The following is a 72,089-nucleotide window of genomic DNA, read 5'->3' as shown; positions in this document are numbered from 1 at the left end:
TTAGTGGGGCAAGATTTTAACCCAACCCCGTCCACGAACGTCCAGCGTTACCGGTTTAATACCGCAGAGTGGACCCCAGGAGAATCCCTTGCAGAGTTCTATCCAGGCTACGCAGGACTGCGGAGTATTGTGACTATGGTGAGACCTTGTCAGAAATGTTATGCAACCGTTTGGTTTGTGGTATTGTTATGGGCCAGGGTTTAGAGAACCCCAAGGTGTATGGAGTTCACCTGACCCACAACTTTTAATAGATTGTGGTATGGGCAGCACACGGCCCACTCTACAGGTGTGGTACTGCAGAAATGGAGAAGTATTTTTTAAAGCAAAACAACGTTTATTCTATGAACTCAAGTTAACCTTTTTAAAACATACAGTGAACATCTTAGCAACCATTAATTTCAAATACAACCCCCAAAGAATACACTAAGTAATCCTTAATAACTTCCCAAACAACACCCAGAAGACAAAAGAAACACCTTTTAACAGAAGCATATTAGGTTTACATTCACTACTGAAAACATTTAGAATTAATGATCAAGAGATAGTCTTTTCATGGCAGAGAGATCAGCAGTACACCTGCTTTGTCTGGCTTCAGCTCTAACACTGAAAAAACAGAACCAAAAAAACACAGACACACCCAAGCTTTTCTCAAAGTGAAACTAAAAAGCAGAGCCAGAGCTCAGCTCCACCCACACTCTGACATCACTGCAGTAACATGAGCAGCCAAACATTTCTTAAAGTGACATTCTCATGACAGTATGAACAATATGGCCACCCAGAGAACGCTGTTAGCTGAACCAACATTGACTTTTCAACAGGCCATTCAAATAGCATTGTCCCGAGAGAGCGCAGAACAGGGAGTGCAGGAGCTATAGGGAATGGAGGTGCATGCCTTGGGGCGCAACCCCTTCCATCCAAAAGTGTCTTGTTGCTCGTTCTGGTGAGTGCGCTTTACACTCAATTGGCTCTGTTTTATTACTTAGCTCTAGAGTCGCCAGGTATCATTATGATACCACCACGAGGTTCAAGTTCAAGTTCAGATCAATGACTCAATACACCAATTAGTAAGGTTCAAACAAGACACGTTTATTAATACACAGTTATTCGCTACTCATGCATATAATACTAAAAGACTAAACTATTCCTACCACTAATAGGCCAATACTTATCTGGATAAGGGAACCTGCCGGATCAGGGAACAATGGCCTCTTGCTCTGTACTGGATCTGCAGGCTTCCAGCTGGTATGGACTAAGGGGTCAGGAGTGTCTATCTCGTAGCGTACGTTGTATGACACTTACTTGGTGGTGCAGCAATTGGCCAGGCCTCTCCTTCTTACGGTCAAGTTCTTCGAGAGCTGCTAAGGTGTTCTGCTGGGAGGGCCAGCTAAGAGAGTGAACTGAATTTGGGACCAATCTTTTATAGGTCCCAGGGGCTTCGCGCCCTTTTGGGCGGACCCCGAGCGTACTTTCAATCGATTGGATCCCATACCAATCGATTGGTTTGAATTCCCCAATACTGGGGCCCTTTCTCGATCACTGGGCGGTCCTCCCTGGCTTGTCTGTCTGCTTTGTTTCAGACTCCCGTTGGCGCCGAGAAGTCTGACCTGCCATAGAATGTCCCAAATGTAGCTAATCGTTGTATCCATTGTTCCCGGGGATCGCTCATTAATATGCAAACTGCTGGTTTCGGTGCTGTCTGCTTTCTTTGCAGACAGAATACACAGGAACTCTGCAAACTGTTTTTTCTCTAGTATTGTCCAATTTTCCCTGCTGTCTTTGTGTTTCTCCATTTTGTGTGGGGAAGTGGCCAACTCAGGTGGCTACACTCCCTCCTTGTGATCCTAACGCGAAGCGTGAAGGATCACATAACTATGTCGTCTTCATTACCTCATTACCTTCATTACCTGACCTCAGCGAGTTCCTGTCCTCAACTATGCAGACGAATATTACGTAACAATTCCTAAGTGGCGCTATGTCATAAAGGGACATGCATTACCAAATAACAACGGGAACCTCTAACCATCCTTAATAAATTATACTCAACTTGCATTCAATCATTCTAACTTCCTATCAGTACAACAATAATGGCAGCATTCGTGGTTCATTTCTCTGGCTCGGCAGTCGAGCTCAGAGGTACATAAGCATTCAAAAGCACATTCCTTTATTTACAGTACAACAACAACGAAAAAAATCCTTTGTTACATTTCAACGGGTTCGGGGGACTGGAGTAAACCGAAGATAGGGGGATCTCGCCCTATATACCGTCGAGGTACGAGAGCGGTAGGCTCTCCTTCGCCATTTCCTCATTCAAAAAGTCTGCACTATGATGCAGATTATTGCTAATGCCAAAGTGATTCAACTACGTATGACAAGGAGTACCAGGTCATAAACGTGGTTCATCAGGTCGGGGTACTGCTACTTGTTACTGGGCTTTGAGTGTTCTGTGGAAGTGAAACATTAACGGCTGGTGGAGTGGGGGTAAGGGGGTTCGCATCCGCGCGCAACCACATGGATCCTATAATCCATAATATAAAAATGAATGACATCGTCTTCATCTCTTTCTTCTCTTTTGTTCTCTTGATCTCTTCTCTTCTGTTCCTTTGATCCCTCCTTGGAGCGTCTGAAAATCTATGGGATCAAGCATAGTGCCTGTTAGTATTTTGCTTAATATCTCGAACGTTAGTATGTCTGTCCTCGTGTGCCAAGTTTCCCTTTACGATTGGTCACTCTCTGTGACTCCCTCATTTTTTTTTTCAAAACGAATTTTAAGACCAGACATACTCTTAAATACTGTCCCACTGCGAGCCGTCTCGCAGGCTTTGCGTTTTACCATCCCAATGTTCATGGATGTAAATAGCATGGGGAGTTGGCAACCAAAGGGTTACCTGAAAACAAAATAAGCAAAATCAAATTTTGAAACCAAAAGTGCCAAAATGAGGTGCGTATGGGTTGTGACGGGTAAGATTTGGATGGAGTCCCTGGGTAGGGCGTGCTGTGCCGTACCCGAGCTTAGCTGACCAGAGGGGGTGGTCCTCAGACAGGGCGGGTCCTCAATGCCGTGTCTCCACTGCCTGAGCGACCTGAAACGATTGGGCAAGGGTGTAGTCATCATGGTGGTTGCGGGCCTGCCTCTTCTATCCTCCAAACAGAAGAGCAGTTATGAAAGGGAAGCTAGCAAGCTCTCAGAGGTTTCGGCCGAGAAGCGAGCTGGCAAGTTCTTAGAGGTATCGGCGGACAAATTGAGCGTGTGTCCACAGAGCTGCTGTTCCTGGAAAAAACAAACAAACAAACATGCAACACAAAACTTGCAGGTTCCATCAGAAAGGACACCGCTTCTCTCTCAAGCGGTTCCTCTTTTTACATCATCTGGACACCTCAATCACCATCTTCTGCGAACAGGGTCGCAAAGGGGTTGCCGTGTCGGGAGTCAGACGTAATGTCATCCTCTTCTCCCGGATCCCATATCCTTGTATGGATCAGGCTCGCTAAGGCAGCATTGTGTAACCGTGGGTCCAGCTCGTCATTCCGGACGAGTCTGTATGAGTTTTCTCGGTGCCAAATGGTGATATCCAAGTTCGTATGAACGTTGTCGGGGTCGTCATAGTTGGACGGTGGGTCTGGGTGTGGGTTTGGTGTTTTAATGTAGGTGATCTCCAAGGGATCACTGGAATCGGGGTCATAGTCGCCGGGTGTGTGGGTTGTGGTTTCGGGGCAGTAGAGAGGAGTGATGTGGCTGTCGTCAGAGTCACAGTCACTGTCTCTGCTGTGGCAGCTTGTGGGCGTGTTGGGGCGGAGTCTAAAGACAATGGGCGGAGTTGAGGTCGAGTCCGTGGAGATGCTGGTCTGTGAGCGGGAGGGCGGAAAAACGTCTCTTGGGGGCGTGGCGTGGAGGTCTGCTGCGTCAAGCATAACGTGATGAGTGTGGTTGGACTGTGTTCCATATGCCTTTAACTGGTTGATATGGAACCAGGTAGTCTTCCCGTTGGGGTACTTTATTTTGTAAACGGAAGGGCTAACTTTATCTGCAATGGAATAGGGGCCAGAATATTTGTGTGAAAGGAATATACTGGGGTTGTAGACAGAGAGCATGACCTGCTGCTGTACTGCAAACTCAGTGACATGTACCATTTTGTTGAAACAGGCCTTGCTCTGTTTCTTTCTTGTCCCTAACTTTACCACGGGTGCGAGCTGAGCCAATTTAATGTTCTCTGTCATTTGTTTGACTGCCTTCTCATGTGTGAGGACCGTCACTTCTGGGCTGGTCAAATCTATTCCCAATAAATACTCAGCGCCTTTCATGGGGCGTCCGGTCATTAGCGTGTGTGGTGTGTAAGCTGTAGAAGTCGAAATGGTATTCCTTAAAAACATCAACGCGAATGGGAGGACCGAATCCCTAGTCGTGTTATTTTCCTGGACCATTTTACGGAGGGTGGATTTTAGGGTCCGATTCATGTGCTCCACAATACCACTCGACTGGGGGTGGTATGCAATGTGTAATTTTTGTGTTATGCCAAATATAGTGAGGACGTTCTTCATGACCCGTCCTGTGAAATCGGAACCTTGGTCCGACTCAATGCTTCAGGGGAGTCCCCATCTTTTAAAGATGTGGTGTGTCAAAATCTTTGCCGTTGTTTTTGCTGTATTGGTTCTAGCTGGGAATGCTTCTACCCATTTAGTGAATGTGTCAATCACTACCAAAACGGGGGCAATGGTCCTATAAAATCGATCTGAAGGTTAGTCCAGGGGCCATTAACGGGGCGAGTGTGACTGAGCTGTGCTTTCCTTGAATAACTCTCCAGGTTATTCTGTGCACAGATAAGGCAATTCTCAATGTAATGTGTTACATCGTCTTTTAAATTTGGCCACCAACAGAGCTGTCTCAGGTGGGCTGTGGTGGGGTCTATTCTCTGGTGTCCATGACCATCGTGGAATAAACAAATTAGCTGATTCCTGTCCTGTTCAGGAACCACATACAAAGTGTCTTTTAAAACAACACCCTCATGGGTGGTCAGTGATCTTTTAAATCTTTCGAACGGGGCTGGGTACTTGCCTTTAACAATCTCCCTGAGGTTGCCATCCTGCGACTAAATCCTCATTATTAGTCTGTGATATCTGTACTGCACTAACTGGTGCGCTTTCTGGGGCGCATTCGGGGGGGGTTCCAAAAGTAACCACGTCTGGAACCTACTTTCGCCAATGCGTCTGCTTTCAAGTTCCCGGGTGGGGAAGAGCGGTGGTGACTTCTAACTTTATTATCCGAAAGTCCTGTCCTTTGCCTCTCTAAAATATGTCGGAGTAATGGGGCTGATGGGAGGGGCTTACCGTCTGCGGAAACAAAACCTCTTGTCTTCCACAGGGGTAGGAACTCAGTTAAACTGTTGCAGACATATAGACTATCCGAATATATATCTGCCGGGCTGGGGAACGAATCTGGGTGGTTCACTATATATGCGATTGCAGCTGGTTCTGCTGCCTGCGCACCTAAGTGACCTGGCAATTTCAAAGCGATCTCCTCTAGTGCGCGTCCCTGCGCATCCTCCACGTATATACCACATCCAGTAATACGTTTGCCATCTAAAACAGTGGATGAACCATCCACAATAATCCTCAAAGGTGCGCACGTGACTGTGTGCTTACTGGGATGAACTTCCTATCTTCCTGGGGGGTGTCTTCGCAATAAAGGGTCCTGTATTGTGAAGAGGGGATATTATCTCACACTCATGGGGTGTTCCTGGGTACTGGAGGTTATCTGCCAAAACTGTGTGTGTTTTTGTCCGTTTCATAGTGATGTCCCGTCCTTGCAATAGAAGGGTCCATCTAGCTGCTCTAATTTGACTAACAGTTCCGTCCCTTAGTCGTCCATCTAATAGAAGCTGTGTGGGGGTGTGTTCGGTTAGAATCGTGATGGGGTTCAGTCGGTTATGTACGAAAAGTACTGCACTGCCCAGAAAACTACGAGCAGGTGCCTTTCGCAGGCTGAAAATCCTTGCTCTACTGGACCTAAAATTCTGGAGGCATAAGCCACTGGTCTTAGCTGCTCGTGCCGTTGCTGAAGGAGCACGGCTGAGAGGGTCAGATCTGTACTTGCTACCTCAATTGCATAGGGGGAAAGTGGGTCTGGAACTTGGAGTGCGGGGGCTGCAATAAGGGCTCTTTTTAAATCGTCCACAGCATCCGTATGCTGCGGAAGCCATTCCCAAGGGGCTCCTTTCTTTAGGAGGTCTGAGAGGGGGGGCTGCTTTTGTCGCAAAACTGTCAATGTGTTTCCGACAGTACCCAACCAGTCCTAAAAACGACTGGCGGGCTGAAACATTTTGGGGAAGGGGCAATTTGACGGTCGAGTCAATCCTTTTGTACTCGATCTCGCGTTTGCCGTGCGTGATTATCGTACCCAAATACATCACTTTACTCTCCAATATTTGGGCCTTTTTGGGGTTCACTTTACAGCCAATTGTTTGTAGTAGTTCCAGGAGTTCAGACAGAAGCGTGATGTGCTCTGCCTTGGTGTCTGTCTGCAGTAGTAGGTCGTCCACATACTGGACCAGACATTCGGGGCGAGAGAATTTAGACAAACCATTTGCCAGCTGTCGGTGGAAAATGGAGGGGGAGTTGTGGAATCCTTGTGGAATGCATGTCCACGTGTACTGCTGACCTTTAAAAGTGAATGCGAATTTGTACTGGCACGCCTTCGCCAATGGGATGGACCAGAAGCCGTTGCTAATGTCCAAAACCGTAAAGAATCGTGAATTGAGTCCCTGCTTGAGCATGGTCTAAGGACTTGTTGCTACCGTGGGGGCTACTGTGGGGGGTGACTTTATTGAGTTTCCCGATAATCGATGGTCAGTCGCCATGGTCCATCGGGCTTCCTCACTGGCCAAATCGGGGCATTATTAGTTGAGGCTACTGATCGGAGTATGCCCTGCTCTAATAAGCTGTCCACAACTTTTGAGATTTTGCCCTCTGCCTCCTGGGGAAATCCATATTGCCGTTGGGGTCTAGGGTCAGGTTCTGTAATTTGAACCGATCCAGACATTCTGTCGCAGTCGTGCCTGTGACTGGCAAATGCTGATCTGTTGTTTGTCAAAACTGCCCTAACCTGTTTGTCTGTGGAGAGCGTGGTCGGATCAAAACAATACTCTCCTACTGCGCTAATCCTGTTTTTGTACTCGCCTACCGTGAGCGTTGCGGGGGCTCTTTCTGACCTTGCCATTCGCCAGACACACTGATTGACTGGGTCGAACAACAGGCTGTGTGTATTCATGAAATCTATGCCTAGTATGTGTTCTGCTGTGTGGGGCAAATCTACTAACACAATGGGGTGTTTGGTGGTAATGTTCCCTAGCTGAATGGGTACAGGGGCTGTAATGTGTCCCTGCTGTGAATGGCCTGTAAAGCCACTGAGTGTGATTGTGGCTGTAGTGGGCCACGTGTCCTTTTGATACATATTGGAGGAATTTATGGTCATGCCAGACCCTCCTGTGTCCCAGAGTAATTCTATGGGCTGTCCCCGTACCTTCGCTGTGACTACCGGTCGTCCAGACCTGTCCCAAAGGGTATCACAGACCCAAGTGGGGGAGCCCGAACACCGTCGGTCCGTTCTGTCAACATTTGTCTGTCCTGAATGAGTCCCTATACTATGAAAGGGCTTTGCTCTATTTCTGTTCAGGGTGCCTGTCTGTTGGCCTCTCTGTGATTTCTGCGGGGCATTGCACTCTCTTGCAAAATGTCCTAACTGACCACAGTTGAAACATTCCTGTGGCTTCTGCGGGGGGTTGTTCTTTCCTTCATTCACCCAGGCGGGGTTTTGGTGCGTTCTGACTGCCTGACTATCTGCCTCTGCTTGCTGATCTTCGGGTTTCCTAACTGCGGGTTTACTATGTACAGATTGCTCCCAAGCGCGGGACAACCTTTTTAGTACCCATTTCTCATTGTGAGCATCTTCTGATGGGTCATAATTCGCGCACGCTTTCTGTCCTGCCTCTGTGGCATGGGAGATAAGGGTGCGGGTCCATTTGGCCAAGTTGTCTGTGGTCAAATGGGCACGATCTAAGTTTCCAAACACTGCTGTGAAATGGATCCACAGCCTTCCTGCAAATGCTGTGGGATACTCGGTTTTCTTTTGCCTGCACTTGTTCAGGCCTTCTACGGGGTCACCTCTATTATATCCGATCGCATCGAGGATCGATGTGTGCATCTCTTCTAGGGTGCCTCCCCCGACGTTCTGTGGGCCTGGAAGGGCTGCTACCACTGAGGGGTCTACACTTCAAACAGTGAGCTTAACCTGCTCACACTCATCCAGGCCGTACATGGGCGCCTGTTGCTTTAATCTCGTGAAGAATTGGTGGGGGTCTGAGGTGGGGAGGAACGATGTGATCTTGTCGCATGCGTCCCGTAATTGGGTCAAGGGGGTGGTATAAGTGAAATCTGGTGCGCCGTCTGCGGATCTTTGCGTTGGGTGGTGACTGGATTCATGGGTGCTGGTGCTATCTGCTCTGTCGGGGGTTGGGGTGCTTTCCTCTTCTGTGGTTTCTCTTGCGCACATGTTCCCTGAACATATCGCTGTGCTGTCTCGTTCAATTCCTGCCAATCTGGGCCATTTTCTTCATCTAATTGTGTCCCAAATGTGGTTTGGAACCCATTTTGAACAGAAAGCAGAGATTGTAGTTCCGCAATCTGCTTTCGGCATTTAGCGTGGTCCACTGAGCTTTGCCTTTGCTCAGTGGTGGCAGCATGGAGTGTTCTTAAAGCTGCCTTCAGGTCGCTGCATTGCTTCTGTAAAGCCTCTACCTGCTTCTTGGTTTCCTCTCTTATCAAGACTGCGCGCTGTATATCCTGATAGGCCTTTTCATACTGGGTTTGGGAGCTGCTTAAGTGTGCCAGGCAAGACTGATGTGCCCTCTTGGCATCATCCACCTCTACATCTTTTGCTGCAAGCCTCCATCTCAACTCTATATTCTCTCTTTCAACATCACTGACATCCACTTTACTCATGCGATGTCTTTCCTCTAAATCTGCGCGGAGCGTCCGAACGACCTCCTCTGTGCCTCGCAATTGTGCCAAACAGGACACAATTGCCATCGGCTTACGTGCTTTACTCAAACTCTTTTTATGTATCTCACACAGGCTCTCCCACCAAGTATGTCCTATACTCCCGGGGCCTGTTTCCTCATTCGAACAGAATTCGCTCCAAAGGGGCCATCCTTTCCCTTTGAGGTATTTTCTGATCTCCAGTTCCCAAACGGGATACTGTCCTACTCTGCTGTTGGTCGCTGCGACCACGAATTCCTGGGGGTGCATTAGGCGTTCCATTGCCTGCATGGCCATTTCTCCTATCTCAATGCTCTCTCTTAAATTTAGAACGAGGGGTACAAAGGCGGTGCTATAAATACGGGTACGGCTGTCGCTAATTTCCGAACTATAAACTCCCGACAGTTTTTTCGCAACAAATCCCTCGGTTTTACCTTATAACCCTGTTAGTTACGCATGCAAAAACACACTTCCGAATTATGCGAATTGATCAGAACTGCTTGAACACTTGTGATTGTTTCTGTTCCCAATTGAATATCTAATTCAAATTGCTGGGTTCTCTCGGAGTGGGGGGGCCACTTCTAGTCGAGTCCCGTCAGAGGTCGCCACTAAATGTTGGTTGTTCTGGTGAGTGCGCTTTGCACTCAATTGGCTCTGTTTTATTACTTAGCTCTAGAGTCGCCAGGTATCCTTATGATACCACCACAAGGTTCAAGTTCAAGTTCAGAACAATGACTCAATACACCAATTAGTAAGGTTCAAAACAAGACACATTTATTAATATACAGTTATTCGCTACTCATGCATATAATACTAAAAGACTAAACTATTCCTACCACTAATAGGCCAATACTTATCTGGAAAAGGGAACCCGCCGGATCAGGGAACAATGCCCTTTTGCTCTGTACTGGATCTGCAGGCTTCCAGCTGGTATGGACTAAGGGGTCAGGGGTGTCTATCTCGTAGCGTGCGTTGTATGACACTTACTTGCTGGTGCAGCAATTGGCCAGGCCTCTCCTTCTTACGGTCAAGTTGTTCGAGAGCTGCTAAGGTGTTCTGCTGGGAGGGCCGGCTAAGAGAGTGAACTGAACTTGGGACCTGTCTTTTATAGGTCCCAGGGGCTTCGCGCCCTTTTGGGCGGACCCCGAGCGTACTTTCAATCGATTGGATCCCATACCAATCGATTGGTTTGAATTCCCCAATACTGGTGCCCTTTCTCGATCACTGGGCGGTCCTCCCTGGCTTGTCTGTCTCCTTTGTTTCAGACTCCCGTTGGCGCCGGGAAGTCTGACCTGCTATAGAATGTCCCAAATGTAGCTAATCGTTGTATCCATTGTCCCCGGGGATTGCTCATTAATATGCAAACTGCTGGTTTCGGTGCTGTCTGCTTTCTTTGCAGGCAGAATACACAGGAACTCTGCAAGCTGCTTGTTTCTCTAGTCCAATTTTCCCTGCTGTCTTTGTGTTTCTCCATTTAGTGTGGGGAAGTGGCCAACTCAGGTGGCTACAGTCTCCCCCCCTATCCCTGCGGTACCTTGGGCGAGGCGACGTCCGGATCCACGCCAGTGGCCGTCGGACGCTTCTCCTCAAAGGGAGCCTTCTCCAGAACCAATGGATGAAGAGCCATGTCCGAGTCGGCCTTGTGGGCGCCGACCCTGTCATGGACGCCGGTCCTGGGGGTGCCAGAGGCACGGACGTTCCGACAGAAACTGGGGCCAGCCCAGGGGCCATACCTTCCAGTGGGATGAATCTGTGGCAACTGCTCCCGAGGACGTGGAAACGGAGGATGACTGCCTGCAGCTGCATTGTGTGGCAGCTCCCCGTCTGGCCCCCATTAAAGTGATAGTACGGGTCAATGGTCACCCGCTTGAGATGGAGTTGTACATTGGCGCAGCGTCTCAGTGATCGCCCAGAGGACATTCGACCGCATCAAGCAGGGTATACAGACCCTTACATTAACCGACACACAGGCCAGGTTGGCCACCTACACGGGGGAACCATTGGACTTTGCAGGAACTACAATGACCCCTGTTGTTTATGGACGCCAGGAGGGGCGTTTCCCACTTATCGTGGTGCGCGGCCATGGGCCCAGCCTGTTGGGTCAGGACTGGTTGCGCCATTTGCCGTTGCAGTGGCAGCACATCCTCCAAACAGTTTCTGGAGGGTTGACTGAGGGGCTAGGACGATACCCAGATGTATTCTCACCCGGTTTGGGGAAAATAAAAGGGGCTGTAGCCCGTATCCAAGTCGAACCAGGAGCCACACCATGCTATTTCTGGGCCGCCTTGTGCCTTACGCCTCGCCTTGAGAAGGTAGAAGGGGAGCTCACTCGTTGGGAGACCTTGGCTATTATCAGGCCCGTCCATTTTGCTGACCCGAAGCTTGCAGGCGGACTCTCGTTCACAAAATTAGATATGGAGCTGGATCCTGCCTCCCAGCCATTTGTAACGATTAATACACACTGGGGCCTGTATGAATATACACGTTTGCCCTTTGGGGTATCCTCTGCCTGCGCTATTTTGGAGGCTGTCCTTAGACACTTTTCAGAGGCTGGAGTCCGTTTATGTCGCACAAAGTGCGTCTTTCAGGCGAAGGAAGTCTACCTGGGTTATCAGGTATACCACGAAGGTTTGCACCCCGTCGCAGAGAAGGTGCGCGCAATTCAACAGGCCCCTGCCCGAATGACACTTTGCATCTTTGTTCTTTTCCCAGCCTCGTAAACTATTAAGAGAAGTTCCTCCCCAATCTGGCAACTACGCTGGCCCTATCTGCGAAAGAAGAATCACACCTGGGTTTGGGGTCAGTCGCAAGAAACCGCTTTCCGATGGGTAAAACAACAATTGTCGTCGTCTGGGTTACTAACCCACTATGATCCTGGAAAGCCTTTGCTCGTCACATGTGATGCATCCCCGTATGGTATTGGGGCCGTCCTGTCCCACAAGATGGAGAACGGGGCCGAGCGGCCGATAGCTTTCGCCTCCCGCACACTGACTGCAGCGGAAAAGAAGTACGCGCAGATCGAGAAGGAGGGCCTGGCAGTGGTCTTTGCAGTGAAACGCTTCCACCAGTATGTGTATGGCTGCCACTTCACTATCGTGACTGATCATAAGCCTCTGCTGGGACTTTTCAGAGAGGATAAGCCAATACCGCCCATTGCTTCCGCACGGATCCAGCGCTGGGCTTTGTTGCTCGCTGCATACGAGTATTCTCTGGAGCACAAACCAAGAACCCAGCTAGGGAATGCCGATGCACTGAGTCGATTGCCTTTATCGACCGGCCCCATGTCGACCCCCACGACCGGTGAGGTGGTTGCCACCCTAAATTTTATGGACACCTTGCCTGTCACGGCATCACAGATCTGTGAGTGGACCCAGACGGAGCCAGTCCTGTCAAAGGTCCGGCACATAGTCCTGTATGGTGGGCAGCATAGACAGCTCCCAGGCGAGTTGCGGACATTTTCCACCAAGCTGTCAGAATTTAGTGTGGAAGACGGCATCCTATTGTGGGGGACGCGTGTGATTGTCCCGGAAAAAGGACAGGAGCTGATACTAAGGGACTTGCACAATGGGCATCCGGGTGTGACCAAAATGAAAATGTTGGCCCGGAGTGATGTCTGGTGGCCAGGCCTCGACACCGACATTGAGAAGGTGGCCCAAAACTGCTCCATTTGCCAGGAGCATCAGAAGCTTCCGCCGGCCGCGCCCCTACATCACTGGGAATGGCCAAGCCTTGGGCGCGCTTGCATGCGGATTTCGCCGGCCCTTTTCAAGGATCCATGTTCCTGCTATTAATCGATCCCAGTCTAAATGGTTAGAGGTGCATAAGATGTTAGGCATAACGTCCTGCGCAATCGAGAAGATGCGTTTGTCTTTCAGTACGCATGGCCTCCCCGAGGTGCTGGTTACGGACAACGACACTCCATTCATAAGTGACGAGTTTGTGATGTTCATGAAGATGGACGGCATACGCCATATCCGCACTGCCCCATACCACCCAGCTTCAAATAGGTTGGCGGAGCGCGCAGTGCAGACATTCAAACGAGGCCTAAAGAAGCAGTCTTCTGGGTCTATGGACACGAGACTGGCTCGTCTTTTGTTTTCATATAGGACCACCCCCCATGCGGTGACTGGGGTAGCTCCCGCGGAACTCCTAATGGGCCGGAGACTTCGCACCCGCCTTAGCATGGTTTCCCCGGACATTGGCGCAAATGTACGCCGCACCCAAGAACGGCAGGGATATGGTTTTTCTCGGCATCGGCCGATTCGGCAGTTTGCGCCCGGTGACCCAGTGTTCGTTCGAAATTTTGTTGGTGGTGCCCAGTGGGTCCCTGCCATTATTCTTCGCCGAATGGGCCCTATCACTTACCAGGTGCAAACCCAGGGTCGTCTCCAGCGCAAACATGTCGACCATGTTCGGTCCAGAAGCCAATTCCTTCCAAAGATTCCCCGCCCCAGGAGCTCATTTCTACAGCTACAGAGACCTCACAATCTTCCTCTGGGGCCGCACTCCAAGCCTGCGCAGGTTGTTGCAGAACCGCCTGCAACGGGGAGATAGAGACGCTGAGGTGACGGAGGCAGCGGACTCCGACTCCGAGATGGAGACACAAGGACGCCTCAGACGGAGAATCCTTGGGCCCACGAGCCATGGATGTACAACCGTTATACCATTCATCATGGAAGCGCCGTTCTCCGCCTCGTTACACGCCGCCCGGTCCAGTGCCTCATGCAAATGGTGTCCGGCCTGCGGCAAAAGGAGTCCCATGCACTCCTTTGCCAGGGTCTTCGGTGGATTCCTTGGACTTTGGGGGGGGGGGGGATGTTATAACCTGCCTGCTTACCACTGGCTGGGGACTAATGGCAATCCCACAATCCTTTGGGAGTATGAGCTTCCGCAATGAGGGGGGGGGGGGGGGGGGGGGAGAAATCATTAACAGATTCCCTGCATAAATAAAGCTGACCAGTTTGGAACCAGCTAGAGAGGAGTGAGCAGCAAGGGAGTTGCTGCTGCTGTTGTGTATATATATATGTTATTGTAAATAAATGTTATTTCTTTCTGTCCTTAAACTCATGCTGGATTCTTTGTGGCCCTTACAAAAGCTTCCTTCTCCTGCATTCAGACGTATAAATGGATTAAATGAAGAAAGAACAGGTCACAGGCTGCTAATCCTCTGGCTAATAACTGACCTTATCGCTCGCTGGAAACTGACCGTCATGTGCACAAGTGAGGAGTGGGATGGAATAGTCTCCAGTTGCCTGGATGAGTACAGCTCCAAGAATACTCCAGATGCTCGACACCACCCAAGACAAATTAGGCTACTTGATTAACAACTTATCCAACACCCTCAACATTCAGTCCCTCCACCACCTCTTCACAGTGTGTACCATCTATAAGATGCACTGGAGCAGTTGATGCTCTATCAATTACGACGAGACGAGAGTAGAGAGTAATCGAGGCTTTATTACGCAGAGATGTGTAGCCTCCCGCAGCTGCTGCCGAAATGGCTGCAGCTCAGTGAGCACACACATTTATACTCCACCTACTGGGCGGAGCCAGCAGGCAGGGATCTACCCCCGTACCTGTGGTACAGGGGCGTTACTGTAATACACCTCATATGCGATATATACAATACAACAGTGGTGACTACCACAAGCAGATCAGCAAGGCTCCAAGGACAGCACCCCAAACCCCACCAGCTCTAGCAGCTATAAGGACAAGGGCAGCAGGTGGATGGGGACAGGAGCACCTTGCACTTGCCTTGCCTTGCCTTGCCTTGCCTTGCACTCCGCCCCATGGATGTGACTTCACCATGGTGGGTTCAAAATCCTGCAGTTGCCTCACCAATGGCACAGCACATGAACTGCAGGGGTTCAATAAGGTAGCAGACCGCCACCTTGTGAAGGACACTCAGGGAATGGTTGGCCTTGGTGGTGACACCTCGGTCCCATGAGCCAAACACAGATGTGGTGATGAGGGTTGGAAGAGGGGAAGATTCACTTACCCCGTGCGGATTAAATCATTGACGCGTTCCCCACACTAGGGAGAGATTCTCCTCTGCACCCCACGTGCAGTCACCTCCCTGGCTACTTCCTTCCAGACCGCAGTGGTCACCTGGGATGGCTTCCCATGGCCATCCCTGGGAAAGAGGGCAACCCGCCTCTGTTGCACCGCCTCTGGGAGATACCGGAGGGACCTGTCGCTGACAGTGGGAACTGTAGCTTGCTGTCTTCTCCTGCTCACCCTCTCCTTCTTCCCATTCATGAAGGGTTATCCAGGTGCCTTTTAAATATGGCGCCTGGAGATAATGGTGGGGTACTCAACTTCCCAACCCCACCCCCCCCCCCCCCCCCATTTTAAAAACAAATTTAGAGTACCCACTTCATTTTTTCCAATTAAGGGGCAGTTTAGCGCGGCCAATCCACCTACCCGGCACATCTTTGGGTTGTGGGCGTGAAACCCACACAAACACGGGGAGAATGTGCAAACTCCACACGGACAGTGACCCGGGGTCGAACCTGGGACCTGGGCACTGTGAGGCAGCAGTGCTAATCACTGCACCACCGCGCTGCCCCATTACGAGACTTGATGGGGAATGAGCGCATGCGTAACTAACGAGGTGGGGAGTGTGTGATTGGACCCATCCTGCTCTGGGGTGGGAAGTTCCCACTTTCCCATCCTGCCCGGGAGCCTGTGGCAGGAAGGGAAGGTTCAACTCTTTTACAAACCATCATCTGGCCCTGAGGCTTCAAAACCACCACCTGAGCCAAGATGATATTTACCATGTGGAAATATGCTTACTATATATGTGTATATACATAAAACATATATATATATATATATGGAGTAGCAGTTTTTGAAGTAAACATAACCGTGCTCAGTTGATAACCAACTCCACCGTACCTAACCCACCCATTTTGGGGTTGCCACGAGATGGCAGACCTACCCGCAGTTGTCTGGGTTCTCCAGAGGTTTTTCTGGCAATTTCGTTTCAGGCTTGAACATATTTCACAGCCGTCCGGGTGACTGCTGATCTGTTTGAAATAGCCTTTCACCGTTTTTGCTGACTTCCCTCATCGCAGCACAAATAGTACTTTTGTTCGGTCAGCAAATGCCAAACTTCAGTTTAACTCTGAAACTAAACATTCAAGGATTATAAATAACTGACACTGATACGAGGAGTTCAATTCACCCAAAGAATGTAATATTTTATGAGATGATTAATTATTCTCTCTCCTCCTGCTGGTGCTATACATCACTGGCAAACGATACAACATAGCTTTCACAGGATGACCAATCTAGAAATACAATTCAACTGTAGGCTAATCCAAAATAAGATTTAAATTCAGAGTGTAATTAAGGGTGTTATTCCACACACTGAACGGACATGAATTTGAGGGTTTAGAGCTTGGTAATATGAAGCAACAGTGACATGCTGTGGCGATAGGAAGCATTTTATGAACCAGTGCACACAAAGATTTGTTTAATGGTAGTATTAACGAACAGGACATAACATGACGTCATCTTTCCCGCAATTGTTCTCCCAATCACGTCAATTAATAATTACTGAAATGAAAATGAAAAATGAAAATTGCTTATTGTCACGAGTAGGCTTCAATGAAGTTACTGTGAAAAGCCCCTAGTCGCCACATTCCGGCGCCTGTCCGGGGAGGCTGGTACGGGAATCGAACCGTGCTGCTGGCCTGCTTGGTCTGCTTTAAAAGCCAGCGATTTAGCTGAGTGAGCTAAACCAGCCCCTGATGTAGGTGGGGAGGGGATGGCATAGTGGTATTGTCCTGGACTAATAATCCAGCGATCCGGGTTCAAATCCCACCACGGCTGGTGATGGAATTTAAAATTAATAAAAAGAAAATATCTGGAATTAAAAGTCTAATGATGACCATGAAACCATTGTCAATTGTTGTAAAATCCCATCTTGTTCACTAATGTTCTTTAGGGAAGGAATCCTGCAGAGGGCGGCAGAGTGGCGATGCTGATTGGCTGTTGCGGTGAGTTTCCAAAACTAATATATTTCAGGCAGTGGCTAAACCTGAGACACTACACAGGTAGTGTCTCCCAACTATCCTCCTCCTCTAACCCAAAAAAAAGACTGTGTGGTGAGTTAGTGAGGTGAGCTTTTCTTTCCTTTTCCTCTCTCCACCCTTCCACCACCTCTAACCTGCGGGGAGTGTGAAAATAAGGTAAACTTTCTTTTTACTCTCTGTAATTGTCAAGTGGATAAATGGAAGGGATGGCAGAGAGGGCAGTGCAATGTTCCTCCTGCAGGATGTTCGAGGTGAGGGACACTGTCAGTGGCCCTGCTGAGTTCACCTGCGGGAAGTGTACCCATCTCCAGCTCCTCAAAGACCGTGTTAGGGAACTGGAGCTGGAGCTGGATGAACTGAGAATCATTCGGGAGGCAGAGTCGGTTATAGGTAGAAGCTACAGGGATGTAGTTACTCCGAAGAATGAATGTAGCTGGGTGACGTTTAAAAGGAGGGGGAAGAAGCAGTCAGTGCAGGGATCCCCTGCGGTTGTTCCATCAATAACAGGTATACCGTTTTGGATACTGTTGGGGTGGGGGTGGAGCTACCAGAGGTAAGCCAGGGTGATCAGTTCTCTGGCACTGAGTCTGTCCCTGTGGCTCAGAAGGGAAGGGGGGAGAGCAGGAGAGCATTAGTTATTGAAGACTCTATAGTTAGAGGTACAGATAGGCGGTTCTGTGGCAACAATAGAGGCTCACGGTTGGCGTGTTGCCTCCCGGGTACAAAAGAGGTTGAATGTCTCGTCAAGAGGAAGATGGGGGCTTATGCAAGGATGAGAAAACAAGGTTCAGTTAGGGCACTTGAGGGATACAAGATAGATAGGAAGGAGCTCAAGAAAGGGCTTAGGAGAGCTAGGAGGGGGCATGAGAAGTCCTTGGCGGGTAGGATCAAGGAAAACCCCAAGGCTTTTTACTCCTATGTGAGGAATAAAATATTGACCAAGGTGAAGTTAGGGGCGGTCAAGGACAGTAGTGAGAACATGTGCATGGAGTCTGAAGATATTGGAGGGGCCCTTAATGAATAGTTGTCTTCAGTGTTCACAAAGGAGAGGGGCCATGTTGTTGAGGAGGATAGTGCGATACAGGCTGGTAGGCTGATGTGTTAGAAATTTTGAGAAGCCTGAGGATAGATAAGTCCCCGGGGCCTGATGGGATATATCCTAGGATTCTTTGGGAGGCGAGTGATGAGATTGCAGAGCCTTTAGCTTTTATCTTTATGTCCTCACTGTCTACAGGAATAGTGCCAGAAGACTGGAGAGAGGCGAATGTTGTCCCCTTGTTCAAGAAAGGGAATAGGTATAACCCTGGGAATTATAGGCCAGTTAGTCTCACTTCGGTCATAGGTAAATTATTGGAAAAGGTCCTGAGGGATAGGATTTCTGATCATTTGGAAAGATACAGCTTAATCCAGGATAGTCAGCACGGAATTGTGAGGCGTAAGTCTTGCCTCTCAAGTTTGATTGTATTCTTTGAGGAGGTAACTAAGTACAGAGATGAAGGTAGAGCGGTTAATGTCGTATACATGGATTTTAGTAAGGCGTTTAATAAGGTGCCCCATAGACGGTTCATGCAGAAAGTAAGGAAGCATGGCATAGAGGGAAATGTTGCCGATTGGATCAGTAACTGGCTGTCACATAGAAGACAGAGGGATCAGTGCTGGGTCCTCTGCTATTTGTGATTTTTATCAATGACTTGGATGATGGAGTTGAAGGTTGGGTTAGTAAATTTGCTGATGACACCAAGATTGGTGGAGTAGTGGATAATGTGGAGGGTTGTTGTCGGCTGCAAAGAGACATTGATAGGATGCAGGGCCGGGCTGAAAAGTGGCAGATGGAGTTTAACCCTGATAAGTGTGAGGTGATTCATTTTGGTAGGACAAATTTGAATGCGGATTACAGGATTAACTGCAGGGTTCTGAAGAATGTGGAGGAGCAGAGAGATCTCGGAGTTCATGTCCACAGATCTCTGAAAGTTGCCACCCAAGTGGATAGAGCCGTGAAGAAAGCCTATAGTGTGTTAGCGTTTATTAACAGGGGGATTGAGTTTAAGAGCCGTGAGGTTATGCTGCAACTGAACAAGACCTTGGTTAGGCCACATTTGGAGTATTGTGTGCAGTTCTGGTCACCTCATTATAGGAAGGATGTGGAAACATTGGAAAGGGTGCAAAGGAGATTTACCAGGATGCTGCCTGGATTGGAGGGTAGGTCTTATGAAGAAATGATGTGGAGTTGCCGGCATTGGACTGGGGTGAGCACAGTAAGAAGTCTTACAACACCAGGTTAAAGTCCAACAGGTTTGTTTCAAACACGAGCTTTCGGAGCATTGCACCTTCCTCAGGTGAAGGGAAGGAGCAGTGCTAGAAAACCTCATGTCTAAAACAAACCTGTTGGACTTTAACCTGGTGTTGTAAGACTTCTTACCTATGAAGAAAGGTTGAGGGAGCTAGGGCTTTTCTCATTGCAGCGAAGGAGGATGAGAGGTGACTTAATTGAGGTGTATAAGGTGATGAGAGGGATAGATAGAGTGGACATTCAGCGACTTTTTCCTCACAGACTCGTTAAGGCACAGCCTGACATAGTCATACTCACAGAATCATACCTTGCAGACAAGGTATCACCATTCCTGGGTATGTCCTGTCTCACCGGCAGGACAGACCCAGCAGAGGTGGCTGGGATACAGTCGGGAGGGAGTTGCACTGGGAGTCCTCAACATTGGCTCTGGACCTCGTGAAGTCTTATGGTTTCAGGTTAAACATGAGCAAGGAAACCTCCTGCTGATTACCACATACCGGCCACCATCAACTGATGAATCAGTATCCTTCCATGTTGAACACCATTTGGAGGAAGCACTAAGGGTGGCAAGGGTGCAGAATGTACTCTGGATGGGGGGACTTCAATATCCATCACCAAGAGGAGCTCGGTGGTACCACCACAGATCGAGATGGCCGGGTCCTAAAGGACAGCACAGCTAGACTGGGACTGCAGCAGGTGGTGAGGGAACCAACAGGAGAGAAAAACATATTGACATCATCCTCACCAATCTGCCTGCTGCAGATGCATCTGTCCATGACAATATGTCATCTGTCATCTGTCATCTGTCTATGACAGTATCGATAGAAGTGACCACCACATAGTCCTTGTGGAGACAAAGTCCTGTCTTCACATTGAGGATACCCTTCATCGTGTTGTGTGGCTCTACCACCGTGCTAAATTCAAACAGATCTAGCAACTCAAGACTGGGCATCCATGAGGCGCTGTGGGCCATCAGCAGGAGCAGAATTGTATTCAGCACGGTAGCACAGTGGTTAGCACTGTTGTTTCACAGCGCCAGTGTCCCAAGTTCGATTCCCAGCTTGAGTCACTGCCTGTGTGGAATCTGCACATTCTCCCCGTGGCGACTAGGAGATTTTCAAAGTAACTTCATTGCAGTGTTAATGTAAGCCTACTTGTCACACTAATAAAGATTATTCTTATTGTTCAGCCACAATCTGCAACCTTATGGTTTGGCATATCCGCCGCTCTACCATTACCACCAAGCCAATGGATCAACCTTGGTTCAATGAAGAGGGCAGGAGAGCATGCCAGGAGTAACATCAGGCATACACAAAGATGAGGTGTCAATCTGGTGAAGCTACAACACAGGACTACTTGTGAGCCAAACAGCATAAGCAGCAAGAAATAGACAGAGTTAAGCGATTTCACAACGAACGCATCAGATCTAAGCTCTGCAGTCCAGCCGTGAATAGTGGTGGACAATTAAACATCTCACTGGAGGAGGAGGCTCCACAAATATCCCCATCCTCAATGATGGAGGAGCCCAGCACATCTGTGCAAAAGACAAGGCTGAGGCATTCGCAACAATCTTCAGCCCGAAGTGCCGAGTGGATGATCCATCTCGGTCTCCTCCGGAGGTCCCCAGCATCACAGATGTCAGTCTTCAGCCAATACGATTCACTCCATGTGATATCAAGAAATGGCTGAAGGCACTGGATACTGCAAAGGCGATGGGCCCTGACAATATCCCGGAAATAGTACTGAAGACTTGTGCTCCAGAACTTGCCGCACCCCTAGCCAAGCTGTTCCAGAACAGCTACAACACTGGCATCTACCCGGCAATGGGGAAATTTTCCCAGGTGTGTCCTGTACACAAGAACCAGGACAAATCCAACCCAGCCAATTACCATACTATCAGTCTACTCTCCATCATCAGCAAAGTGATGGAAGGAGTCATCAACAGTGCTATCAAGAGGCACTGACTCAGCAATAATAAAAGCAAATTACAGCACATGCTGGAATCTTAGACACTTCCCTTCCCCTCCTTGACCTTTCTGTCTCCATTTCTGGCAATAGACTATCTACTAATATCCATTACAAGCCAACTGACTCTCGCAGCTATCTGGACTACAGCTCTTCACACCCTACCCCCGGTGTAGCCATCTGTGATGGCCACTTACAATAAGAAACATGGACGGTCGCAAAGCATAACGGGAAAAATGGACACTGTAAGGTTCAAGCAGGCTCAGAGCCTGAATGTATATTTGTAAAAGAGCGTGAAACTCCCCAAGGATAAAGAGAGAAACCGCCATGCATTCGATCTCTCTTGGACCTGGCACTCCAGCAACGTCTACCTCCAATTGCCCCACCACCAGAAGCAAGTTCAAGTTCAACGTCCGCTACCAGATGGATGAGCCCAGCTGAGCAGCAGTTACTTCTACAGACCCAATAGATCCAGATTCAAACAAAGGCCACTGTTCCTCTGACCTAATCCAGGTGCCTGAAGTTAAGTACAGGTTGTCATAGTTGATAGGTGTAGTTTAACTAGTAGTGTTTATGTTGCATGAGAATTGGGTGTGTAAATAAAGTACCCCATATCTTGAACTAACTAACTGGTGTTTGGCTCTTTGATCGATACCCGGTTGAACCTTGTGATGGTATCATTGATACCTGGCAACTCTGAGCAATAGAATATTGATATCCAAAGAAGTAAGGACATCCTTATTGATTGCCATATTTATAGCAGGTAAAAAAGGCAACACCTGTAAGGATTCCATCCCTTTCTCTCAGTTCCTTCGCCTCCGTAGCATTTGTTCCGAAAGTGGTGCTTCAAAAATGTGTTCCTTCTTCCTCAACTGTCATTTCCCACCTACAGTTGTTGACAGGGCCCTCAACAGCATGAGGTCCATCTCCAGCGTTACTACGCTCTCCCCCCCCCCCTCCCTCCCAGAACAAGGAATAGAGTCTCCCTCGTTCCCACATTTCACCCCATCAGCCTCCGTTTGCAAAGCATAATCCTCCGCCATTTTCGCCAACTCCAGCGTGATGCCACCACCAAACACATCGTCCCTTCACTCCCTCTGTCAGCATGCCGCAGAAACCGTTCCCTCCAGGATAATCTAGTCCACTCCTCCACCATACCCAGTACCTCTCCCATCACCCATGGCACCTTCCCATGCAATCGCAGAAGGTGTAACACCTGCCCCTTTACCTCTTCCATGCTTAACATCCCAGGCCCAAAACACTCATTCCAGGTTAAGCAGAGTTTCACTTGCATTCGCTGCTCCCAATGTGGTCTCCTCTATATCGGAGAGACCAAACACAGACTGGGTGATCTCTTTACTGAGCACCTTCGGTCTGCGCGCATTCAGGACCCTGACCTTCCCGTTGCTTGCCATTTTAACAAAAGAACCTGTTCTCATGCCCACATGTCTGTCCTTGGCCTGCTGCAATGTTCCAGTGAAGCTCAACGCAAACTGGAGGAACAGCATCTCATCTTCCGGTTAGGCATGCTACAGCCTTCCAGTCTCAACATCGAATTCAACAACTTCAAATGATTAGCTCTACCCCACCTCAATCCCTTTGTTTTCATTCCATTTTATTTTAACTGTCTTTTACCTTTTACTTCTTTCTTGTCTTTCTTTATTTCGATTCTCCCCCCACTCTTTCTCCCATCATATCTCCCCCTTTCCTTACCTGTTCTCCCCTTTACTTCCCCTTCCCTCCTTTTCTCATTTTACCTCTTGCCCAGCCATGTTTCCCCTCCCTCCACATCTACATCTGTCACAGCTTACCCTCTAATTTTAGTTTCTCTGCTGTTTGGCCTTTCACACCTTTTATTCTCTCTGGGAACTGCCATTAGCACTCTGTTCCCTTGTTTTCTGTGGCTATGGCTTATCTTTCATTCTCTCACCCTACAGTATAAATATCTCCCACCTTCTATGTCTTTTAGCTTTGAGAAAGGGTCATCTGGACTTGAAACGTTAGCTCTTTTCTCTCCTTACAGATGCTGCCAGACTTGCTGAGATTTTCCAGCATTTTCTCTTTTATTTACTTACTCAGCAATAGCCTGCTCACCGACGCTCAGTTTGGGCTCCCCCAGGGTCACTCAGCTCCTGATCTCATTACAGCCTTGGTTCAAACATGGACAAAAGAGCTGAATGCTAGAGGTGAGGTGAGAGTGACTGCCCTAGACATCAAGGCAGCATTTGACTGAGTGTGTCATTAAGGAACTCTAGCTAAACTGGAGTCTATGGTAAGCAGGAGAGAAATCTCTCTGCTATTTGGAGTCATACACGGCACAAAGGAAGATGGTTGTGGTGGTTGTAGATCAATCATCTGAGCTCCAGGACATCACTGCAGGGGTTTGTCAGGGTAGTGTCCGAGGCCCAACCATCGTCAGCTGCTTCATCAATGACCTTCCATCATAAGGTCATAAATGGGGATTTTTGCAGATGACTGCACAATGTTCAGCACCATTCGCGACTCCTCAGTTAATGAAGCAGTCCATGTCCAAATGCAGCAAGACCTGGACAATATCCAGGCTTGGGCTGACAAGTGGCGAGTTACATTCGCACCACACAAGTGCCAGGCAATGACCATCTCCTACAAGAGAGGATCTAACCGCCGCCCCTTGACATTCAATGGCATTATCATCGCTGAATCCCCACAATTAACATCCTGGGGGTTACCATTGATCAGAAACTGAACTAGCCATATTAATACTGTGGCTACAGAGCAGGTCAAAGTCTGGGATTCCTATGGCGAGTAACTCACCTCCTGATGCCCCAAAGCCTATGTACCGTCTACATGGCACAAGTCAGGAGTGTAATGGAATACTCTATAATCTTTATAATTATAATCTTTATTAGTGTCACAAGTAGGCCTACATTAACACTGCAATGAAGTTACTGTGAAAATCCCCTAGTCGCCACATTCCGGCACCTGTTCGGGTACACAGAAGGAGAATTCGGAATGTCCAATTCACCTAATAAGCACGTCTTTCAGGATTTGTGGGAGGAAACCGGAGCACCCGGAGGAAACCCACGCAGGCGCAAGGAGAACGTGCAGACTCCGCACAGACAATGACCCAAGCCGGGAATCAAACCCGGGACCTTGGTGCTGTGAAGCAACGGTGCTAACCACTGTGTTACCATGCTGCCAGGTTGCAGCATCCTGAAAATGACACAGTAACTGGTGCAATAATTCCGGTTGACCCCTATCTCCATTCCTGACTTGTGTGTGTGTGATGGGGGGGCTGCAGAGGCAAGGATTAGCCCCCTACCTCTATAACCTTCTCTTACTTGACAATCCTCCGAGAATCCTATGTTCCTCCAGCCTATGCTTTCATAGAATCTCTACTGTGCAGGAGGCTATTCCAGCCATTGAGTCTTCATCGACCTTTCGAAAGAGTACCCTACTTAGGCCCAATCACCAGTCCTATTCCTGAAACTCCACCCAACCTGCACATCTTTGGACTGTGGGAAGAAACCGGAGCACCCGGAGGAAACCCACACAGACACGGGGAGAACGTGCAGACTCCGCACAGACAGTGACCCAAGCCTTGAATCAAACCCGGGTCCCTGGCGTTGGGGCAGCCCTGCTCACCACTCTGCCACCATGCCACCTTTATGTCCCCTTTCTGTATAATTGACAGCGGTGCTTTCAGACGTGCATGTCTGAGGTTCTGGGATTTCCTCCCTAAGCACCTCTGTTCCTCCTGCTTTAACACTCTACCGAAAACCTGCACTTTTGCAGACCTCGGCGACACGATGGTGTGGAAGTGGATTTCATTTATCGTCTTGTTATAACCTTGCTGTCTGTATGTAATATTAAGGGTCTGAAATATATCTGTGATCCTCAAGTAAAAATATGTTAAAGGGTTGAGGGAATGAAATGAGAGCAGAACTCTGTATCTGTTAATACAGAGACAGCAAAGATGAGTGTGTAAAACCTTGTCAACTGAGACAAGGGACATTGGAATGTGAAAGAGCTGACTCAGGAGCATGAGAGGGAAGGAGATAAGGAAGTTGGGACATTGGAATATGAAAGAGCTGACTCAGGAGCATGAGAGGGAAGGAGATAAGGAAGGTGGACCTGAGGGACAGATAGGATAAGAAAAACCGTTAGCAGCAGCAGTTGCGTCATAGTCACCACCCTACCTTAGGATAATAATTCCATATAAGCACATGTTCTGGATCCTTGCCAAATCATTGGTGTATCTAGGAATTTAAGGGGACCACCTCTAAGCTGTGATTGTATAAAGAGACAGTCCGTACTCTGGGACTTTGGCACTTCTCGAAGGTGGTTCCCCGACTACTTAGAGATTTGTCCCGGCCGTGAATAAACGAATATTCGTTACTGACGTGTTCGAGTGTTTTACTTCTGGACTGACGGACGGCTATGTGAAAGCGCAATTCACAATGGCACAGTGGTCAGCATTGCTGCCTCACAGCACCAGGGTGACATGTTGGCACAGTGGTCAGCCCTGCTGCCTCACTGCGCCAGGGCGGCACAATGGTCAGCATTGCTGCCTCACAGCACCCGGGTGACATGTTGGCACTGTGGTCAGCCCTGCCGCCTCACTGCGCCAGGGTGGCACTGTAGCACAGTGGTCAGCACTGCTGCCTTGCAACACCAGGGATCCAGGTTCAGTTCCAGCCTCGGGTGATTGCCTGTGTGGAGTTTTCACTTTCTCCCCGTGTCCGCGTGGGTTTCCTCCCACAGTCCAAAGATGTGCAGGTGGATCTAAAGGCGAGGTGGGGTGACAGGGACAGAGTGGGGGAGTGGGCCTAGTTAGGGTGCTCTTTCAGATGGTGGTGTAGACTCGATGGGCTGAATGGCCTCCTTCTACACTGTGGGGATTCTGTGGTTTGCTACATATCTTCAAATATCTCCTTTTTTGGACGTCATTTTATTCGTCAAATGACATCTTTGTAAAGCGCCTCAGGGCAGCTTCCTGTTGTTCAGGTGTAATTTCAGACTGCGTTGTCGTCAGACGCAACTCGGTTTGGCCTGGATTGCACTGTGGTGAAGTCTCAAAAAATCTCATTCCCAAGGCGTGGAGGGTGGAGAGATGTGGAAAGGACAGTGTTGATAAATGAGGTCAGTGGCCATGCAAGCTGATGATACTCCCTGTAATAGGTGCCTTCATCAGACAAATGGTAAAAAAAAATGTTCAGATCCCCTGAAAGGTCCCCACCCTTTTTATTTCCAGTTGACATACCTCCTGTGCTTTCCTGCACTGAACATTCCTTTGTCTCAGCTCCTTCTCCTGTGTGAGGAAGAGAGAATGAGACAGGAGGAAATCCCCCACAATCCAGACCTAGTCCTCAGAAACTCAAACTGTGTTGACTTGTGTTAACCACCCCCACCCCCCACAGGTCACTATGATTGACTGGGTCCATTGACCAATGAGGAAGTGGAAAGTGCTCGAAGCCTGACCTCACCACAGCTGGGGGCCAATGGGAAGCAGAAGGGCGGGAGCTCCCCAACAGAGAGAGAGAGAGAGAGAAAAAAGTTGGAAGTGAAGTTTGAACTTGGCAGAAAAAAGAGAAAAAAATCCTCTTCGGTGCGGTGAGGCGAGAAGGAAGATCGGCAGGAGTGACTGAGGGAGTGAGCTGGACGGAGTGCCTTGTTGGAAGGAGAAGGAGTTGCAGTTTCTTGCTGCTGTTTTGCTACATTAGCAGCGCTGGGCCATGGCCACTTTCAATGGCAGCGGGGAGGCGCCCGAGGAAACTGACGGCAGAGTAGCGCAGCGCCCTGGTGAGTTTCACCCAGTTCCCAAAGCTGCAACAAATCCCCTCTGCCTCTGCCTCTCCATGTCCCTCTACCTCTCCCTCTGCCTCTTCCTCTGCCTGTCCCCCTCTCTCTCTCCCTCTCCCTCTCTCTCCCTCTCTCTTCCTCTCCCTCTGCCTCTCTCCCCCTCTCTCTCTGCCTCTCTCCCTCTCCCTGTTCCCTTCTCTCTCCCTGCCCCCCTCTCTCTCCCTGTCCCTGCCCCCCTCTCTCTCCCTGTCCCTGCCCCCCTCTCTCTCCCTGTCCCTGCCCCCCCCTCTCCCTGTCCCCCCCTCTCCCTGTCCCCCCCTCTCCCTGTCCCCCCCTCTCCCTGTCCCCCCCTCTCCCTGTCCCTGCCCCCCCCCTCCCTGCCCCCCCCCTCTCTCTCTGTCCCTGCCCCCCCCTCTCTCTCTGTCCCTGCCCCCCCCTCTCTCTCTGTCCCTGCCCCCCCCTCTCTCTCTGTCCCTGCCCCCCCCTCTCTCTCTGTCCCTGCCCCCCCTCTCTCTCTGTCCCTGCCCCCCCCTCTCTCTCTGTCCCTGCCCCCCCCCTCTCTCTCTGTCCCTGCCCCCCCCTCTCTCTCTGTCCCTGCCCCCCCCTCTCTCTCTGTCCCTGCCCCCCCCTCTCTCTCTGTCCCTGCCCCCCCCTCTCTCTCTCTGTCCCTGCCCCCCCCCTCTCTCTCTCTGCCCCCCCCCCTCTCTCTCTCTGCCCTCCCCCCCTCTCTCTCTCTGCCCTTTGTTTCCCCCCCCCCCCCCCCCCCCCCCCCAAACACTGCCTCTTCCTCTCTCTCAGAGAATAATACAGCACAGGGGGAGATCCTTCGGCCCATCGTGCCCGTGTTAGCCATTTTGGAATAACCTGCAGTACCCTCCCTCGTCAAACAACGCCCCACCCCCTGCCCCGTGCCCTCATTGAATTTGCCTTTGAAAGCCATTATTGAACACGTTCCCACCACCCTTCAGGGCAGTAATTCCACGGTCCCCTCCCCCCTAAACTCACAAGCTTTGTCAGGTTGTGTGTATCGGGGTCAATGATGGGGGCCTGGAAACTAATTGGAAGTGCTTGGGCACCAGAGCTGGTATAAACTCGCCTGGACTAGCCTAAGGCGAGGACTGTTCAAACGTTAACTCTGTTTTTGCCAGGCCTGCTGAGGCTGAGTTTCTCCAGCAATTTCTGTATCTTTGTTAAAAACCAGCCAGACCCTGAGAGGAAAGCAGAAAGGGACAAGCAGCAGAGACGGGCAGGCCAAATAACTAGTATCGTCTCGATGGGCCAAAAGGTCTTCAGTGCTTGTAGGGTGCTAATAGGCACAGGGAGATGAGGGTGCTAATAGGCACAGGGAGATGAGGGTGCTAATAGGCACAGGGAGATGAGGGTGCTAATAGGCACAGGGAGATGATGGTGCTAATAGGCACAGGGAGATGAGGGTGCTAATAGGCACAGGGAGATGAGGGACCGAATAGGCACAGGGAGATGAGGGAGCGAATAGGCACAGGGAGATGAGGGTGCTAATAGGCACAGGGAGATGAGGGGCCGAATAGGCACAGGGAGATGAGGGTGCTAATAGGCACAGGGAGATGAGGGAGCTAATAAGCACAGGGAGATGAGGGAGTGAATAGGCACAGGGAGATGATGGTGCTAATAGGCACAGGGAGATGAGGGAGCGAATAGGCACAGGGAGATGAGGGAGCGAATAGGCACAGGGAGATGAGGGAGCGAATAGGCACAGGGAGATGAGGGAGCGAATAGGCACAGGGAGATGAGGGAGCGAATAGGCACAGGGAGATGATGGTGCTAATAGGCACAGGGAGATGAGGGAGCGAATAGGCACAGGGAGATGAGGGAGCGAATAGGCACAGGGAGATGAGGGAGCGAATAGGCACAGGGAGATGATGGTGCTAATAGGCACAGGGAGATGAGGGAGCGAATAGGCACAGGGAGATGAGGGAGCGAATAGGCACAGGGAGATGAGGGAGCGAATAGGCACAGGGAGATGATGGTGCTAATAGGCACAGGGAGATGAGGGAGCGAATAGGCACAGGGAGATGAGGGAGCGAATAGGCACAGGGAGATGAGGGAGCGAATAGGCACAGGGAGATGATGGTGCTAATAGGCACAGGGAGATGAGGGAGCGAATAGGCACAGGGAGATGAGGGAGCGAATAGGCACAGGGAGATGAGGGAGCGAATAGGCACAGGGAGATGAGGGAGCGAATAGGCACAGGGAGATGAGGGAGCGAATAGGCACAGGGAGATGAGGGAGCAAATAGGCACAGGGAGATGATGGTGCTAATAGGCACAGGGAGATGATGGTGCTAATAGGCACAGGGAGATGAGGGAGCGAATAGGCACAGGGGATGATGGTGCAAATAGGCACAGGGAGATGAGGGAGCGAATAGGCACAGGGAGATGAGGGAGCGAATAGGCACAGGGAGATGAGGGAGCGAATAGGCACAGGGAGATGAGGGAGCGAATAGGCACAGGGAGATGAGGGAGCGAATAGGCACAGGGAGATGAGGGAGCGAATAGGCACAGGGAGATGAGGGAGCGAATAGGCACAGGGAGATGAGGGAGCTAATAGGCACAGGGAGATGAGGGAGCGAATAGGCACAGGGAGATGAGGGAGCGAATAGGCACAGGGAGATGAGGGAGCGAATAGGCACAGGGAGATGAGGGAGCGAGAAAAACGGTTTTAGCAAGTGAAATAGAGTCTGTCTCTCAAGTAGTATTGAGAAACGAAAGGAACACCCAGTCATCAATGACTTTCCAATTCAGTCTCAGTCAGGATTTGGGACTTCTCTCCAGTACATTTTCCCCCACGGTTTTTTTGCCGGCCCTCGATGATGTCACTTTCCTCCAGTTATGTAAGCTGACCCAATGAGGAAAGATTTGTAAACGTTCTCGCCCTCCCAGCTCTACACCCACTTTCCTACAACCCATAGAAAATCGATATAACTATAAGATCGGAAAGGAAAACAGTGTGTGGTTTGTAAGCTGGAATTCCTTCAATGCTTCGTGTGCCCCACAAACTGCCCCTCATCTGGTGTGATTATTCAACGCTTTGAGTGTTCGATTCCCTTGATGATTGAGTTCAGGACCTTTAGTTTTTAGTCCGAATTCTCCATCCCCTTCCCGGCCCGTGTCTCAGGCTGAAGCAGACTTGTTGCAGTCTTGGCATCCTATTCAACCCTGGGTTCAGGCTCCCTGTCCCCTTGGGTGCCACAAGCTACCTGGCTGTGCCTCAGTAACACCATCCCCTTAACCCTAACTCCTGTTAGCGCCTGTCGCTTAAAATCACATTCATGCTGTTTTCACCTCCAGACTTGACCAATGTTCTCCTTGCCCATTTCCCACCCTCCCCACTCTCCATTAAAGTAACTCATCCTAATGCTTTGATAAAGAGTCACACAGACTCAAAACGGCAGCTCTCTCCTCTCTCTGCAGATTCTGTCAGTCCTGCTGTGGTTGTCCAGTCTGTTCTGTTTTTGTTTCAGATTCCAGCATCCACAGTAAGTTGCTTTTATCACCCTAATGTCTGCTGTCTGCGTTGCACCGCGTTCCATTCAACCATTCCCCGTTTGCTCAGGGATCGTCAATCGGCTTCCAGTTCCCAAATGCTTTCTCATCCTCATGTCTGTGGTCCAGTCTCCTCAAAGCTCACCCTTCCTCTAAGCCTGCCTCTCAGTCCATCCCTTCCTCCACACCCGTTTGTACCAGTGTTGGGAGGTGTGCTTTCTGCTGTGTGGTCACAAGAACACACGTCCACATTCTCAGTATTTTCGCCTCTTCCCCCTGTCAAACCCTCTTTAAGGTCCAGCCCTCTGATCAAGCTTTTGGTCACTGTGCGAGTCTCCCTTTCTTCAGCTCCATTACTCCCTCATTACGTCCATCCCTGTGAACTACCTTGCAACATATTTGTATGGCAGCTTTTACAAAGCAAAGCCAGTAAGTGGCCTATGACATTCCAGATATAGTAGTATTGAACACTGTGAAATCCCAACAGATTTAGCATAGCAGAGGGAGCTGGATTTGGTTATCAGGCCACCATCTGTGCATTTCTGAATGGTGTGGCACTGGTATCATGTTGCCAACTTGGGTCTGATCTGACCACATAACACTAAGCAGTATTTGATCACATGATACCCACAAATGTTGTTTGTTATTTGTAAAGATAAGTCCCCCCTGTGGTTGACTATCCGTGTTCTCTCATGTTACCCCATTCCACCCTCTTTGCCCCTCCTTCAATATTCCTCCTTTTCAAATAATTATCTCATTCCCTTTTAAGTTGTTTCAAATCTTATCTCCAGTCCAGGTGGTAAAGCAGCCCATGATCTAGACAGCCTCTGTTCAAGAACCTTCCTCCTCTCCTCCCCACTCCCCTGCCAATTCTTCCAATGAGAATCCTCAGACACTTTCCTCTCGTCACCCATTTATCCACCGATAGATACAATCTTTTACTGTTTAACCAGACTAAAGTTCCCAGCTCTCACTCACCCTTTCACTGGTCGCTGCTCCCTTGCTCCTGCTCTCATTCATTATTTTGCTTCTGGCTCTAAAGATAATGATGGTCCCCTTCATGTGAGAGTATCTTTAAGAAATGGGTGTTTAAGAAAGGTACCTTTTAAGAAATGGGTGTTTATCAGTGATGTCAGAGTGTGGGTGGAGCTGGGCTGCCTGTTAGCTTTTTACTTTCATTTTAGGCTGTTTGCTGCAGGGTCTGTTTTAGTTTCATTTTCAGTGTTGGAGCTGAAGCCAGACCGAGCAGGCGTACTGTTGATCTCTCTGCCATGGAAAGACTATCTCTTGATCATTTGGTGAATTCAGAATTAGAAATGTTCTCAGTAGTGAATGTAAACCTGATGTGCTTCTGTTAAAACGTGTTTCTTCTGTCTTCTGGATGTTGTTTGGGAAGTTATTAAGGATTCTTTGGGGGTTATATTTGAATTGATGGTTGCTAAGATGTTCACTATGTTTTGAAAAGGTTAACTTGGGTTCATAGAATAAACATTGTTTTGCTTTAAAAAATACTTTTCCATTTCTGCTGTACCACACCTGTAGAGTGGGCCGTGTGCTCCCCATACCACAATCTATTAAAAGTTGTGGGTCAGGTGAACTCCATTGTACACTTTGGGGTTCTCTAAACCCTGGCCCATAACAATCCCCACAACCAAATTACCATCTCCCCTCACTTGCATTCTTGCCCTTTTGTCCAGACTCCCTCTCTGCTACAGTCTCCCCTCTCCATCCTCCAATCTCCCTCGTCCCTGTGCTTATTCACCAGACTCTTTATCCCGTTCTCCAGGCCTGACATGGACACCTGCCCATGCGCTCGCGCACTCTCGCTCTCCTCCCACTGCCCCCAAGATATTTTTCTCTTTCTCATCATTCCGTCCCTCTGCAGTGCGACATTTATTGTTCGAAATCCAAGTTGACAAACGAAACATCCAACTATTGAGTTTATAATTAACTTTGATGTGTGTGTTTTTTCAGGTTCACTAAACAGGAATATAACTAGACAATCTGGAGCTCTCTTGCGTAGGTTGGTAACTACTTCAACTTTACATTCAACTGCTATGCATATTTGCTCAGTCAGCGGATAAAACAATATTACATTTAAAAATGTTGCTCCTCGGGCAGCACGGTGGCGCAGTGGCTAGCATTGCTACCTCACGGCGCCGAGGTCCCAGGTTCGATCCCGGCTCTGGGTCACTGTCCGTGTGGAGTTTGCACGTTCTCCCCATGTTTGCGTGGGTTTGTCCCCACAACCCAAAGATGTGCAGGGTAGGTGGATTGGCCACGCTAAATTGCCCCTTAATTGGAAAAAATTAATTGGGTACTCTAAATTTATATTTTAAAAATGTTGCTCCTCTCCATATCCTACAGGAAGCTTTGAAATGCCTCATATGATAACAAAATAAGATGCTTTTCAGCGGAGCAGTTTGTATGATTGAGCCACAGATCTCTCCAGCCTATCCCATCCCAATAAAGTCTACTTTCTTTCATTTAACATGTTGGGCCACTTACATCAAAGACTTGACCCCTTCTCATGACCTCAGGGCTCCCAGAGGATTTCACAGTCAATGAATAACCTTTGGACCATAGTTCTGATAATGCAAAAAATAATATGACAAATCTACTTATTAATAAATGACGTATATGCCATTAGCCAGAACTTTGCATTATGTAAAAACAGACAACCGATTTATATGGGTGGATGATCTATGTCGATGGATTTTAGAACGATCTTTGCCTAACTTGCCTTTTGTACATGCATTACAGATTTGTATTGGAGACAATACATGAAGAAGATCCGGATGCCAAACTCAGCCCTGAGGATCTTGGTGGTTCGAGGGCAGAGATCGATGACCCGACAATCAAGGAAATATGCAAGAGTTTGAAGAAAATTGGGGATGAGCTGAACAGAAATGCTGAATTACAACTGTACGTAATGAGGCAATATAGAGGAGTTTGTGTAGAACCATAGAATCCCTACAGTGCAGAAGGAGGCCATTCAGCCCATCGTGTCTGCACTTACCCTCTGAAATAGCACCCAACCTAGGCACACTCCCCTGTCGTTTGCTTGTAACCCCACCTAACCCGCACATCCCTTGGACAGTGGGAGGATACCGGAGCACCTGGAGGAAACCCACGCAGACACGGGGAAAACGTGCTGACTCCGCACAGACAGTGACCCAAGGCCAGAATCAAACCCAGGTCCCTGGCGCTGTGAGGCAGCAGTGCCGACCGCTTTGCCACCGTGCCATTAGCAATTATTGTATGGTGGTATTTGATTGGAGTCTCCTGGCACCATAATGTTATAATACTGGAGTTTAGAGTTGAGAATCTACTTTCTAAATGATTGACTTTAATTTATGTTTGTTTTCTGCTGCCTCCCAAAGTATGAATGGATTTGGCTCTGAAAGAACAACTATTCTGAAAAAGAATCATACCGTAGAAATGTTGCAGCACAGGAGCCCATTTGGCCCATCTTGTCCATGCCAGCCCATGGACACCCAGGAGCCCTTTCCAATCCCACCTTCCTGCACCCGGCCCATAGCCCTGTAGCTGACAGCACTTAGGGTGCAGATCCAGGTACCTTTTAAAAATAATTTAGGGTCTCTGCCTCCACCACCAACTCGGGCAGTGAATTCCAGACTCCCACCACCCTCTGCGTTAAAAAGGTTCTTCCTCATGTCCCCTCTACACCTTCTGCCTCTTATCCTGAATCTCTGTCCCCTGGTTCTAGAATGCTCCGCCAAAGGAATCAATTTTATCCTGTCCACTCTATCTCTTCCCCTCATAATTTGGTACACCTCAATTAAGTCACATGTCAGCCTTCTTTGTTCCAAGGAAAATAACCCCAACCTGTAATCTGCCCGAATCCTATTGGCTGGGGCCAATTGGTTATCCCATGACCTCTTGGGGAGTGTGAGGTCCCCCAGTGACGAGGGTGGGGCAATCACTGGTAGTTGCAGCTGTATAAATAGAGCTGGCCAGTGCGGTACCGGCAAGAGGAGGAAGCAGTGGTGAAATACTGCTGCTGTGTACATATTATTGTAAATCAAGTTGCTTTCTGTTTGACTCTCCAAACGTGTGCTGGCTTCTTCGTGGCTCTCTCAAACCTATCCAATCTCTCCTTGCAGCTGCGTTTCCCTCTCCGCATGTGCTGCCAAACCTCAGTTTTTCCAGTATTTTCGGCTTTTATTTCAGATTGCCAGCATCTGCAGTAATTTGCTTTTATTAAACTGTCTTGTGGCCTCTCCTGGCCAGCATTCTACCCTTCATCCTCTGTAAACTTCAGGATGCCCAAAGCACAGCTACGCGTATCCTACCGTGCACCAGGCCTTGTTCATTTGTCACCCCTCTGTTCACTGACCAATGTTAACATAAATTGTTATATTTTCAGTAAATCGCTCTGTACCAATTTATCTCTGTAGCTTCTTTTAGTCCTACAACCCTCGAGATTTCTTGTGCTCCTCCAGTCCTGGTGTCGCCATGGGGCAGAATGGTAGCACAGTGGTTAGCACAATTGCTTCACAGCTCGTTTAGCACACTGGGCTAAATCGGTGGCTTTGAAAGCGGACCAAGGCAGGCCAGCAGCACGGTTCAATTCCCGTACGAGCCTCCCCGAACAGGCGCCGGAATGTGGTGACTAGGGGCTTTTCACAGTAACTTCATTGAAGCCTACTCGTGACAATAAGCGATTTTCATTTCATTTCCTAGGTTCGATTCCCCGCTGGGTCACTGTCTGTGTGGAGTCTGCACATTCTCCCTGTGTCTATGTGGGTTTCTTCCGCGTGCTCCGGTTTCCTCCCACAGTCCAAAGATGTGCGGGTTAGGTGGATTGGCCATGCTAAATTGCCCTTAAGTGTCCAAAAAGGTTGGGTGGGGTTTGGGGTTACGGGGATAGGTTGGAGGCGTGGGCTTAAGTGGGGTGCTCTTTCCAAGGGCCGGTGCAGACTCGATGGGCCAAATGGCCTCCTTCTGCAGTGTAAATTCTATGAGTCTCGTACCTTATGGTATTAATTGCTGCACCGTTGGTGACAGTGTCATCAGTAGGCTATTGAATAGCAGCACAGGATCAGGAATTGGCCATTCGGTCTGTCGAGCCTGCATCACCATTTAATAACATCATGGCTGATTGGGCATTTCAATGTCTTATGCACCCACAACCCCTGTAACCCTTTACATTATTGTTCATCAGAAATCTGTCAATCTCTGCTTTAAGCATACACAATGCGACCATAAGAAATAGGAACAGGAGGAGTCTGTTCACCCCCTCCTGCCTCCTCTGCCATTCAGTAAAATCATAGGAAGAAGTCTTACAACACCAGGTTAAAGTCCAACATGTTTGTTTCAAACACTAGCTTTCGGAGCACTGCTCCTTCCTCGGGTGAATGGAGAGGTATGTTCCAGAAACATATATATAGACGAATTCAAAGATGCCAGACAATGCTTAGAATGCGAGCATTTGCCGGTAATTGAGTCTTTACAGATCCAGAGATAGGGGGTAATCCCACGGATGATCCCTGGAAGGGCGGGTCTAACATATGATGAACGGCTGAGGATCCTGGGATTGTATTCATTGGAGTTTAGAAGGTTAAGGGGAGATCTAATAGAAACTTACAAGATAATACATGGCTTAGAAAGGGTGGACGCAAAGAAACTGTTTCCGTTAGGCGAGGAGACGAGGACCCGTGGGCACAGACTTAGAATTAGAGGGGGTAAATTCAGAACAGAAATGCGGAGACATTTCTTCAGCCAGAGAGTGGTGGGCCTGTGGAATTCATTGCCGCGGAGTGCAGTGGAGGCCGGGACGCTAAATGGCTTCAAGGCAGAGATAGATAAATTCTTGATGTCGCGAGGAATTAAGGGCTACGGGGAGAATGCTGGTAGGTGGAGTTGAAATGCCCATCAGCCATGATTGAATGGCGGAGTGGACCCGATGGGCCGAATGGCCTTACTTCCACTCCTATGTCTTATGGTCTTATGGTCTTAAAGAGGTGTGAATTGTCTCAAGCCAGGACAGCTGGAAGGATTTCGCAAGCCCAGGCCAGATGGTGGTGGATGATTGTCATGCGACATGAATCCCAGGTCCCGGTTGAGGCCGTACTCATGTGTGCGGAACATGGCTATAAGTTTCTGCTCGGCGATTCTCCGTTGTCGCGCGTCCTGAAGGCCGCCTTGGAGAACGCTTACCCGGAGATCAGAGGCTGAATGCCCTTGACTGCTGAAGTGTTCCCCGCCTGGAAGGGAACATTCCTGCCTGGTGATTGTCGTGCGATGTCTGTTCATCCATTGTCGCAGCGTCTGCATGGTCTCGCCAATGTACCACGCTTCGGGACATCCTTTCCTGCAGCGTATGAGGTAGACAACGTTGGCCGAGTCGCACGAGTATGTACCGTGTACCTGGTGGGTGGTGCTCTCACGTGTAATGGTGGTACTCATGTCGATGATCTGGCACGTCTTGCAGAGATTGCCCTGGCAGGGTTGTGTGGTGTCGTGGTCGCTGTTCTGAAGGCTGGGTAGTTTGCTGCAAACAATGGTTTGTTTGAGGTTGCGCGGTTGTTTGAAGGCAAGTAGTGGGGGTGTGGGGATGACCTTGGCAAGATGTTCGTCTTCATCGATGATGTGTTGGAGGCTGTGAAGAAGATGTCGTAGTTTCTCCGCTCCGGGAAAGTACTGGACGACGAAGGGTACTCTGTCGGTTGTGTCTCGTGTTCGCAGGAATGTCCCCTTCCAGTCGGGGAACACTTCAACAGTCAAGGGCATTCAGCCTCTGATCTCCGGGTAAGCGTTCTCCAAGGCGGCCTTCAGGACGCGCGACAACGCAGAATTGCCGAGCAGAAACTTATAGCCAAGTTCCTCACACATGAGTACGGCCTCAACTGGGATCTTGGATTCATGTCGCATTACATTCACCCTCCACCATCTGGCCTGGGCTTGCGAAATCCTACCAACTGTCCTGACTTGAGACAATTCACACTTCTTTAACCTGGGATTATCCCTCTCTCTGGATCTGTAAAGATTCAATTACCTGCAAATGCTGGCATTCAAAGCATTGTCTTGCATCTTTGAATTTGTCTATATATATGTTTCTGGATCATACCTCTTCATTCACCTGAGGAAGGAGCAGTGCTCCGAAAGCTCGTGTTTGAAACAAACCTGTTGGACTTTAACCTGGTGTTGTCAGACTTCTTGCTGTGCTCACCCCAGTCCAACGCCGGAATCTTCACATGAGTAAAATCATGGCTGGTCAGATATTCCTCACGCCCACTTTCTTGCTCTTTCCTCAGAACCCTTTATTCCCTCACTGATCAAGAATCTATCTATCTCGGCCTTAAATAAACACAAGGACTCTGCCCCCACAGCTCTCTATAACGAGGAACTCCAAAGTCTCAAAAAGGTAGAAAATAGGAGCAGGCGGAGGCCATTCGGCCCTTCAAGCCAACTCCGCCGTTCCATATTCCTTATTTCTGTCCTAAACATTCCATCCCATACCCCCCAACTGTGACCCCTGGTGCTGCACACCCCCATCATTGGGAGAATCATTCCTGAATCTACCCTATCTAGTCCTCAATTTTGTAGGTTTCTATGAGATCCTCCACCCCCCCCTCATTTTTCTGAACTCCGGCGAATACAATCCTAACCGACTCAATCTCCTCGTAACCCAGAAATGAGCCTGGCAAACCTTCTCTGCACTCCGTCTGGAACAAGAACCTCCTTCCTCAGATAAGGTGACCAAAACTGCACACAATACTCCAGGTGTGGCCTCACCAAGGCCCTGTATAATTGCAGCAAGTTATCCCTGCTGCTGTATTCGAATCCTCTCACAATGACGGCCAACGTACCGTTTGCCGCCTTTACCGCCTGGTGCACCTGCAGTTCAGTGACTGGTGTACAAGGTCACCCAGGCCTAATTGCACATTCCCCTCTCTTATTTTATGGCCGTGCAGATAATCTTCCTGTTTTTGCTACCAAAGTGCATTACCTCACATTTATCCAAATTATATTGTATCTACCATTAATTTGCCCACTCGCTCAACTTGCCCAAATCACACTGAAGGATCTCTGCATCCTCCTCACAGCTCACCCTCCCTCTGAAGACATTTGTCCTTCTCTGTCTTAAATGAGCTATGCCTTTATTCTGAGACTTTGCCCTCTGGTCCTAGACACTCGCACGAGGGGAAACATCCTCTCAGCATTTACCCGGTCAGCCCCGAGATAATCCAATTACGTTTCAATGAGGTCACCTCCTCATTCTTCTACAATGCAATGAGTAGAGTCCTAACCTGTTTAACCTTTGCTCAAAGACGATCCTTCCATACTGGGGATCGTCCTAGTGAACCTTCTCTGAACCACCTCCAATTAAATAATATATTTCCTTAAATAAGGGGACCAAATCTGCTCCTAGTGTTCCAGATGGGGTCTCACCAGTACCGTGTACAGCTGCAGCAAGACTTCCCGACTCTTATACTCCAACCCCCTTGAATTAAGTGGCAACATTCCATTAGCCCTTCCTGATTACATGCTGTCCCTGTGTGCTAGATTTCTGTGTTTCGTGCACAGGTACCCCCCAAGTCCCTTTGTGGTGCAGCTTTCTGCAGTTTTTCTCCATTTAAGTAATACTCTGTTCTTTTATTCTCCCTTCCAAAGTGAACAATTTCACATTTTCCCACATTTGCCAACTTTTTGCTCACTTAAGCTATCAACTTTGTAAACTGTCTATCCCTCTCACAACTAGCTTTCCACCTGTTTTTGTATAGTCTGCAAATTTGACTACAGTACATTCGCTTCTTTCCTCCAAGTCATTAATAAAAATTGTAAACAGCTGTCACCAACCTGAAAAAGAACCCGTTATCCCCACTCTATTCTCTATCCATGCCAATATACTACCTCCAACTCCATGGGCTCAATGTTGTAGCTTAACCTTTTGTGAGGTATCTTGTCGAACACCTTCTGGAAGTCCCAAGGACATCACATCTACTGGTTCCCCTCTATCCACTTTGATTGAGACTTCCTTGAAAAAGTCTAATAAGTTGGACACTATTTCGCTTTCACAAAGCCATGCAGACTCTGCTTGATTAGATTGTGATTTTCCAAACGTGCTGCTATTACTTCATTAATAATTGATTCCAACATTTTCCATACTGTCCGGCTAATCGGCCTATAGTTACCTGCTTTTTGCCTCCCTCTCTTTTTGAATAGGGGTATTGCATTGTCAATTTTCTAATCCTCCGGTACTTTTCCAGAATTCATGGTTTTTTGGTAAATTACAACAATGCATCCACTATCTCTGTTACTACTTCTTTTAGGATCCGAGGATGTAAGCCTCGTACCAGCCTCATACCAGCCTCCCCGGACAGGCGCCGGAATGTGGCGACTAGGGGCTTTTCACAGTAACTTCATTGAAGCCTACTCGTGACAATAAGCGATTTTCATTTCATTTTTCATTTTCAAGCCATCAGGGCCAGGAGACATATCTGGCTTTAGCCTCATTAGCTTGTCTAATGCTGCTTCTCTAGTGATGGTACTGGTATTTAATTCCTCCCCCATATTCTTCAGTATTCCTGCGATGTTCGAAGTACCTTCCATCGTAAAGCCTGATGCAAAATATCTGTTTAACCCCTGCCATTTCCTTCTTCCCCATAAATATTTCCCCTGATCCATTTCCTTAGGGGTCTATGTTTACTTTGAACGCTCTCTTCCTTTTTATATATTTAAGTGAGTTCTTATTGTCAGTTTTTATATTCTTTGCTAGTTTGCCCTCAGTTCATTTTCGCTGGATTCTGAATTTATCCCAGTCTTCGGTGCTATCACTGAATTTTTTTCTCCTTTTATAAGCCTTTTCTTTCAACTTATTACTCTCCTTAATCTCCTTGGTTAGCCATGTTTGTTTCATCTCTCTCTCAGAATCTTTTCTCCTTGCTGGGGTATATTTTTGCTGAGAGTCATGAATTGCCTCCTTAAATGTCTGCCACTGCTTGTTTACTGACTTTCCTGCTAATCTATCCGCCCGGTCTACTTTAGCTAACTCTGTCTTCATTTCATTGTCATTCCTTTTATTTAAGCTAAACACAGTTGTTTCCAAACCATATTTCTCTCAAACAGATTCATCATGTTATGATCACTACTTCCTAGGGGATCTATAACTTTGAGATCCTTTATTAAACCTGCCTCATTACCCATTACCAGATGCAAGACCGCCTGTTCCCTGGTTGGCTCTGTTTTCTATTGCTCTAGGAAACTATCCCTAATGCACTCCATGAAGGTAAAGCCACCCATAATTATTGCTTTATTCTTTTTAAATGCTCTGCTCCTATTATATTCATATAATTCCTACAATGCAGAAGGATGCCATTCGGCCCATTGAGTCTGCACCAACCCTCTGAAAGAGCACCCTACCTAGGCCCACCCCCCACCCTGTCCCCAGAACCCAGTAACCCACCTAACCTTTTTAGACAAATTAGCAAGACCAACGCACCTGACCTGCACATGGAAGGAGCCCAAGCACCTGGAGGAAAGTCACGCAGATACGGAGAGAATGTACAAACTCCACACTGACAGTCAGCCGGGGCTGGAATCGGACCTGGGTCCTGGCGAGGTGAGGCAGCAGTGCTAACTACTGTGCCACCGTGCCATCCTGTGTTGATTTAAAAATTAAAGCACCCAATTCTTTTTTTTTTACAATTAAGGGGCAATTTAGAGTGGCCAATCCACCTACCCTGCACATCTTTGTGTTGTGGGAGTGAGACCCACGCAAACCCAGGGAGAATGTGCAAACTCCACACGGACAGTCAGCCGAGGCCATGATTGTACCCAGGACCTCAGCGCCGTGAGGCAGCAGTGCTAACCACTGCACCACTGTGCTGCCCCCCAATCCTGTTTTATTCCCTTTCATACAGTGTGGCTACTGTTTGAGATCTTTACACTATTCCTCCCAATGTTTCTTTCCCTTGCTGTTTTCTTACCTCCCCCCAAATGGACTTTACATCATCTGAGTTTAGATTGTCTCACAATTGCCCTCATTTCATCGCCCATTAACAGTGCAACCCCACCACCTTTTCCTTCCTATCTTTCCAAAAGGTCAAACATCCCTGAATGTTAAGCTCCCAGTCTGATCTCCTTGTAACCATGTGACTGCAATGGTTATGAGTCATATCCATTTACCTTGATTTGTGCCGTCAGTTCTCCTACCTTATTCCGAATGCTTTGTGCATTAAGATACAAAACCTTTAGTCTTGCCTTTTTGCCATTTAATTCATCCTAACTTTTTTCTTTGTACTATGGCCCTATTCGCCTCTCACCCTCTATTATCCTGTCCATTGATTGAACTTCCACAGCCCTCTGGGGTGGAGAATTCCAAAGATTCGCAACCCTCGTAGTGAAGACATTTCTCCTCATATCAGTCCTAGGTGACTTCCCCCTTATTTGGAAATTGTGTCCTTTGGTTCTAAACTCCCCAACCAAGGGAAACATCTTACCAGCATCTCCCCTGTCTATTCCTTTAAGTATTTTGTAGATTTCAAGGGGATCACCTCTCATTCATTGAAACTCTGCAGAATACAGACCCATTTGCCCAATATGTCTCTCCATAAGACAGTCCTGCCATCCCCGGAACAAGTCAGGTGAACCTTCATTGCACTCCTTCTAGGGCAATAATATCCTTTCAGAGGTAAGGGGACTGAAACTTCACACGGTACTCCCGGTGCGGTCTAACCACGCTCCGATACAATTAAAATAGGATCTCAGTAGTCCTGTATTCCAATCCGCTTCCGATAAAGGCTTACATTGCATTACCTTGCTGTACCTGCAAATTAGCTTTCAGTAACTTATAGACAAAGACACCCAAGTCCCTTTGTACATTTACACTTTCTAATTTGTTACCATTTAAGAAATACTCCGCACATTAGTTCCATAGTCAGTAGCCTGGAGCCTTTGGCTTTTCAGCTCACTTGCAATTAGCCATTTGGTGAATTACCAGACGGTATTTATGGAATTTTATTCCAACATTGCTATATACTTTCAGGAAAGCAGACAAAAAAACTGGATTATTGTTAATCTTATTTCAATCCAGCAAGCTCGGAATGCCATCCTCTTCAAACGATAGCATTTTGGAGCCTACAGACAAAAAGAGCTACATTGCGTTTACTGTTATTTTAAGCAGGGCCGGTTTAGCTCAGTGGGCTACACAGCTGGTTTGTGATGCAAAGCGAGGCCAGCAGCGTGGGTTCAATTCCCGCACCTCACTAAGTGAGGTTAATCGTGAAGGCCCCACCTTCTCAACCTTGCCCCTCGCCTGAGGTGTGGTGACCCTTGGGTTAAATCACCATCAGTCAGCTCTCCCCCTCAAGAGGGGGGAAGCAGCCTGTGGTCATTTGAGACGATGGCAACTTTACATTTTATTATTTTTAAAAAATTATTATTTTAGCAACTTTACATTTACCTATTTTAAGAAGAGACATTACAGTTTGAACAGCAGATGATTTATATTGCTTTTACCTGTATTCTGTCAACAGTGTAATCGAGACTGTACCCCTTGAAAACATACGAGAAGTGTTGTACAAAGTGGCAGAAGGGATATTAGTTACTGATGGATTGAATTGGGGGCGAATTGTAACCTTCCTCTACTTTGCAGGCAAGCTTGTCTCTAAGGTAAGCTGAAGTATCTACTTTATTATTATGTAAAATGAGCAAATAGTATGTGCAACACATCCATGTTTGTCAGTGACGTGCCAATCATTAATTACCTGCAATGTTCACATTGTTTTGCACAGATAAAGATTGTGTGTTAGCTTGTAAAACAAGGCCAAGGACAATCAAATTTGACGTAGAGTGGGTTTCGTTGCATCATTTGTTATTCAAGTAATTATGAAAATAAATGTGAATAATTGAAATGATTTTATTTTTATTTTTGTGACGCGTGTCTCCAATTAAAAGAATAAACTGAGTGACATTGAGTTAAGAAAATAATTTGAAGTATGGCCCAGAAGTTTCAGTCACCAATACTACAGTAAATCAGTCGAGTGGGAGCACGTTATTATGGTGCTGCAATTGACCTTAAATGTACATAATATAATCAACAATACCAATGTTTCTCAGCTGCGATGTCTGCTGAGGGAAGCAATTTTAGCCCACCTGGCAGGTGTGTGCCATATTAAATCAGCTGAGCCAAGTCTTGCCCACCACTATTTTAATGAGTGTCACAAGTAGGCTTTGTTGTCAATTTGCACTGGAGACGCCAATAATGTTGCTAATTTTAACTGGATACTGATATGACAGTTATTAATGATGGTGTTGCTTTTCAGAGTCGCCAGGTATCAAATGATACCACTACAAGGTTTTACTGATCAGAGACCAAGTTAGTTAAAGTTCAATGATAGTTTATTTACCCACAAGAATTACTTCGACATGCAACATAAAACACTACAAGCTAAATTACACCTAACACTACAACAACCTGTACTTAACTTCAGGCACCCGGCTTTATGCAGAGGAACAAGGCCTTTGTTCGGATCTTGCATGGCTGGGTCTGGAGAAGTGACTTAGTTTCTGCTGGGCTCATCCGTCTGGTAGCGATCGTTGATCTTGAACTTGTCTTCTGGCTGTGATGCTACACTTGGTTTTAGGCGTAGGTCAGGGCCAAGACAGACCAAGCGCCGGGGCCGAGAGAGACTGAACACATGGCTGTGTCTCTCTTTATCCTTCTGGGGTTTCGCGTTCTTTTGGGCGGTCCTTAGCTTTGGACCCAATAATTCAGCAGGCTTCAATTACTGCCTTCGATTTTGGCCAATAAAGGGGCGGGTGCCTTGATGGCGGGGCGTGTCCGGAGCGGTCATTGACCTTGGCATTTTGGGCTCCCTGAGCAAGGGAGTGGCGCCGATGAGTCTGTTTCTGTATCTGTTACCTGAGTACAGATCTTTTGTTCTGGGGAAATGGGTCATTAGAATGCAAGGTAGCTGGGGGTTTTGATACCGTCAGGTTAACTGAGTTGCCAATATACATAAGCTCTGAGTCCTGGGTTGACCATATTTCCCATGGTCCTTTGTAGGTGGACGTATTTCCCAGGATCCTTTGTAAGTGGCCATGCCAGATGGCTACAGCTTATATTAACACTGCAATGAAGTGACTGTGAAAATCCCCTGCACTCCACATTCTGGGGCCTGTTCGGGTACACGGAGGGAGAATTCACAATGTACAATTCACCTAACAGCACGTTTTTTGGGACTTGTGTGAGGAAATCGGAGCACCCGGAGGAAACCCATGCAGACATGGGGAGAACATGCAGACTCCGCACAGACAGTGATCCGAGCTGGCAATCGAACCTGGGATCCTGGCACTGAGCAGCAACAGTGATAATCACTCTGCCACCATGCCGCACTATTTAATTTGAGATAGTTGGGGCATCAATCTGATCTGGTGGGAGTCTCATTATGTGCGATAATAGTTGTCTGATGATGTCATTAGTCATCCAATAGCATTTTAACAGCCAAGTACTCCATAAGTCCAAAGATGTGCAGGTTAGGTGGATTGGCCATGGTAAATTGCCCTTAGTGTCCAAAAAGTGCCCTTAGTGTTGGGTGGGGTTACTGGGTTATGGGGATGGGGTGGAGATGTTGACCTTGGGTAGGGTGCTCTTTCCAAGAGCCGGTGCAGACTCGATGGGCCGAATGGCCTCCTGCACTGTAAATTCTATGATAATTCTATGATAAGGGTGGTACAGCAGCACCGTGGTTAGCACTGTTGCTTCATGGCGCCAGGGTCCCAGATTTGATTCCCGGTGTCTGTGTGGGTTTCCTCCGGGTGCTCCGGATTCCTCCCACAGTTCAAAGATGTGTTGTTAGGTAATTTGGACATTCTGAATTCTCCCTCCCTGTACCCGAACAGGTGCCGGAATGTACCGACTGGGGGATTTTCACAGTAACTTCATTGCAGTGTTAATGTAAGCCTACTTGTGACACTAATAAAGATTATTAATAAATTAAATAAAACCTGGCCAAGAAGATTTGCTTTGATTCGTGCCAGGTGAATGTGGGCCTTTTGAGCCCCAAAGCTAGTTTTGCCTGAGCTTCTTACTGCCTCGCCAGGGGCTGCAGCACTGGTGCTGGGCAAATTAGCTGCTCCCTCACCTTCCTCTCACCTGCAACCCACTCTTATTTAGAATTGTGTGGAAACTTCACACAGAAGGAGAATCATACTTGGCACTGATATCATCCCTGCTTCGACTGCCAGCAATCTGTAGCTGTACTTGTGAATCCTAAGGTAGAGAGAGAGAGTATTAGAGAGCGTCTGCACTGAACTCTATCTCAGCAAAACACTGCATCTTTCAGCAAGAAGGAGAAGAGAGGAAATCACGGTATGGCTTTCCTCTTCATGACTTTTCAGTAACTTTGCCATCCTTTTACAGGCACTGAAAAAACTAAAAGCAATGATTCAACCAATAATCAATTGGTCTCTAGATTTGATTCAAACCCGTGTTATTCCATGGATTGAACAGCAAGGTGGATGGGTAAGTTTGTTTTATTTATTTTTTGGGATGTGGGCATTGCTGGTAAAGCCAGCATTTGTCGCCCGACAGAGAACCAGAGAATCACAGAATTGCCCAAGGGCAGTGTGGTAGCATTGTGGTTAGCACAATTGCTTCACAGCTCCAGGGTCCCAGGTTCGATTCCGGCTTGGGTCACTGTCTGTGCGGAGTCTGCACATCCTCCCCGTGTGTGCATGGGTTTCCTCCGGGTGCTCCGGTTTCCTCCCACAGTCCAAAGATGTGCAGGTTATGTGGATTGGCCATGATAAATTGCCCTTAGTGTCCAAAATTGCCCTTAGTGTTGGGTGGGGTTACTGGGTTATGGGGATAGGGTGTAGGTGTTGACCTTGGGTAGGGTGCTCTTTCCAAGGGCACTGCAGACTTGATGGGCCGAATGGCCTCCTTCTGCACTGTAAATTCTATGAAGCCATTCAGCCCATCGTGCCTGCGCCAACCCTTTGAAAGAGCACCCTACCTCCGCCCACTCCCCTGCCCTATCCCCGTAACTGCACCTAACCTGCACATCTTTGGATTGTGGGAGGAAACCAGAGCACCTGGTGGAAATCCACGCAGACCCACGGAGAGAACGTGCGAACTCCACACACTCACCCAAGGCTGGAATCGAACCCAGATCCCTGGCACCTTGAGACAGCAGGGCTAACCATTGTGCCACCTTAGTTGCCCTTGAACTGAATGGCTTGTTGCGCCATTTCATAGTATCGACCACATTGTGGGACTAGAGTCACATGTAGGCCAAACCAGGTAAGGACGGCAGATTTCCTTCCCTAAAGGGCATTAGTGGACCAGATTTTTTTTTTCAAACAATTAGTTATAATCATCATGGCCACCCTTACTGAGACTACCTTTATCTTCCAGGTTAATTAATTGATTTAAAATTCCACCAGGCACTACCGTGGGATTTGAACCCATGTCTCGAGAGCGTTAGCCTGGGCCTCTGGATTACTGAACCAATGCTACCATCTCTCTTTTTCCTCCTCTCTTTCCCCCTTCCCTCCCCCGCCCCAACTTCCTCCTTCCTCCCTAAAGTGTTGGTAGTTGCATGAAGTGAGGCCAAAACTATATGGGCTTTACTGGAAGCGTGAAAGGTATAGATGTTTACAAGCTCTTTAGGTGAGCAGGTCGTCATTTGGCTCTTTACGTTCGTGGTAGCACTTTGTCAGAGAAATCCAGAATTCCCCAGTCTCATACCCTCCATGCCAACTCTATGCCAATGCATACCTCCCATGCCTACCCAGTATGGACTCTGTGCAGAACCATTGAGGCATATTAATAACAATGGAAAATTTGTTTAACTGCTGTGGGGTGGGTGGGGGGGGGGGGGGGGGGGGGGGCACCGATTCAAAAATGTTCTTTGAAAAGTAACACTTTCTATAAAACTGTCAATCAGACAAACCAATCGGTAACCGAGACTTCAAACATTTCCCACCTCGGATGTGCATCCAAGGTAAGGTGGGCCGGACTCAATCCCACACCTGACCCCACCCTAGCAGTGAAAATCGAGAGTCACTGAGCGTTTCAAAGCAAAGGAAGGGGGGGGGGAATTGCCGAAATGGAGCTACCCACCTCGTTAGCGAAAACGCGACCACAAGGCTGACGCTCTGCACTGTACTGAGGGAGTGCTGCATCATTTGGAGCTCCACATTTCAGATGAGGTATTAACCAGAGCCCCATTTGCCTGCTCAGCTAGAAATAAAAGATGCCCCAGCACTGTATTGAAGAAGAGCAGGGGGCCTATCCTTGCTGGCCTGACTGATTTTTTATTCCTCAGGGGCAGCAGCAGGAGGAGAGCTGGAGGGTCAGGGTGATGGGCAGCAGGAGGAGAGCTGGAGGGTCAGGGTGAGGGGCAGCAGGAGGAGAGCTGGAGGGTCAGGGTGAGGGGCAGCAGGAGGAGAGCTGGAGGGTCAGGGTGAGGGGCAGCAGGAGGAGAGCTGGAGGGTGAGGGGCAGCAGGAGGAGAGCTGGAGGGTGAGGGGCAGCAGGAGGAGAGCAGGTAGGTCAGGGTGAGGGGCAGCAGGAGGAGAGCAGGTGGGTCAGGGTGAGGGACAGCAGGAGGAGAACTGGAGGGTATGGGGCAGCAGGAGGAGAGCTGGAAGGTGAGGGTGAGGGGCAGCAGGAGGAGAGCTGGAAGGTGAGGGTGAGGGGCAGCAGGAGGAGAGCTGGAGGGTAAGGGGCAGCAGGAGGAGAGCTGGAAGGTGAGGGTGAGGGGCAGCAGGAGGAGAGCTGGAAGGTGAGGGTGAGGGGCAGCAGGAGGAGAGCTGGTGGGTCAGGGTGAGGGACAGCAGGAGGAGAGCTGGAAGGTTAGGGTAAGGGGCAGCAAGTGGAGGCAGTGGTACTAGTAATCCAGAGACCCAGGTTCATGCTCTGGGGATACAGGTTTGAATCTCACCATGGCAGTAAGTGAAATTTGAATTCAATAAAAATCTGGAATTAAAATTCTAATAATGATGACCACAAGTCCCATGTCGATTGTTGTAAAAACCCATCTGGTTCATTCATGTACTTTAGGGAAGGAAATCTACCGTCCTTACCTGGTCTGGCCTACATGTGACTCCAGACATACAGCAATGTGGTTGACTCTTAATGCCCTGCGGGATGGGCATTAAATGCCGGCCCAGCCAGCAACGCCCACATCTCATGAACGAATAAAAAGAAAAGGCGGGGAGTTGGAGGATTGTTGAACAGGAGAAGCAACTCCAAAATGATGTCGAAAGCTATAACAGAAATCCCGGCCCAATTATATCCACTAGGTTAAAGTGGAGCAACTTTAGTTTTATTCATTGATGGCATGTGGGGACCACTGGCTAATTGTCCTTGAGCCCAGCGGCTCGCCCTCCATTTCAGAGGGTGTTTAAGAATCGACTACATTGCCGTGGTCTGGAGTCACATGTAGGCCAGACTGTGTAAGGATGGAGATGAGTGAACAGATTGGTCATTAGTAGAGTTTTATTGTGGTGGGATTTGAACCTGAGTCTTCAGAGCATGACTTGTCCAGTGACAAGACCTCCACTACCGCCTCCTTTACTGTAATCGGTTCTAAAGTGCTTATGCCAAGGGGCCAGGTTAGCTCCGTTGCCTGGACAGCTGGTTCGTGACGGGGAGCGAGGCCAACAGCGTGGGTGCAAACCCCGATCCGGCTGAGGTTATTCATGAAGGCCCCGCCTTCTCAACCTTGTCCCTCGCCTGAGGTGTGGTGGCCCTCAGATTATGACGAGTTTACATCAGAAAGACCTTAGGGCAGCACGGTAGCATTGTGGTTAGCACAATTGCTTCACAGCTCCAGGGTCCCAGGTTTGATTCCGGCTTGGGTCACTGTCTGTGCGGAGTCTGCACATCCTCCCCGTGTGTGCGTGAGTTTCCTCCGGGTGCTCCGGTTTCCTCCCACAGTCCAAAGATGTGCAGGTTAGCTGGATTGGCCATGATAAATTGCCCTTAGTGTCCAAAATTGCCCTTAGTGTTGGGTGGGGTTACTGGGTTATGGGGATAGGGTGGACCTTTGGTAGGGTGCTCTTTCCAAGAGCCAGTGCAGACTCGATGGGCCGAATGGCCTCCTTCTGCACTGTAAATTCTATGATTTCTCCTCCAAAGGTTAGTGGGAAACTGGAACTCTGCTCTCCCAAAAAAGCTACTGAAGTTGGTTGTCAATTGATGTTACCAAACTGAGCCCGATAGATTTGATTGTTGGGTGAAGGTATTGGAACCAAAGTGGATAGATGGAGTTGAGCTACGAACTGGCCATGATCTAATTGAATGGTAGGATGGGGCCTGTACAGCTGAATTGATGACTTATGTTCCTATATTCTGTGGTTTTAGTGATTTTGCTTGATAATGAGGCACCCTCGAACAATGAAAGATGCTTTAAATGTTGCCAAATTATTTTACACAGATTTATCCTTCTGTACTCCATGTGCTTACTTATAAAACCCTAGTTTTCACCATACAATTAGAGGAACAATGGTGCAGGTTGACAGCTTGGGACAATGAAGATATTCTAGATATGTAGGATAGGGCAGCGCAATGGGAATGAGGTACCAGGTAAGATATGATCTTACTGGATAGTTGAGCAGGCTCAAAATGTGTTATTGACCACTCCTGCTTCTATTTCTTATGTCCTATGACTCTTGCCCTGTGCCAGTTTTGGTCTGTCTGTCAACATCAACCTGTGTTGATGTTCAGAGCCAATTTGACATGGAGGTGTTTAAGGAGATGCATAGGTAAGGGCTTGTCCATAGAACAAGGTTTGAAGGAGCATCTTCAAGAAAGAGAGGGAGGGGGGAGGGAGATGTTCATGGAGGGAATTCCCAAACTTGGGACCTGAGCAGCTGAAGGCTCAGGGTGAAAGGTAGAGTAGTGAAAGTAGGGAAAGAGGTCAGAATTGGAAGGAGTAGAGACCGTGGGAGGTTTTTCGGGGTGGAAAAGGCTACAGCGATAGGGAAGAGTGACACCTTAGCGAGTCCTCTGAGATAAATGCAGCATCTTTGTAAAGGAAATCTCGACAATGAATCAACACCGGCTGCTTGTGTGTGTATAACTTACAGGCCTAGGCCAGAGAGGTGATTATGGGCCTAAACCCAGACCGGTGTAAAGACCATTACTGAAGAAATCTATTGTAAAGAATTGCATTTTCTTTAGGTCTAATCTTGTTTACATTTTTGTATGATACCAGTGGGTCTATTTTTACAAACTGGTTTAGCTCAGCTGGTTTGTGATGCGGAATGATGCCAGCAACGCAGGTTCAATTCCCTGTAACCGCTAATGTTATTCATGAAGGCCCCGGGTTCTCTACCTTTGGGGTGAATTTTCTGCCTCCCCAGGCCCACGTGTTCCTCGTCGGTGCGCCGTAGCCGGCAGCGGGATTCTCCGCTTCCACCGCCGGCCAATGGGATTTCCCGTAGTGTCCACCCCACGCTGCTGGGAAACCTGCCAGCGGAACAGAGAAATCCCGCCGGTGGAGAATTCACCCCCCTCGCCTGAGCTGTGGTTAACTCTCCACCTGAAAGGGGAAAGCAGCCTGAGGTCATCTGGGACTGTGGCGACTGTACATTTTACTTACTTTTACATTTTACGGTTAACCAATCCCACCCATATTCTGTGATATTTGTCTAATTGACTTGGCATAAGTTTCAGGTTGACAATCAATTAATTGGCTGTTTTACTTTTTTCCCTTTTAGGAGATGATCTTTTCTTACTTTGGAACGCCCACCTGGCAGACTTTTGCAGTGTTTTCAGCGGGTTTAGTGACTGGCATTTTGGCGATATTGAAACTGACCTAACAATCCTGCACTGGCTCTTCACTTTCTCTACACGGACTGCAATCCAGTGGTTTATTCTCCAATTCTCTTGCACCTGAACCTGTGGGGACCCTCTGTACTGATCTGTCATACTTGAAATAGTGGGATTGCTAATAATGAACTCGTGAATGGTTGGACGGTTTTACATTTATCCTCATTACTTGATTTTAAGTTTTACACTTTTTTTTTAGAATTAGTTATTTTTGTTTGATGTGGATATTTTTTTCCAACTATATGACTTGTAACACTTGCAGCCGATGCAACTGGTAAAGCACTGGTTGATAATATCACCTGTGTTAACAATGAACTTCGCAACACTGGTATGAATAGCTTAGGATAGACTGTCAGTTCGGCTTCTGAAGAAGCTGTCATCTTAAAAACCAGATGGTTTATTTTTCCGTTTTGAGGTCCTCGTCTTAATACTTTTTGACAGAACAGCAGGCAGATATTTTTAAAAACCTTTACTGACTCCCCCCCCCCCCCCCCCCCCCCCCACACACACACACACACACACACACAGCTGATGGCCTGAAACTGGTCACAATCTGAATGAGGAATGTGGCATTTATAGGAACAGGAGTAGGCCATTCGGCCCCGAGCCTCTGTTCTGCTATTAAATTGGAACTTGGCTGATCTGTATTATGGATCTATGGCTGCATAACCGTTTAATATGCTTGCTTAACAAAAACCCCATCTTGAAATTTTTATTTGACTTGCAGGATTTTAATCTTTGCGAGAGGCAGTTCCAGATTTGCACTACTCCTTGTAGAATAAATGTTTTTTTTGATCTCGCTCCTGCATGGTAAAGTTCTCATTTTAACCTCGTGCAGCTTTGCTATGAGCTCTCCCGTCTCGGGTGATTGGCTTGATCCTGTTTACCCTATAGAATCCTTTTAGCCATTTTCACAACCTCAGCCGGACAACCCCTTCAGCTTCTGTGCTCAAAGGAGTGCACACCAAGTGAATAATTTAACTCTTCTACATCCATGTCATTCTGGTGAATCTGTCCTCCATCCCCTCTCGAGGCCACTGGTCCTTCCTGAAGCAAAGTGCCCCAAAACAGACTGAATAATAATAATCACAACGATAAGATTACTTCTACCCCTTTTCTATTCCATCTCCCCTGAGACAATGACTCGCATTATGTAGGCTTTACAAAAAAAAAATTACACTCCGTACACGTCCCGAAGCCCTGCCGTTGATTTGATTCCATAGTGCTGTAAGTAAGCTGTGTAAGCGGTTCCTTCTTTGCATCACCGTTGATAGGACCATGTGGCAAAGATATATTTACAGATAAGTTGACGTGTCATTCTTAATATCTTTTGAAATATATGTATTCTAAGTCAGGGGGTTGTGGGTTCACTTGCGTGTTTACATGTTTGAATTTTAATCCATACTGTGGAGAAGTTGCAATTTATAGTGCATTGATTTAAGTGATTTTTTAAAAAATATATCATTTTCTCTATTTGAGTTCAGTGGTGTATACTGTGACAATGTAAGGTGTGTGCGAATTTCGGTCACGACTATTTATGTGACACCTTTAATGTAACGCCTCTCGAGCCATATTGCAGGAGCATTATAAAACAGAACCTGACCACAGCCATGTCAGAAAATGTTAGGTCAGGTGATCACAGTTTTGGTCAAAGAGGTGGGAGGTTTTAAGAAGTGCCTTAAAGTTTGAAAGCAGGACAGTGAGGCAGAGAGGTGACGGGCACTTAGGAGCCTGAAAAATAAAATTGCCACCAATGATGGAGCTTTTAAAATCAGGGTTGCTCAGGAACCAAATTACTTAATCCAGATATTTTGGAGGGTTGTGTTGCTGGAAGAGGAAGATGGTATGGAAGAGGTGTCATGTACGGTTTGAAAACGAGGCTGAGAACTTTGAGAAAAAGATTGGGCGGCATGGTGGCGCAGTGGTTAGCACTGCTGCCTCATGGCACCCAGGACCCAGGTTCGATACCGGTCCCGGGTCACTGTTTGTGTGGAGAGTGAACATTCTCCCCGTGTCTGCTTGGGTTTCGCCCCCACAATCTAAAAAGATGTGCAGGGTAGATGGATTGGCCATGCTAAATTGCCCCTTGGAACAAAAGAATTGGGTACTCTAAATTTAAAAGAAAAAGATATCACTTGAGTGAGAGCCAAAGTAGATGAGGGAGCACAACGCCGATGGAGGAAAACCGGCTTGGTGCGTGGGCAGCAGAGGTTTTATGGATGATCTCATTAGTTTCAGTCAATTGTCAATAATCTGTTGTGGTTGAATAAAACATTTAGATATGGGATCCCAAAGTAACACCTGTTACTTTGACTGAAGCGTAAAGTTGTTCAATATGAGGTAAACAATGAGGATGGTGGTGGTCTGAGACTGCTACAGATATAAAAAGCTGGGGTGTTGGGACCCCCAATGTGAGGGTCCCAAAGTCAGTGGTAGTATAGGATTAGGATTTGTTTTATTGTCACATGTACCGAGGTACAGTGAAAGGTATTGCTCTGTGTACAGTCCAAACAGATCATTCCAGACATGATGAAGAAACATAGGGCATAAATAAATAAGTATGGGGATGGACAGGGGATGCACGGTGGTGTAGTGGTTAGCACTGCTGCCTCATGGCGCCGAGCTCCCAGGTTTGATCCCGGCTCTGAGTCACTGTCCGTGTGGAGTTTGCACATTCTCCCCGTGTTTGCGTGGGTTTCGCCCCCACAACCCAAAGATGTGCAGGCTAGGTGGATTGGCCACGCTAAATGAAAAAAATGAAATGAAAACCGCTTATTGTCACGAGTAGGCTTCAATGAAGTTACTGTGAAAAGCCCCTAGTCGCCACATTCCAGCGCCTGTCCGGGGAGGCTGGTACGGGAATCGAACCGTGCTGCTGGCCTGCTTGGTCTGCTTTAAAAGCCAGCGATTTAGCCCAGTGAGCTAAATGAGCCCCTAGCTAAACCAGCCCCGTGCTGCCCTGTCCATCCCCATCCCTAAATTGCCCCTTAATTGGAAAAAATGATTGGATACTCTTTTTTTAACGTATGGGGATGGAGGGGAACATTTCAGCTGACGCATCCAGTGACAGGGCTGTGACTTTACAATCTCTTAGCTCCGAGTATGCTTCACACGATGCCTGTGTCTATGTATTTACATTTTGTACTTTATGATTGCTCTATTATGTACTTTTCGTTTCATACACGGAATGATCTGTTTGAGCAGCTCACAGAACAATACTTTTCACCGCATCTCGGTACACGTGAAAATAAACCAACCCAATCCAACCCAATCTTGGGGCGGCAGATCCAATGGCTGCAATGCTACCCTGGGCTGGCTGGTGGATGACATTGGCAAAATCTCAAATTTATGGAACACATGGGAGACCAGCCAAATAGGTTGGAATAATCAGATTTCGAGCTAACAAGTGAGGGTTTCAGCAGTAGTTGAGCTGAGGCTGGGTGAAGTCGGGCAGTGTTACAGGTAGAGAAGCGAGGAAAACTGAATTCCTTTATTTTTCTTACTGTCTGTCTGTAGCCGAGGTATTTACATTTTTGAAATGGGGCGGGGTGTGCTTCCCAATCCCTGTTTCTTTTGTCAATTTTAACGTGACTGGCAGAAAACCCTCCTTAGGGTTAAATCAGAATATTGTTTATTCGTGTGTAGAACCCCGGGGATGATCATTGCAACTATGTACACGCACAAGCACACACAAAGGAGATGGGCAGGAAAGGAGGTTTACAACAAGGAATGACTAAAAACAAAAAGAACCAAATATATGGGTCGTAATTCATGTGAAATTCAGTCTGGTGAGGAGTTTCAGGTGGGTTCAGCCATATGACGCAGAAGTTGCAGAATTCATGCCAAGTTGGTGATGACTCCGCAAAATGCGTTTGGTGTCCAGAGACTTGGTCCACTCTGCAGGCAATGGCGGGAATCTTCCAGAGAACCAAGCTTCAGGAAGATTTAGACTTGAGGCAGGCTTAATTGGCAGCCTGGAGTCCGGCTTTGGTATTGGCAGACTGGATGTTAACAGTAGACTATCCTGGGAGTCCAGGAATGTAACATTAAACCTTTCCAAATGTCACTGGAACTTTTGTAATTCGGGGTTGCACTTGATGAGTCAGTTTCAATGTGGAAATCAGCTTCTACATCTCTGGTAAACATCCATTGTTTACCTTACGAGATAGATGGTGGTTATTAGTGCCTCTTTAGGTATAACGAGTCTTTGCAGCTCTCGTTTGTTTTGATCCAGGCTGGGGAGACACACCATCTGCTGCTCCCATGTTTTGTTGATTGGAATGGGTCCACACAATGACGGCTGTGAGATTCCACAGGAATGAGTGTTGAGCTTTGAACTGTAATTACTGCTGCAAGTTTCCAGAACTGTAACCAACTTGCAAATCATGTGGCATGTAGCAGCCATATCCGGCAAAGTCTATTTTAAAATAAGCAGAAAGTAAGGTTTGATTTAAATAGTTTGCTTTCTTGCCGCTGCTCTGCGCGTGTTGATTGGTTAAGTGAGAGTGCTTTGGAGTTGGGTGAAAACAGGGAGTTCAAGTAGTAAGTTGTAAGGATTGGGAACATCACCAGGTGGGAGCTGACCTGTGAGAAGCAGCGGAGTGGAGCAGATCATTCCAGAACAAAACAGCAAAGTGAGCCAGCGGCAGGGCTCAAGGTGATGTCACTGTTCTGAAAGTGACGTGCAGCAGTGGAGTTAGCTGATTGGTGAGTAACAATCTGGTGGGTATTGCTTCCATTCTTTAACTCTTTCAGGAATGTTAGTTTGGAGTAGCTTGTGTTTAAAGTATAGGAAGGCCCCTTGCATAATCAATACTCTAAGGGAGAAACTAAGCTCTGTTCAAGTGTATGACAGGAGAACCCAGCTCTCTTGGATGTTCCGTCTGCAATATGTGGGAAATCAGGGATACTCCTAGTGTCTCTGATGACCATGTGTGCAGGAAGCGTGTCCAGCTGCAGGACCTGAATGATTGCATTGCATACCCGGAACTGTGGATGGACTCGCCTAAGGAACATCCGTGATGCTGAGGACATTGTGGATAGCATGTTTGGCGAGCTGGTCACACCGTAAGTGATGGCTGCAAGGCGGAAAAGTGTTGAGCACCAGGAAGAGTAGCTGGTGTAGGCAGGTAGTGCAGGCGACCCCTTTGGTCATCCGCCTCTCAAATACCATGTTGGATACTTTTGGGGAGGTTGGCCTATCCGGGGAACAGCCTAATGTTTGTGGCACCATGATTGGTTCAGCTGCAGGGAAGGAACAAGACTGGGAGAGCTTTAGTGATGGGGGACTCGTTTTGTAAGAGGAACCAACAGGTGGTTCTGTGGCCGTGAACGACTCTCAAATGGTACGTTGCCTCCCTGGTACCTGGGTCAGGGATCTGTCAGAGTGACTGCAGAGCATTCTGAAGGGGGAGAGGGAGCAACCAGTGGTCGTGGTACAGGGCAGTACCAATGACATAGGAAGAAAAAAGGATGAGGTCCTGCAATAGGAATTTGGAGAGTTAGGTAGTAGATTGAAGAACAGGACTTCTGACGCTGTAATCTGGATTACCTCCGGCACCATCCGCTACTGAGTATAGGAATATGAAGACGGGTCAGATAAATGCGTGGCTAACGGGATGGTGTAGGAGGAAGAGATTAAGATGTTTGGATCATTGGGACAGGTTCTGGGGTAGGTGGGACCAGTACAAACTGGATGCGTTACACTTGAATCAGACCGGGTCCAATATCCTTGCTGGGAGGTTTGGTCGAGCAGTGGGGAGGTTTTAAATTAATTTGGCAGGGGGCTGGGACACAGGGTAGAGGTTCAATCAAATGGAGAATAAAAACTCGGTCAGTCCAGCTGGCAGAGAAGTCGTGAGCTTGATAAGTCACATGGGAAAATTGGAAGGCTAAATTGCATCTACTTTAAAGCAAGGAGCTTGTCTGGTAAGGTAGAGAGGAACTTAGAACATTGATCAGGACATGGAAATATGATTGTTTCAATCACTGATTCCTGGCTGAAAGAAGGGCAGGACTGTCAACTCAACATTCCAGGGTGTAGAAGTTTCAGGCGTGATTGGGGGGGGGGGGGGGGGGGGGGGGGGCATGATTGTGGGGTGGGGAAGAGAGCGTAAGAGAGGAGGGGGCATTGCATTGATTTTAATAAAAGACCATCACTGAGTAATGAGGGAGGATACCTTGGAAAGCTCCTCAATGTGGCCATAAACTGAGTGGAATTTTTAAAGTGCATCCGGGAGAGCTTTTTGTGCCAGTACATAGATAGTCCGACTCAGGATGGGACAGTGCGAGACCTGATCCTAGGGTGTGAATCCAGGAAAGTGGTCAAAGTGTCAATGGGTGAGCATTTTGCAGATGGTGACCATAATTCTGGTCACAAAAAGTGATTTTGGAAAGGGATAAGGATAGTCCAGAAATCAATTGTCTGAATTGCGGGACGGCCGTTTTCAATGTCATTGGACAGGATCTGGCAAACGTAGACTGGGAGCAGCTCCTCACAGGTCAAACTACATCTACATCTTCTAAATGTGAAGTAGAGAGAGTTCAGGCCCAACGTATTCCTCAGAGTGAAGGGCGAAGGTGGCAAGGGACCCCTGGATGTAAATGAGTATTGAAGGTTTAATAAAGGAAAAAAAGGGAAGCATATACTGGCTGTATAGCACTAAAATGGGGTATATTGTGTGTGGGAGGTGCATATTTTAAAAAAAAGAAACTAGGAGAGCAAAGAGGGGCCACGGAATATAATTTGCAGATAGGATTAACTAAAAAAACCCCAAGGCATTTTATAGGCATCTTAAGAAGAAGATAACCAGGGAAAGAATGGGCCCCATTCAGGACCAAAGGGACAATCTGTGCATGGAGCCAGAGGGCATGGGTGGGGCCTGAATTGAATATTTTTCATCTCTATTCACGAAGGAGAAAGACATGGTAGCTGGAGATTTCAATTGAGACAATGTAGTTCCAGAGCGTGTTGATTAATAAGGATGAGGATTAAATGTTTTAGGGGCATAAAGGTGCATAAATCCCCAGGGCCTGATCTGATGTATCCCAGGCTGCTATGGGAGGCAAGAGAGGAGATTCCTGGGGCCTGATGGAGATATTTAAATCGTCGCTGGCCACAGCTGATGTGTCTGATGACCAGAGGATAGCCAATGTGATACCTTTATTCGAGAAAGGCAGGAGGGATAAACCAGGTAATTGCAGGTCAATTAGTCTGTCAGTGGTAGGGAAATTATTGGAAAATATTCTGAGGAACAGGATTAATCAATACTTGGAAAGGCAGGAGGCAGGGATTGATGAGGGATAGTCAGCGGGGATTTGTTGGTGAGAGATCCTGTCTAACTAACTTAATTCAACATTTTTAAAAGTAACTAAATATATTGATATTTTTCCAATTAAAGGGCATTTTAGCATGGTCAATCCACCTACCCTGCACATCTTTGGTCACTGGTCAGGAAATTATTGGAAAAACGTGAGGGACAGGATCAATCAGCAGTTGGAAAGGGAGGGATTGTTCAGGGAAAGTCAGCGTGAATTTGTTGGTGGGAGATCCTGTCTAACCTGAGTTTTTTGAAAAGGTAACTAAATATATTGATGAGGTGTGCAGTTGATGTGGTTTACATGGACTTCAGTAAGACCTTTTGACAAGATGCCACATGGTAGGCTGGTCCAAATGTTGAGAACCCATTGGGATCCAAGGTGAGTTGGAAAATTGAATCCAAAATGGTCTTGTTAAGTAGAAGGGAGGCACAACATCGAGGGCCGAGGGGCCTGTTCTGTGCTGTACTGTTCTATGTTCTATGAAAGGGTGATGGTGACGGTTTGCTTTTTGTGATTGGAAACCTGTGACCAGCGGTGTACCACAGGGATCGTTGCTGGGACCCATGTTGTTTGTTATATACATTAACGACTTGGATGTGAATGCAGAAAGTATAATTAGTATATTTGCAGATTACATGAAAATTGATGATGTTGATAGTGAGGAGGATAGCCTTGGGTTGCAGACTGATAATGATCATCTGGTAAAGTGGGCAGAGGAATGGCAGATGGAATTTAATCCTGATAAGTGTAAAGTGATGCATTTTGTGAGGCCTATTAAGGGGAGGATATACACAATGAACGGTCGGTTCCGAGGGAGTATTGAGGAACAAAAGGACCTTGGTGCACAAGTCCATGGATCCCTGAAGGTGGCAGCACAGGAGGATAGGGTTGTAAAGAAGGCGGACAGGATGCTTGCCTTCATTAGCCGGGGCATAGAGTACAGGAGCAGGAAGGTCTTGGTACAACTTTATAAAACTTGGTGAGGCCGCAGATGGAATATTGTGAGCAGTTCTGTCGCCACACCATTGGAAGGATGTGATTGCTTTGGAGGGGGTGCAGAGGAGATTCACCAGGATGTTGCTGGGAAGGAACATTTCAGCGATTTGAGGAGAGACTGGATACGCTGGGTTTATTTTCCATGGAACAGAGGGGGGTGGGGGGGATCTGATAGAGGTTTAAAGAATTATGAGAGGCATATATAGGGTAGATTGTAAGAATCTTTTCCCCATGGCAGAGGTGTCTAAGACCAGAGGACACAGGTTTAAAGTAAGGAGTAAGTGTTTAGAGGGGGGGACCTGAGGCAACATTATTTAATCCACGGGCAGGTGGAGAGGGAGAACGTGAAGGTCTGCAAGACCGTCCTACTGACCCTCCGGTCTAGAAAGCTCCAAGTCTCCCAGTGGCAGGAAGTCCTCCCAGACGTGCTCCACGCAATTAGGTGCCTCCTCTGTACGGCGACCAATCAAACCCCTCACGAGCGGCTCTTCATTTTTTCTAGGGGCACTACCACGGGGGTCTCACTTCCGGCATGGCTGAGGATGCCAGGCCAGGTTCTCCTGAGGAAGCACGTCAGGGTGCACAAAAACGGCGCCTGCTCCATTCCAACCCCCAGTACACATTCGTAGAGTTCCCGGACGGTCGCCAGGACACGGTATCCCTTCGGGACCTGGCACCCGCTGGATCCAGCCCCCCCTCTACCCCCACCGAGGAACCCTTTTCCCCGTTCCCTATGCTGCCGCCCCCTCATGCCCCCGATCCCGCAATCTCGCCCCACCTGTTCCACGCACCAGCACCAGCCCACCCCCAGCGCCCCCAGTCTCCGGTCGAGCCAGAGGTGTATGAAGTTCGGACGAGAATGCTCCGAAGTCTGCCATCGTACCCCAGCTCTCAACACTCACCCAGCCACCGCAAGAGGCTGCAACCCCGGTGCTCTGCAGATCGCAACAAACAATTCGTCCACCGGACAGACTAACTCTGTGAGCCACCACCCCGCCGGACTTGATTTTTTTCACAGGGGGTGAATGTGGTGAATGTGATTCACACGGTATTACCAATGTCACTCTGTTCTCATTGTATATACGTACCGATATTGTAAGTGCAGTTGCACTACCTGACCACCAGGAGGAGCAGCTCTGGGAGTACTCGAGAGTTTGTACTGGGCTCCTCCCTTGGCTCCACCCAGAACTGCTCCCCCTGGAGCTGCTGTATAAAGATCCGTGCCACAGAGCCAGCCAGCAGTTCATCAAGAGTTCAATGGAGAATAGGCTGGCTCTGTTGTAAGTATATTAAAACCGCTATTCTAATCCTACAAGCACGTGTCCGTAGAATTGATGGTTCCATCAAGTTCTTCAGGAATCTGTTAATTTAGCAAGAGTGGAACAGAGCGAGGTGGTGGCGAGATAGCGCTGCGTGTCATCCGTGTACATGTAATAACAAAACCTGTCCTTGGCGGTCATGTAGCTGAGAAATAGGGGTCAGTGGTAGATCCTCCGGAGACACTAAAGGGAAGAGTGTGGAGCTGGAGGAAAAGCCACTGGAAGTTCTACTCCCACTACAATTGGGTAGATAATAGAATGAGGTGAGAGTCTTCCCACCCATCTGCTCCAGTAGGGGAGGAGGATGGTGGGGTCAGTTGTGTCAAAGACCAGTTGAGAAGAAAAGGAGGGATATTTTACCTTTTGTCTCACTAACCTAGGATGTAATGGGGCTAAAGGTAGACAAGTCTCCTGGCCCTGATGGAATGCATCCCAGAGTGCTAAAAGAGATGGCTAGGGAAATTGCAGATGCACTAGTGATAATTTACCGAAATTCACTAGACTCTGGGGTGGTCCCGGTGGATTGGAAATTAGCAAACGTGACGCCACTGTTTAAAAAAGGAGGTAGGCAGAAAGCAGGAAATTATAGGCCAGTGAGTTTAACTTCGGTAATAGGGAAGATGCTGGAATCTATCATCAAGGAAGAAATTGCGAGGCATCTGGATAGAAAGTGTCCCATTGGGCAGACGCAGCATGGGTTCGTTAAAGGCAGGTCATGCCTAACTAATTTAGTGGAATTTTTTGAGGACATTACCAGTGCAGTAGATAACGGGGAGCCGATGGATGTGGTATATCTGGATTTCCAGAAAGCCTTTGACAAGGTGCCACACAAAAGGTTGCTGCATAAGATAAAGATGCATGGCATTAAGGGTAAAGTAGTAGCATGGATAGAGGATTGGTTAATTAATAGAAAGCAAAGAGTTGGGATAAATGGGTGTTTCTCTGGTTGGCAATCAGTGGCTAGTGGTGTCCCTCAGGGATCCGTTTTGGGCCCACAATTGTTCACAATTTACATTGATGATTTGGAGTTGGGGACCAAGGGCAATGTGTCCAAGTTTGCAGATGACACTAAGATGAGTGGTAAAGCGAAAAGTGCAGAGGATACTGGAAGTCTGCAGAGGGATTTGGATAGGTTAAGTGAATGGGATCGGGTCTGGCAGATGGAATACAATGTTGACAAATGTGAGGTTATCCATTTTGGTAGGAATAACAGCAAACGGGATTATTATTTAAACGATAAAATATTAAAGCATGCCGCTGTTCAGAGAGACTTGGGTGTGCTAGTGCATGAGTCACAGAAGGTTGGTTTACAAGTGCAACAGGTGATTAAGAAGGCAAATGGAATTTTGTCCTTCATTGCTAGAGGGATGGAGTTTAAGACTAGGGAGGTTATGTTGCAATTGTATAAGGTGTTAGTGCGGCCACACCTGGAGTATTGTGTTCAGTTTTGGTCTCCTTACTTGAGAAAGGACGTACTGGCACTGGAGGGTGTGCAGAGGAGATTCACTAGGTTAATCCCAGAGCTGAAGGGGTTGGATTATGAGGAGAGGTTGAGTAGACTGGGACTGTACTCGTTGGAATTTAGAAGGATGAGGGGGGATCTTATAGAAACATTTAAAATTATGAAGGGAATAGATAGGATAGATGCGGGCAGGTTGTTTCCACTGGCGGGTGACAGCAGAACTAGGGGGCATAGCCTCAAAATAAGGGGAAGTAGATTTAGGACTGAGTTTAGGAGGAATTTCTTCACCCAAAGGGTTGTGAATCTATGGAATTCCTTGCCCAGTGAAGCAGTTGAGGCTCCTTCATTACATGTTTTTAAGGTAAAGATAGATAGTTTTTTGAAGAATAAAGGGATTAAGGGTTATGGTGTTCGGGCCGGAAAGTGGAGCTGAGTCCACAAAAGATCAGCCATGATCTAATTGAATGGCGGAGCAGGCTCGAGGGGCCAGATGGCCTACTCCTGCTCCTAGTTCTTATGTTCTTATGTTCTTATGTAATTGTGACTTGAAGAGCTGTTTTAGTCCTGTGGCAGGGACAGAATCCTTATTGGTGGGATTCAAACATGGAATTCTGGGAAAGATGGAATATTATTGGAGATTAATTGCAGTATTTAGTGGGATTGTCCTCAATTTGTTTCACATCTACTTGTCCCAGTAATGCTTTGCACCCCTCCCCCTCCTCATTCAACTCTGCAATAACCTTATGGGATAGTCTGCTGCTTTAAAATTACCACATATGTGCAAATTGTGGTACCTGGAGGCCATGTCTTTTTCCATTATTATGTTCCATGCCATTGTAGGTTGACTGATTCTATGTAAATGCAATGATGTTCAGCTCTACTTGACGTCACTGGTTCTCCCTGGACCTCACAAGCACTTGCAAATCATCAAACTGCAAATAACCTCGGGTTATCCATGTACCAGAATCTCCCTGACTTGATCTCTGGGGAAACCAGAGACAGCATATTAACTCACCCAAAGTACATTGCTGCCTAGTCCATTACATCCTCTGCTGTACACTTAGACTGAATAAACGTTGGCGTCCTATTCGACCATGAGCAATGTTTCAAATGCCATATATTAGTAAAACTGCCACCACTTTTATTCATGCTTTTAGTGGAAGGAAGGATGTAGTGGAATTGAAGGATATGTTCTTCTTTAGAAAGGTGTTGAGATAGAAGATCACTCCTGATCCCGTTGAATGATAGAGCAGACTCAAAGAGCCAGATGGTACACTCCAATTTTTATATCTTCTGGGATTATTATCTGCCTGCCTTTCACTCTGTTTTTTGTTTTGCTTTCTGACTCTACCTGACACAAAACCCACTCGGCCTTTTCCACCAGACCCACACAGTCTTCCTTTCTGCCTTTGCCCTAAAAGCACTGAATTCTGAATCCTTGACTTTGTTTTCTGATTAATCGATGTATTTGCCTCACCTCGCACCATCTCTGCACCAATCCCAAACCTTATGTCCCACCTCATACCCTCAAGCATTTAAATTAGTTTCTGCGCAACAGTGCCGCCCCATGGAATGTATTTCTCTTATCCCGGCCCCATTTCTTCCCCAAGCCGCCTACCTCAACAATTTATTTGCTGCTGTCTGCCACTTTAACCAGTCCAGGCCTTGCCCCTAAATATCTCTCTTTCACTACGGACGTTCGCTTCCTCTACACTTCCAGTCCATCTAGAATATTCTATGGGCTACCGTTGGTTGCATTCTCCTAATCCCATGGAGACTGCCTTTGGAAGTGAAGGGCTGGGATAATGTAGATGTCTTCCTTCTGTATTCCTCCTTCCGAGGATCTATTCCAAATGTGGCCTGGGAGCTGGGTTGGCTTTCTGCAGCACAGAGGCCGGTGCATAACAGTCCAATTAAAGCCCCACTTGGGGCCCTGAGATGTGATTCCCTGATTGAACAACATTTGCCAAACAACCCTCAGTGTGTTGAAGATTACACTGACTTCAAATTCAAGATTATCAGTCGGGCTCACAGTGTGGCACGCTTATCTGATCTAGAAGCGGCGTATATTAATAAACAGGACCTTGCTCTTTGCACACAGAATGAAAATGTACACATTGGTGACGTTCATTCCCAATCAAAGTCAAATTGCTTGGTTTGAATTTAAACAAAGCTTGGCAGTTAACTGTCAGTCATCAGTTAACTGGTGCATTCTCCAGGGCAATGCCTCCACCAATCTGGCTCCGGCTCGCAACCATTCATCTAATAGGTTAAATTGGTGTTCCCTTTACATTTGGTATTCTTCTGAATTGCTGTAATGAGTGCAAGTTGAAGAAATTTGACATGTCTTTTTGCAGAAATGTAGTTCCAAGTCAGGATGATGTGTGACTTGGGAGGAAGCATGGACCAGTTGGCATTCTCATGCATTTTTTGCCTTCATCCTCCGAGGTGGTAGAGATCATGGGTTTGGGATATGCAGTTAAAGAAGCTACAGTTTATCTTGATAATGGTACACTCTGCTGCCACCATGTGTTGGTGGTGGAAGCAATGAATATTTAAAATGGTGACTGAGTGCCAATCGAGCTGGCTGCTTTGGGCTGTATGGTGTTAGCTTGAACATTATTGGAGCTCTACTCATCCAGGAAATTGGGGAACATTCCATTATACTCCTGACTTAATAATCGCTTATTGTCACAAGTAGATTTCAATGACATTACTGTGAAAAGCCCCTAGTCGCCACATTCCAGCGCCTGTTCGGGGAGGTGGGTACGGGAATTGAACCTACGCTGCTGGCCTTGGTCTGCATTACAAGCCAGCTGATTAGCCCACTGTGGTAGTTGTGCCTTTGGAGATGATTTTGATTTACCCTTGCAGCCACAATATTTGGCTGTTCCAGTTAGGTTTCTGATCACCTCCCGGATGTTGATATTGAGTAAGTGGAGAGTAATGTTGTTGAATGCCAAAGGGATGTGGTTAGACTCTTGTTGGAGATGTATTGCAGCATGAATGTTACTTGTCACTTATCTACAAGCTTAATGTTGCCCAAGTGTGTTGCATTGAGCCATGGTCTGCTTCAGTGTCTGAGTAGTTGAGCATGGAACTGAACAATGTGCAACCATCGTGAGCATAGAGGGAAATTATTGATGAAGCAACTGATGATATTTTGGGTGTTGGACACTGCCCTGAGGAACTTTCACAGTGGTATCGTGTCTTCCCCACCTCCAGTTTGCCTTTGCTTCCCATTTGCTTCAGTTTTGCTGGGGCACCTTGACATCAAGGGAAGTCATTCTTGCCTCACTTCCAGAATTCATGTTTGGACCAAAGCTGTAACGAAGTCTGGAGCTAAGTAGAGCAATGATCAATTGGATGCTGAGGTTGATGGGCTGGAAGAAGCAGCTGGCAAGCAGGAATCTGGGAGGAAGCGTAAGAGCTGAGAATGGAAATTGGACAGATACAATTGGGGGCCTTATTTACTGCAGTGAAGGCAAATCTTGGCTAAGAAAAAATTGAAGATCGTCCGCAGCTTTCGTGAGGAAGGTGACATTGACAGAGTAGATTGGACAGAGATGAGAAACTGAAGTGGGCTCTTTTATAGGAAGCAAATTGGGAAGAAGTATAATGAAGGCAGCCATGGGAGGTAAGTGGACTTGTGCCAGAAATCAGTGGACCTTCAGTTTTTAAAATAAAAAGGATCTTTAAAGAAATGAGATGGAGAAACAGTGATGTTTAGGAAGAGAATTCTAAAGCAGAAACCATAAATGGCTGATGGTGTGGCTGGGAATTGAGAAGAATGTACAAGATGTCAATTAGAGGAAAAGAGTTAGGGAAAGGGGGCTGTAGGACTGGTTGTGAGATTGGAAAAAGCAAGGCCAAGTAGGGATGTTACAAGATGGGGACTTTCAGTGAGATGTTGGGCCTGGGAGCCATTTTAGTGACGACAGGAATGATTATGTCGCACCAAACCCTGTGCAACTGTGGCAGCACTTCCTGATTCTTCTTCTCTGATCCCTTTGCAAGAAAAGTCAACATTCCACTGGCCTCCTTTAATCGTTTTCTGTACCTGAAGCTAACTTTTGTGTTCCAGTGAAATATTTTTGAAATGTAGCCACTGCTGTAATGTAGGTAACACACTCGCCAATGTTCACACAGCAAGATCTGACAAACCACCATGACTAGATTAACTATTACTTAGTTACATGGACTAAGGCTGGCAGCCACTTGGAGAAATGAAATGAAATGAAAATTGCTTATTGTCACAAGTAAGCTTCAAATGAAGTTACTGTGAAAAGCCCCCAGTCGCCATGTTCGGGGAGGCTGGTACGGGAATTGAACCGCGCTTCTGGCCTGCCTTGGTCTGCTTTCAAAGCCAGCGATTTAGCCCTGTGCTAAACCTGCCCCTGGTTTAGCCACTTGAACCCGCTTGCCACCCGCTTGCCCTGCTTTGAAATTGAACCACAGGATCTTTTACCCCACCTAAGTATCCAATGTACTCCAGCCTCTAACCCAGAGCTGAAGGTGCTATCGACAGAGCCACAGTTCACACCAATGAATTAAATGGATCTCTCGGAAGAATAGTGGAAATCCCAATCCTGGGCACGTTTAAGAAATGGGAGCCAAGGTAAAGATCTTGCAGACGGGAAAATTTAAGGTGGGCTGATGGCTTCCCTCATCCCTAAAATGCCTTTTCTTCTTGTGAACAAATACAAATTGTGGTTGTCATCAAAGTAAAAAGTTGGAGTTCGGCCACTGGAGGGTGCACTATTACAGTCTTCCAGTGCCATTGACATTAAGAGACATCAATACTAAACTTGTGTGGTTTAAACCGTGGGGTTGATTTTCCGATTTGAGTGCAATGAGGAAACTGGATGTAAATGGCACTGGAAATTGCACTCATTAAGTTGCCATTCAAGTTTCCATTCAGATTTATTCATATGATAACAAATATTACATTTTAAAGTATTCTGTGCAATCAGTCAGCAAAATAGCACTCGATTGTTTTTTTTCCATCTTTGCCTTCGATAAATATTGGTCGAATGTATTTAAGAATGGTAACCTGGTGCAGTTTTACTGATATGGTCAAAAATGGATACATTACAATTGGCAAGCATTTTCAGCAAGAATGCCCAGTCCTGCATCTGTATAACCTGATTTTAACTCATTGAAAATGTCCTGGAGGGAGGGGAGGGAACTATTATCCTGGACCATAAGCACGTTGCTATACTTTTCAATATATAACCTATTTCTATGCGATCAGCAAATGTGTACAAGAGTAGGAAATTCGCCCCATTATTAATGTGATCTGGGGGCGTAGCCAGTTTTGTGGACAGGGCCAATTTTGGATGAAATGATTTAGAATCCAGCGTTTAGAGATTACAAAAACTCAGTGGACCAGCCTATTTGATCCATTTTCTGTTGATGAATCTAGCGGAAACTTTACTCCTAAATCTCAAGGTTCAAAGTGACTCTAACTGGAAGCAAAATGAGTCTCCCTTTTCCATTTCCCCCACTACCAGGTTGTATTATTGTTTGCCAATCCTTCAGGTTAGGCCGAGAGTGCCCAGGGATTGCAGATCAATCTCCAGGTCGCTGCTGTGCCCATTCCGGGACTAAACTCACGGGATATTAACAAAGACCATTTTTTTAAAAATAAAATTATTTGAGTATTTTCTTTTACCAGATATAAATATATTGAAAAAAAACGGGGGAAATAAGTCTGCTTGGCTGAAGCATCATCCAATTAGTAATGAATCATTTTGCTTTCCAATTAGTTTTTTAGTTTTTTATGGGATATGGGCATTGCTGACGAGGCCAGCGTTTTCCCCATCCATAATTGCTTTTGAACCTAGTGGCTTGTGAGGCCATTCCAGAGGCAGTTAAGAGTGAGCAGAGTGGCGCAGCGGAAGCGTGCTGGGCCCATAACCCTGAGGTCGATGGATCGAAACCATTCTCTGCTAGTTATGTTTAGGGGACATAGCCTCAAAATAAGGGGAAGTAGATTTAGGACTGAGTTTAGGAGGAACTTCTTCACCCAAAGGGTTGTGAATCTATGGAATTCCTTGCTCAGTGAAGCAGTTGAGGCTCCTTCATTAAATGTTTTTAAGATAAAGATAGATCATTTTTTTGAAGAATAAAGGGATTAAGGATTATGGTGTTCGGGCCGGAAAGTGGAGCTGAGTCCACAAAAGATCAGCCATGATCTCATTGAATGGTGGAGCAGGCTCGAGGGGCCAGATGGCCTACTCCTGCTCCTAGTGGGGCTGGTTTAGCTCACAAGGCTAAATCGCTGGCTTTGAAAGCAGACCAAGCAGGCCAGCAGCACGGTTCGATTCCCGTAACAGCCTCCCCGAACAGGCGCCGGAATGTGGCGACTAGGGACTTTTCACAGTAACTTCATTGAAGCCTACTCGTGACAAGCGATTTTCATTTTCATTTCATAGTTCTTATGTTCTTAAGAGTCGATCACATTACTGTGGATCCGAAGTCACATGTTGGCCAGACCGGGTAGGGATGGCAGATTTCCTTCCCTCCAGGGCAACGCAGATGGGTTTTTACAGCAATTGAACATGCAAGGCTGAGATTAGTTTTTCAATTCCAGATTATTAATTGGATTTAAATCCTTCCCAGGTCCTTGGTGGGATTTGAACCCCTGTCCCCCAGAACATTAGCCTGGGTGTCTCTCTATTAGTAGGCCAGCGACATGACCACTCTCTCCCTCCCTTGGCGTGAGAAAGCTTTGTGTCACGAGGATGAATGGGTCAGTGGACGAACGGCTGGACCCTGGCAGCAAGTCATGTAATGTAACGTCCAGGAATACATAACCTAAGGTTGAGCCCAAGCTGAGCTTCTGGCTGCATTTATAGTGAGGGTGCCGTGTTGGTGCTGGGTAGAACTGTGTGATTAAAAACACCCACTTGGCAAAGTGTGGGATATGGAAAATTGACCCAAGTAATATCCCACTGAAAGAGGCTGTGCAATATGACTCGCTTCCTAATGTTTTGGATATGCCCTTTAGCGTGTGAATGAATTTAATTTGCTGAAAGTAAAGTAAAGGAAAAATACATTGTTACGTGATTAGATCTTGAAATAAATATGTTGCAAATGAGGATTACATGTTACACCATTATTCCTTTCTCAAACAAATTGCATCACAGATGATTGGTCATGAAGGAAGTGCCCTTTCAAACCTCTAATGGAATACCAATAAATAGAAGCATTGTTTGCGTTAAGTATGTTGTACAAATGCAAGTTGTTGTTTTCAGTAAACTAGGCAGTATGCTGCAGGAAAGTATAGCTCAGTGTTTTGTGGATTGTTAACCTTAAAGTACTCCTGTTCTCCAAGCTGAATGCTTGTTTGAAACCGTAATATTGACTCTATCTTTGTACATTTGATTGGCTCCTCTACTGTTTCTTTGGCGAGACCGACTTGTCCATAATCAGTGTCTCCCTCTCAGCCCCATGGACTGAATAAAGAACAAAGAACAATACAGAACAGAAACAGGCCCTTCGGCCCTCCAATCCTGTACTGGTCATGATACCAACCTTTGCCAAAACCCTCAGCACTTCCTTGTGCCAAATCCCTCTATACCCATCCTATCCATCTGTTTATCAAGATGCCTTTTGAACGCCGTTAATGTACCTGCTTCCTCAACCTCTCCTGTTAGCGCATTCCAGGCACTCACCACCCTCTGAGTAAAAGAAAAAAAACTGCCTCGCCCGTCTCCTCTAAGCTTTGCCCCATGGACCTTAAACCTATGCCCCCTGATGACTGACCCCTCCAGCCTGGGAAAGAGTGCCTGCCCATCCACTCTATCCATGCCCCTCATAATCTTTTAGACCTCTATCAGGTCACCCCTCAACCTCCATCTTTCTAATGAAAACAGTCCACGTCTATTCAGCCTCTCCACACAGCTAACACCCTCCAGACCAGGTAACATCCTGGTAAACCTCCTCTGCACCCCCTCCAAAGCCTCCACATCCTTCTGGTAGTGTGGCAACCAGAATTGTGTGCAATATTCCAAATGCGGCCGTACCAAGGTTCTATACAACTGTAGCATGAACATAGAACATAGAACAGTACAGCACAGAACTTGCCAGTTTTTATACACGATGCCCCGTCCAATTAAGACAAGCATTCCGTCTGCTTTCTTGACTACCTTGTCCACTTGTGTTGCCACTTTCAAAGATCTGTGGATCTGCACACCCAGATCTCTCTGACATTCTACATTCTTAAGAGTTTTGCCATTTATGGTATATTTCCCCTCTATGTTAGACCTACCAAAATGTATTACCTCACATTTGTCTGGATTAAACTCCATTTGCCACTTCTCTGCCCAAGTCTCAAACCTATCTATGTCCTGCTTTATCTTCTGACAATCCTCAACGCTATCTGCCACTCCACCAACCTTGGTGTCATCCGCGAACTTACTAATCAGACTGGCTACATTTTCTTCCAAATTGTTTATGTTTACTACAAACAACAGAGGCCCCAGCACCGATCCCCGTGGAACACCACTCATTACAAACTTCCATTCAGAAAAACACCCTTCTACTGCTACCCTTTGCCTTCTGTGACCGAGCCAGTTCTGTATCCATCTTGCCACCTCACCTCTGATCCCGTGTGACTTCACCTTTTGTACCAGTATGCCATGAGGCACCTTGTCAAAGGCTTTACTGAAGTCCATGTAAACAACATCCACCGCCCTCCCCTCATCAATCATCTTTGTCACCGCCTCAAAAAACTTAACCAAGTTAGTGAGGCATGACCTCCCCTTCACAAAACCATCGCTTATGAGTCCATTTGTTCCCAAATGGGTATAAATCATGTCCCTGAGAATTCTCTCCGATAATTTACCTACAACCGATGTGAGGCTCACCGGCCTAAAGTTTCCAGGATTATCCCTGCTACCTTTCTTAAACAGTGGTGCCACATTAGCTATTCTCCAGTCCTCTGGGATCTCACCCGTAGCCAATGAGGATGAAAACATGTCAGTCAAGGCCTGAGCAATTTCCTCTCTTGCTCCCCTCCGTATTCTGGGATAAATCCCATCTGACCCAGGAGACTTATCTACCTTAATATCTTTTAAACGACCCAATACAACCACCTTTTCGATGTTAACATGATCTAGACTGTACACACACCCTACCCAAGAATCATCTTCCACAAAGTCCCTTTTTTTGGTGAACACGGATGCAAAGTATTCATTTAGTACCTCACCCGTTTCCTCTGGCTCAACTCCCCCCCCCCCCCCACTGTCCTTAAGTGGTCCAATACTTTTCCTGGCCACCCTCTTGCTTTTTACATCTAGAGGAAGAGAAGGAGTCTTTACTGCGGCATGGTCTGCTGCTTCACAGTGCCAGCGACCCGGGCGGCACGGTGGCACAGTGGTTAGCACTGCATCCTCCCAATGCCAAGAATCTGGGTTCAATTCCGGCTTTGGGTCACTGTCTGTGTGGCGTTTGAACTTTCTCCCCATGTATGCGTGGGTTTCCTTCGGGTGCTCCAGTTTCCTCCCACAGTCCAAAGATGTATGGATAAGGTAGATTGGCTGTGATGGGCAG

The 72,089-nt window shown here is 47.5% G+C and overlaps 1 protein-coding gene across 1 annotated transcript; it reads left to right on the top strand.

Moving 5' to 3' along the window:
- The first annotated feature begins 26,324 nt into the window (after positions 1–26,324).
- Positions 26,325–51,576, top strand: zgc:153993 (uncharacterized protein LOC767645 homolog). Its single transcript, XM_038808405.1, has 6 exons — positions 26,325–27,102; positions 32,598–32,646; positions 33,387–33,548; positions 43,127–43,262; positions 46,015–46,116; positions 51,323–51,576. The coding sequence occupies exons 1-6, from the start codon at positions 27,036–27,038 to the stop codon at positions 51,422–51,424; spliced, it is 618 nt and encodes a 205-aa protein (XP_038664333.1). The 5' UTR covers positions 26,325–27,035; the 3' UTR covers positions 51,425–51,576.
- The last annotated feature ends 20,513 nt before the right edge of the window (positions 51,577–72,089 follow it).

Source organism: Scyliorhinus canicula, chromosome 9 (genome assembly GCF_902713615.1).
Source record: "Scyliorhinus canicula chromosome 9, sScyCan1.1, whole genome shotgun sequence".
NCBI classification, from domain to species: domain Eukaryota; kingdom Metazoa; phylum Chordata; class Chondrichthyes; order Carcharhiniformes; family Scyliorhinidae; genus Scyliorhinus; species Scyliorhinus canicula.
This window is presented reverse-complemented; position numbering and strand designations above follow the sequence as displayed.

Bases quoted from the DNA above. Each gene is read 5' to 3' on its own strand.
- zgc:153993 (XM_038808405.1), top strand. From the start codon at position 27,036: ATGGCCACTTTCAATGGCAGCGGGGAGGCGCCCGAGGAAACTGACGGC. The intron at 33,549-43,126 runs GTACGTAATGAG...TTCTGTCAACAG, and splicing joins AGAAATGCTGAATTACAACT to TGTAATCGAGACTGTACCCC. The intron at 43,263-46,014 runs GTAAGCTGAAGT...ATCCTTTTACAG, and splicing joins CAGGCAAGCTTGTCTCTAAG to GCACTGAAAAAACTAAAAGC.